The 72,089-nt window shown below is 40.5% G+C and overlaps 3 protein-coding genes across 3 annotated transcripts in view; 1 reads left to right on the forward strand and 2 right to left on the reverse strand.

Annotated features, from left to right (window-relative positions):
* The first annotated feature begins 2,155 nt into the window (after positions 1-2,155).
* CLEC12B (C-type lectin domain family 12 member B) lies at positions 2,156-18,267 on the forward strand. Its single transcript, XM_081082323.1, has 6 exons — positions 2,156-2,367; positions 4,194-4,283; positions 12,816-13,034; positions 13,762-13,916; positions 14,116-14,231; positions 17,964-18,267. Exons 1-6 carry the CDS (start codon positions 2,277-2,279, stop codon positions 18,112-18,114), a joined length of 822 nt encoding a protein of 273 aa, XP_080938449.1. The 5' UTR covers positions 2,156-2,276; the 3' UTR covers positions 18,115-18,267.
* Positions 18,268-49,021: 30,754 nt separating this feature from the next.
* Positions 49,022-62,799, reverse strand: LOC308514416 (uncharacterized protein). The gene is made up of 5 exons (XM_081084581.1): positions 62,704-62,799; positions 60,412-60,522; positions 59,526-59,738; positions 54,406-54,512; positions 49,022-49,224 (listed from the first exon to the last, which is right to left on the reverse strand). Exons 1-5 carry the CDS (start codon positions 62,792-62,794, stop codon positions 49,108-49,110), a joined length of 639 nt encoding a protein of 212 aa, XP_080940707.1. The 5' UTR covers positions 62,795-62,799; the 3' UTR covers positions 49,022-49,107.
* A 6,731-nt stretch (positions 62,800-69,530) lies between these two features.
* LOC308514274 (C-type lectin domain family 12 member A-like) overlaps positions 69,531-72,089 on the reverse strand; it is a 6,326-nt gene continuing 3,767 nt past the window's right edge. The window contains exon 6 of the mRNA XM_081084362.1: positions 69,531-69,787. Coding sequence (XP_080940488.1) covers positions 69,613-69,787 — 175 coding nt within the window. The 3' untranslated portion in view covers positions 69,531-69,612. The remainder of the gene's footprint in view (positions 69,788-72,089) is intronic.

The following is a 72,089-nucleotide window of genomic DNA, read 5'->3' on the forward strand; positions in this document are numbered from 1 at the left end:
CCCCTCAAGAGTGTATTCCCTGACTCTAAAATAGTGACTGACATACAGCAATCATCCAATAGATATGGTGAAAGAAAGAATACATACATACATATACAATGGGAATTTTCATTCTACATGTAAAAAGAGAAGTTTAAGGAATCTTGGGACTTTTCTATTTTCACACTTCTTATAAAAAGTAGTACCACCTGCCTCCACATTCTTTTCACTACAGTGTGATGGATTTTAAATTTAGTCCAGACTCCATTATCTATGCTGATAGCTGAAGAATGAGTACAACACACTAGGATCCCAATGACAAGTTGTAGATGCAACAAGAAAGGAAATTAGTGGAATGCATAGCATCATGGATAAAACTGATCAATGTATAATGGTGGTTATTAGATGTGTAAAAGAAAAAGACATAAAGAATATAATGTTGACTACTATGAATGCTATAACAGTGTCTCTAAACTGAAAAATATAAAGAAACTGAGCATTTTAAAGTTGGTGATATCTTTTTATGGACTTTTAAATGTTTACAACCTTTAAGCTAATCCTTCAGTTCCTTTATTGGTGATATCCTATTCCCTCTCAGTCTTCTGCCTTAAAATTGTTGGTTCAACTTTTACTTACTAATCTTTTACACAAATTAAATGCTGTTTACTTTTTTCATTTTGAAAAAGCTAAGATTTCCTGTTATGAAATCCTGTTGATCTAGGATTTGAATCCATCAGTCTGTCTTCATCGTCCTTTATTTTAATCAGGATATTGTATTATGCTTATTGGATGAATATACATGTCAAAATAAATTCCATCCTATACTCATCCTCTGGCTCCTCCTTGTGGCCATTTCTTCTCTTTGCTTTTATCTTGACTTTCTTTATGCCTTTGATGCCTCCAAATTTCATTTTTACTTTTCTTCATCCCTTCTTGTAAATATTTTTTGAAGATGAATTTTCAGGATCAGTTATGTTGAATGTTGCTTGTAGGCTAAGATGAATCCTCAGAAATAGCCTGTGGATGTGTTACTGTGGAGGTTAATGGTGACTTGGAAAAAAGCATTTTTATAGAAAGTGAGGGGAAAAGACTGATTAGTGTGGGTTCAGGAAAAGTAGGAAGAAACAGCAGGAATAGGCAGCCTTTGAACACTTTTATTGTTAAGAGGATTAGAGAAATGAGGTGATAGTGGTAGTGTGTGTGAAGGGGATGAAGACGATATTTTTTGCTTATTTTTAAAATAGAAGATATCACATATTTATAAGTTAAGATGAGTCAACCAGCTGAAAAAATAATGATCCCAGAAACAGAAAATTATAAGTTAAAAATTTTTGAGTAGGTAGATGGAATGGATTTCAATGTACAGATGGGAATGAACATAGATAAGAGTTTGTACAATTTAACCATGGAAAATGGTTGAAAATGTTATTATCATGCATACAGATGTAAATGTTTTTTTGTATATTTGGTCAGTGAAACAGAGAAAATGCTCTTATGATTGTTTTTATTTTTTCAAGATAATCTTCTGAATATTAGTTGCTTTTTGCAGGAAGATTTTCCATAGGAAGTTAGCCATGCCAGAAGGGAACTCCATTCACACATAGTTTTAATAGCTATCCATTTCTTCTCAATGCCCCATTGCCAACTCTCTCTCTCTCTCTCTCTCTCTCTCTCTCTCTCTCTCTCTCTCTCCCTTCCTTTCCTACACACACACACACACACACACACACACACACACACATACACACATACACACACACACTTGAATTTCTTAAAGCATCAGCCAGATATGGGTGGTATTTAACTATACAGCTCTCAGTACATGTGACTACACACTCCATCCTGTTTTAGTATGTGTATCTTCTTGATATCTAACATAGGTGAGTATAAACCACATCCTATGTGTCATGCAGAATTAGCTTACCTTACCTTTAACACATGTAAAGAGGACACCTGACCCTTTATTGAAACCTTGAGAATCATAGGATTTCCTGCATAAAACCACCACTCCTCCACTGATTCCAAACACCACTTCTTTGCTTCATAGTATGAAACAATAATGAAAGAGCCATTTGGAATCTACAATATACTGATTTCTAAGGAGAATATTGGACTTCACTCACATTCTCTGCAGAAAAACAGATTATCATTCTGTCCTTACATAGATTGCAGTGGGATGTGTCTTGGGCCAGTTGAGTGTCTGTATAAAAGCTCCAAGCCTTGGAAAGAACATCTTGTTCAGGCCTGAAGACATTGAAACATTAATTACACAGTTTACAGGAGCGCTTTCTTCTGCAATGTCCGAAGAAGTGACCTACGCGACACTTTCATTTCAGGATTCCGTTGGAGCAGGAAATAACCAGAATAGAAATAACCTAAGGAAAAAAGGTAAGGATTCAGGAAAAGTGCAACTTGACCTTGGGGGATGGACAGGTGTTCAAGGCTTTGAGGTACTGGCTTTGATACCCTCACTAAAGAGAAGAAAGCTTCGAAATAGAGACAAAGTGGTGGAATATATTAGTTGAATAAGTGTTCCCAATATTGAGGAAAAAAATGGTGTGTTATCACTATGTTTCATGAAGCCGTGTGTTATAGTAAAAATGTTGATTAGACATGCCAGAGAATGGGGACTAAAAGGTTACTTTTTATAAATGCAGTCCTTTTATAAATGTAGTCCTTGCGAGAGATGCCAGAGGGACCTTTTAGAAGGCAGATCCGAAGCTTCTAAAACATAGAAGATAGAGGAAATTTTTCTTTTCAAAGGTATAAAAAACTGAACAGGAAAATTGGAGAATGGGTGAGTCAGAAATAGATGATAGTTTCAGTTTTATAGTAATTTAAGAAATTAAGAAATTGGAATTCCCAGAATAATTAGTAGTGTTGAATATATAATAACAGTATTTTAAAAAGTATATTGCTTTCTGTGTATCACATCTTTATTGAAATATAGTTGTGAAGTAAATAAAGTAATATTAGTGCTTTTTCCAATATGTTGAGAAAGCTGAGGCTGAAAAAAATTAAATGATTTAACCAAATTCATGCAACTGTTATGTGGTGGCGGCCAGACCCAGTTCTCACCTTTCACTCATTCCCTTATATCCAATTGAAAGAAAGAGTGGTCTTTGTGGTCAATAATCCAATTTAATATGTCAGGCTACATCCCTCACTTTCAAAAATCCATTGACAGTTGAGGCTGTTGTCCTGAATCATCATCTAAAATATATAAACTATGTTCTTTTCTTTAGATTTATTATTTTTTTTCAATTTAAGTGTGTGTGTGTGTGTGTGTGTGTGTGTGTGTGTGTGTGTGTGTGTGGTTTGAGAGGGGGTTGATATAAAAAGGAAGATGGGAATAGGCTTTGCATTTTCTAAGAAAGATGGCAACACATTATTTTTTAGAAAAGTTTAACTCTAATCCTTGAGAACGAAGGAGTAGTGGATATGTTATATGTAATAGTGCACGTGGAGATTACATTAATCAAATATTGGGCTAGATGCCATTAGATCCTGAATTGAGGAATAGGAAAGTGAGGTAAGTAAGAGAACCATTTGTGATATATACAGGGTGGGGCAAAAGCAGGTTTACAGTTGTGAGTACATGAAACACAAAGTTTATTCCTGTGTTACTATTTACTATTGTATTATTTTCCATACAAACACTTTTAAACCTATTTTTGCCCCACCTTGTATATAGAATGTCAAATTTTGAAGAATTATTTGCTAGCTTTCTCGTGTTTTCTGTGGTTTGTAAGTTAGAGTGTACATTCATTCCTTCTTTCATTCAATATCCATTTATTATCTAATAGGTGATAAATAAAATGGGTAATAGATAAAAATAAAACCCATAGGAACACTTGTTCTGTGGAGGTTTGTAATTTTAAAAACTTGGGATCTCTTCTATTGTTAGGGTCATCCAGAAAACCACTTTCTACAACATCGTATTCATGAATTCAATAAACTTGAAGAAGAAAGGTGTGTGATGATTAAGACAAAAACTTAATGCTTAGAAGACAGGCGTAAAGGAAAGGAGAAGGGAAAAGAGAGAAAGGAAGAAATAAGGGAGGAAGGTGGGGTGGGGCCCTTACAGCACATCGTTTTAGGTGTTTTTTAGATGGGTGCTTAGGAAGCGTCCTCGGTGGGAAAAATAACCACATGTAACTCCCACAAGGGAGTTGTTTGTTCACCCCTCTGTTGGCTTCCTTCGTTGTTTCCAGGTCTGTCCCACACATGGCGCTGGGCAGCCCTGAGTCTGCTAACCCTTTGCCTGTTGCTGCTGATCGGGCTTGTGACCTTGGGGATTATGTGTAAGTATACTTGCATCCAACCCAAGAAAGATGATTAGGAAACACTATTGTGAATTCAGGTTTGATATGATAAGAGCTACATCCTAAATACTCTAAAACTTTCTGCTACTTTCTATCTCTCCTTCTCCCTGTCTCCAAGGTAAACCAACAAGGAAAATATTATTATGAGGATTTTCCCCTAAGTCCATTGCTCTCTCTTAATAAGCTAGACTGGACTAGGAAGCCAGCTTTTATTTCCCAGTTATTGGTTGCAATAAGGAGTCTCTTTTCTGCATAGACACACACATCCACTTATTATTCCAGTGGTGAGAAACAGAAAGCCAAGGACAGTGGGTTCAAGGAAAAGCATACCATTTTATTTACCTCTAAGACTGTACAAGTCTGGCTTAATCTGCTCATGTAAGACCTTTCTAGAGTAGACAAACTGCTAAGCAGCAGCAACAGCCTGACTGCTATAAATGACAAAGAGATACAAACAAGGAGGAAGAGTTGCCTGATATTCCTTAGGCAGTAGAGAGTTGAACCAGCTAGGTAGGCATAGCTCAGTGATTGAGCATTGACCTATGAACCAGGAAGTCACGGTTAGATTCTGGGTCAAGGCACATACCCAGGTTGATCCCCAGTGTGGGGTGTGCAGGAGCCTGTTGATCAATGATTCTCGCTCATTATTGATGTTTCTATCTCTCCCTCCCACTTCTTTCCTCTCTGAAATCAATACAAATATTTTTAAAAATATAAAGAAAAAAGAAAGTTGAACCACCTCCAATAATGGAAGCTCCACTTCCAAGTACATTAGTGAAAAAAAAGAGTATTCTTTTTAGTCTGACCCATCATTTGGGCAGTCGGGGCTATTCCGGGTAGGGAATCCTGAACTAACAAGCTCAAAAACATCCTGAGAATACACACTTTGTAGGAAGTTAAGTATGTGATATACAGAGTAGAGTAGTGAGTGAGCACAGTATTCAATTTCAGGGGACTTGCAGTCAAGAAAGTTTATTTGCTAAATGATACCAACATTTCCTCTGATACTTTCATTTCTTTTTATATATGTAAAATCTCATGGATAATTAGGATTTAGAATTACTTATTTGGACATACAAATAGAAGCTAATGATGTAACTTGCTCTTTTGAAAAGAAATATTATGTTCTAGCAGTAGTGACAACTATTCAGCAGCCAATCATTATGAAGCTTAGTAGTTAATCTTCTACAATGATGTATGTTTTATTTTTATTTTTATTTTTTTTTCCTTTTAACAATGTTTTTTTTTTATTTTTTTTATTGCTTAAAGTATTACAAAGGGTATTACATATGTGTCCATTTTATCACCCCGCCCTAGACAGTCCCCTAGCCTCCCCTATCCCCCAGTGTCTTATGTCCATTGGTTATGCTTATATGCATGCATACAAGTCCTTTAGTTGATCTCTTACCCCCCTACTTCCTGCCCCCCAACCCTCCCCGGCCTTCCTGCTGCAGTTTGACAATCTGTTTGAGGCAGCTCTGCCTCTGTATCTATTATTGTTCAAGTTTATAATGGTCTCTATTATCCATGAATGAGTGAGATCATGTGGTATTTTTCCTTCATTGACTGGCTTATTTCACTTAGCATAATGCTCTCCAGTTCCATCCATGACGTTGCAAATGGTAAGAGTTCCTTCCTTTTTACAGCAGCATAGTATTCCATCGTGTAGATGTACCACAGTTTTCTAATCCATTCATCTACTGATGGGCACTTAGGCTGTTTCCAGATCTTAGCTATGGTGAATTGTGCTGCTATGAACATAGGGGTGCATATATCCTTTCTGATTGGTGTTTCTGGTTTCTTGGGATATATTCCTAGAAGTGGGATCACAGGGTCAAATGGGAGTTCCATTTTCAGTTTTTTAAGGAAAATCCATACTGTCTTCCATAGTGGCTGCACCAGTCTGCATTCCCACCAGCAGTGCACAAGTGATCCTTTTTCTCCACATCCTCTCCAGCACTTGTCGTTTGTTGATTTGTTGATGATAGCCAGTCTGACAGGTGTGAGATGATACCTCATTGTTGTTTTGATTTGCATCTCTCGGATGATTAGTGACTTTGAGCATGTTTTCATATGTCTCTTGGCTTTCTGAATGTCCTCTTTTGAAAGGTGTCTATTTAGGTCCTTTGCCCACTTTTTGATTGGATTGTTTATCTTCCTTTTGTTGAGTTGTATGAGTTCCCTATAAATTTTGGAGATTAGGCCCTTATCAGATATGACATTGGCAAATATGTTTTCCCACACAGTGGGTTTTCTTGTTGTTTTGTTGATGGTTTCTTTTGCTGTGCAGAAGCTTTTTATTTTGATGAAGTCCCATTTGTTTATTTTCTCTTTAGTTTCAAGTGCCCTAGGAGCTGTGTCAGTGAAGAAATTGCTTCGGCATATGTCTGAGATTTTGTTGCCTTTGGATTCTTCTAGAATTTTTATGGTTTCCTGTTGTACATTTAAGTCCTTTATCCATTTTGAGTTTATTTTTGTGTATGGTGTAAGTTGGTGGTCTAGTTTCATTTTCTTGCATATATCTGTCCAATTTTCCCAACACCATTTATTGAAGAGACTATCTTGGCTCCATTGTATGTTCTTGCCTCCTTTGTCAAATATTAATTGAGCATATTGGTTCGGGCCGATTTCTGGGCTCTCTATTCTATTCCATTGATCTATATGCCTATTCTTGTGCCAGTACCAGGCAGTTTTGAGAACAGTGGCTTTGTAATACAACTTGATATCTGGTATTGAGATCCCACCTACTTTGTTCTTTTTCAGGATTGCTGCAGCTATTCGGGGTCTTTTTTTATTCCAGATGAATTTTTGGAGAGTTCGTTCTAGATCTCTGAAGTATGCCGTTGGTATTTTAATGGGAAGTGCGTTGAATTTATAGATTGCTTTGGGTAGTATGGACATTTTAATGATGTTGATTCTACCAATCCACGAACACGGTATGTTCTTCCATCTGTTTATGTCTTCCTCTATATCTTTTTTCAACGTCCTGTAGTTTTCTGAGTAGAGGTCTTTTACCTCTTTAGTTAAGTTTATTCCTAGGTAGCTTAATTTTTTTGGTGCAATGGTAAACGGGATTGCTTTTATAATCTCTCTTTCTGAAAGTTCACTACTGGTGTATAGAAATGCCTCAGATTTCTTGGGGTTAATTTTGTATCCTGCTACATTGCCAAATTCATGTATTAAGTCTAGTAGCTTTTGGATGGAGTCTCTGGGGTTTTGTATGTATAATATCATGTCGTCTGCAAATAAGGACAGTTTTACTTCCTCTTTTCCAATTTGGATGCCTTTTATTTCTTCTTCTTGCCGAATTGCAATGGCTAACACTTCCAGTACTATGTTGAACAGGAGTGGTGAGAGGGGGCATCCCTGTCTTGTTCCTGTTCTTAGGGGAAATGGTGTTAGTTTTTGTCCATTGAGTATGATGTTGGCTGTGGGCCTGTCATATATGGCTTTTATTATGTTGAGGTATGATCCTTCTACTCCCACCTTGCTGAGAGTTTTTATCAAAAATGGGTGTTGAATTTTGTCAAATGCTTTTTCTGCATCAATTGATATGACCATGTGGTTTTTTTCTTTCAGTTTGTTTATGTGATGTATCACGTTTATTGATTTGCGGATATTGTACCATCCTTGCATCCCTGGGATAAATCCTACTTGGTCATGGTGTATGATCTTTCTGATGTACTGCTGGATCCGATTTGCTAAGATTTTGTTGAGGATTTTGGCATCTATGTTCATGAGGGATATTGGCCTGTAGTTCTCTTTCATTGTGTTGTCTTTACCTGGTTTTGGTATTAGGGTGATGCTGGCTTCATAGAATGAGCTTGGAAGTGTTCCTTCCTCTTGAATTTTTTGTAGTAGTCTGAGGAGGATAGGTTTTAGTTCTTCCTTGAATGTTTGGTAAAACTCCCCTGTGAAGCCGTCTGGTCCTGGGCTTTTGTTTGATGGAAGCTTTTTGATGACTGCTTCAATTTCTCCCATAGTTATTGGCCTGTTGAGATTTTTAGATTCTTCCTGATTGAGTTTTGGAATGTTGTATTTTTCTAGGAATTTGTCCATTTCCTCCAGGTTGTCTAGTTTGTTGGAGTAGAGCTGTCCATAATATTTGTATTTCTGTGGGGTCTGTTGTTATTTCGCCTCTATCGTTTCTGATTTTGTTTATTTGGGGCCTCTCTCTTTGCTTCTTGGTGAGTCTGGCTAGAGGTTTGTCAATCTTGTTTATCCTTTCAAAGAACCAGCTCTTGGTTTCATTGATTTTCTGTATTGTTTTTTTGGTCTCTATGTCATTTATTTCTGCTCTAATCTTTATTATTTCCTTCCTTCTGCTCACTCTGGGGTTTTCTTGTTGCTCTCTTTCTAATTCTTTGAGTTGTAGAGTTAGATGATTTACTACCATGTTTTCTTGTTTTTTGAGATAGGCCTGTAGAGCTATAAACTTCCCTCTCAAGACTGCTTTCATTGTGTCCCATAGGTTTTGGATTGTTGTGTTTTCATTGTCATTAGTTTCCAGGATGTTTTTAATTTCTTCTTTGATCTCATTGGTAACCCAATCAATATTTAATAGCATGCTATTCAGCTTCCAGGTGTTTGAGTATTTTTGGTTGTTTTTATTGTAGTTTATTTCTAATATTATGCCATCGTGGTCTGTGAAGATGCTTTTTATGATTTCAATCTTCTTGAATTTGGGGATACTTTGCTTGTGACCCAATATATGGTCTATTTTTGAATATGTCTTATGAGCATTTGAGTAGAATGTATATTCCCTGGCTTTGGGGTGGAGTGTTCTGAAGATGTCTATTAAGTCCATCTGATCTAGTGAGTCATTTAGGATTGCTGTATCTTTGCTGATTGTTTGTCTAGAGGGCTTATCCAGTGCTGTCAGTGGTGTATTAAAGTCCCCTACTATGATTGTATTGTTGTCGATCTCTCCTTTGATATCTTCCAGGAGTTTTTTTATGAATTTGGGTGCTCCTGCATTGGGTGCATATATGTTTACCAGAGTTATATCTTCTTGTTGTATTGATCCCTTTAGTATTATGAAGTGGCCTTCCTTATCTCTTGTTATGGCCTTCACTTTGAGGTCTATTTTGTCCGATATAAGTATTGCTACCCCAGCTTTCTTTTCCTTTCCATTTGCCTGAAAGATATTTTTCCATCCTTTCACTTTCAGTCTGTGTGAGTCCCTTCTAATGAGGTGGGTTTCTTGTAGACAGCAGATGTATGGGTCATGTTTTTTTATCCATTCAGCCACTCGATGTCTTTTGTTTGGAGCATTTAGTCCGTTTACGTTTAAAGTTATTATTGAAAGGTACTTGTTTGTAGCCATTTCTGTTTTTGTGTGGCTGTTTTCTTTCTGAGCTTTTTATTTCTTATTTTTATACCAGTCCCTTTAGCATTCCTTGCATTGCTGGCTTGGTGGTGATAAACTCCCTTAGCCTTTTTTTGTCTGTGAAGCTTCTTATTTCCCCTTCAAGTTTGAATGATAGCCTTGCTGGATAGAGTATTCTTGGATTCAGTCCTTTGCTTTGCATCACTTTGTAAATTTCAGTCCATTCTTTTCTGGCCTGATGTGTTTCTGTTGAGAAATCATTTGACAATCTAATGGGAGAGCCCTTGTATGTAACTTTCCGTCTCTCTCTTGCAGCCTGTAAGATTCTCTCTTTGTCCTGAACATTTGCCATGGTAATTATGATGTGTCTTGGTGTGGGTCTTTTCGGGTTCACCTTGTTTGGGACTCTCTGGGCATGTGTGACTTTTTTCTTCCCCACCTCAGGGAAGTTTTCTGATATTATTTCTTCTAATAGGTTTTCTAATCCTTGTTCATCCTTTTGTTGTTCTGGTACTCCTATTATTCGTATGTTGTTTCGTTTCATGTTGTACCAAAGCTCCCTTAGGCTCTCCTCCTGTCTTTTAATTTTTTTCTCCAATTGCAGTACATTTTGGGTGTGTTTTGCTTCCTTGTCTTCTAATTCACTAATTCGGTCCTCCGCTTCTCCTAGTCTACTGTTGATACTTTCAATGGAGTTTTTCATTGCAGCTATATCACTCTTCATTTCTTCTTGGGTCTTACTTAAGTTGTTGATTTTTTCATCTGTTTCTTCTAGCTTCTTCCATATGTTATCGATTTTTTCATCTGTTTCGTCTTGCTTCTTGCAGAGGTTGTCGATTTTTTCCTCCATCCGGTTTATGCACTCTAGGACCCTTATTCTGAATTCTTTTTCTGTCATGTTGCATGCCTCTGTATTACTTAGCTGCTTTTCTGGAGAGTCCTCCTTCTCTTTCCTTTGGGGGTTTCTTTGTCTACCCATGTTTGATCTCACTGACATATCTAGACGTTGAGTCGTTCAGTGGTTGCTCCCTTGGTGGCAGTGACTCCTTGATCTGTGGTTGCTCTTCGGGCGGTTGCGGTAGCAGCTGCTCTTCAGTTGGCAGCAGCTCCTCTGGTGGGTTCTGTTCACAGCTGTGGTGGCTCTTCTGGCTGGTGGGGCGAGGTTTCACGTACAGCTGCTGTTCCTCGGCAGAGGGTGTGTTGCTCAGGAGGTTGCTGTTGCTTGGACCTGCTGCGTTGATTTAAAGGCACAAAATACAACACAACAAGGCACCACGTACCAGGCACTATACACAAATATATTCACGATATTAATAACCCCAAATAAAGGTGATCACCCGAATTAAGAGAATTAGGGAACAAGGAAGAAGAAAGAGAAAAAGATAAAAGAGAAAAAGAAAAGAAAAGTAGGGACCAAAAAAAAAAGGAGTGCAAAAATGAAATTTGGAAAAAGAAGGGGGGAAAATAAAAGCGAGAAAAGAAAAGAAAAAAAAAAGAGCGAAAAGAGAGAATGAAGTGGAAGAGGGGAAGAGACTTTTTATATGAGGAGAATACTCCTATAGAACAGCCATTAATCCCAACAAATTCCAGCAACAGCTCCCTGGAGATGAATGCAAACTAGAAACAACCAATAATATAACGATGAAAATAGAATGGAGAACACTAATCCCAAAATAAAATAAAGAGAAAATAAAATGGCACTTTAAAAAATGGTAAAATGGTAGCAGTAGTAATACTGGTTAAAAATAAGAAGGTGGTAATTAAAAGGGTAAAATCAGGTGATGGAAAACGAAGAAAAAAAAAAGAAAAGAAAAAAAAAGAAGAAAAAAAAATAAGGAAAAAAATTGGTTTCTTAGTTAAAAGGTGGAAAAAAAAAAATTGCAGTAGTGAAGGTCCCTTGGTTCTTCTATTCTTCAGTGTGGCTCGCCTTAGACCTGCCAGGTATTCAGGAGAGTGTTGAGTTTCCCTGCGATACACTGTTCCTCTGTGTTGTAAACCACAGTCCTTATTTTAAAGCAGACCGCTTTTGTTTCCCAGACTGCCTTATTTTGTGTTTAGCAAAGAGTCAGTTTGTGGGTCAGCCTCTGGGTGGCAGTGTTTTGGGGTTGGCCTCTGAGGCTATAGGGCCTTTCTGTCCAGTGGAAGTTCACTGCCCAGAGCTGGCTGCGTAATAGTTAGTTACCAGTGCTGTGTTGTTGCTGGGATTCTTTATTTTTAAATTATTGACATCATTGCAGATGTTCCCCATAACCCCACCTAACGATCATGTATGTTTTAAAAAAATTAAGATGCACCCTATCTGGTTTGGTTTAGGGGATAGAGCATCGGCCTGCAGACTGAAGGGTCCTGGTTTTGATCCTGTCAAGGGCACATGCCTGGGTTGGGGTTGCAGGCTCAATCCCCAGTAGGGGGCATACAGGAAGCAGCCAGTCAATGATTGTCTTTCATTATTGATGTTTCTATCTCTCTCTCCCTCTCCCTTCCTTTCTGAAGTCAATAAAAATATATTAAAAAATAAAATAAAAAAGAAGATGTAATATGTAATCATTGGTTCTCCATAGAAGGAAGAGTTTTTCTCAATTAAAGTGCAATGCTTTGAATGCAATGCCTCTTAAATTTATTCTGCTGGTGAGTCATCTAAAGTGCTTATTAAAAATGAATATTTTTATGGATCTAGGATCAGAAATGGTCAAGCATGGCATTAATATCTGCCTCTAAACACACACACACACACACACACACACACACACACACACACACACCAAGTGATTCTGACACAAGCTGTCTGCAGACTATACTTTGAGAGAGCCATTGCCCCAAAGGACTCTGTTCCTATTAAAACAATTATGTGAACCAACTCCAAAAAGAAAACGACAAAATTTCCAACAGTGTATGGCAAAATGATTGGCACTGCTTTAGTTGAAATGTCAGAGTTATATAATCACTAATTTGTTATTTTAATATAAGCACAAAATAAGTAAATATAAATAAAGTTATAAGAATGAGCTCTAAACAATTTTAAATAGAAAGGCATCTGGTGTGCTTCTTCCATATTCCTCCATTATGAGGAGTTATTAATAAATTTTAAGCAATGTAAGAAACATTTCTGTGTTAAGAGAATTATCCATGGCTAATGTGAGAATGGGAGGCTGCCTGAACTTATTTACTATTATGCCTTGGAGTTTTGCAGACGTCTAAGGAAATTAACTCAGACTCAGAGAATTTGAGTCAACTTCAAAAAACCATCCACCACCAGCAAGATAACTTATCCCAGCAGCTGAGCAACTACAGGAACCTTCCCACGGAGGAGGAACTGCTCAAATCACAGATCTCCAGTCTATTGAAGAAGCAGGGACAAATGGCCATCAAACTCTGTCAAGAGCTAGTCATTCACACTTCAGGTAATCAGGATCTGGTGACCTGTCAGATCAAATCTGTTGTCTCAGTTTAGGTTAATTATGTGCATCACCTCTGGGAGTATGAGAGAATCATGCTGTCCAAAGACCACTAATGAAATCACACTGATTTTATAGAAGACAAAGGAAGATATAAAAGTATTTAATATTTTTGAAACAGAGGCAAATTTGGGGAAGCATCATGAACTTACATCAATTTGGATCAGGGCTCCTCAAACTACGGCCCGCGGGCCACATGCAAATGCAAATATTGTATTTGTTCCCGTTTTGTTTTTTTACTTCAAAATAAGATATGTGCAGCGTGCATAGGAATTTTTTCATAGTTTTTTTTAAACTATAGTCCGGCCCTCCAATGGTCTAAGGGACAGTGAACTGGCCCCCTATTTAAAAAGTTTGAGGACCCCTGATTTGGATACTTCAGTCCCTCATTTTATGAACTATTTTTAGGGGATCCTGGTGTTATAAGAAGTTAAAAGTAGAACAGATCATTCATTCTAAGGCCAGAAGACTGAGCCCTGAAAAGATCATTTTAATCACCATTGCCCCAAACCATAATTGGGGTGATCTCATTTTCAAAGGCTCCTACAACAGTATGTTTTCAGGGTGCTGGGTCTCAAGCCCTATTATCAAGTTAAGTAGCTTAGTTTCCAAAACCTTCCCCAATCACTCCAAAGTTGTTTAGTTTGTACTTTTAGGTATATTTCTTTTTCAGATCATAAATGCAATCCTTGTCCTAAGATGTGGCACTGGCACCAAAACAGCTGCTATTATTTTGCAACGAATGAAGAGAAAACTTGGAGTAACAGTAGAAAAAACTGCGTGGACAAGAACTCCACCTTGGTGAAGATAGACAGCTTGGAGGAAAAGGTCAGAATCGCCTTTCCTGGTTACAGAAATTGCCCATGTAATGTAAAGCAAATAAATAGCATTTCTGATCTACACAGTAGGAATTCAGTACATTTTGAAGGAGAATTAATAAATGGCTTTAACGTATGTTCCCATCTATCTTACTTCTGCAACCGGAAATGCGGTTCTCACATAAGATTTTTCCTTTTCTCTTTCTCAGCGTTTTCTGAAGTCCCAACCATTACCCAAGCTTTCTTTCTTCTGGTTGGGATTATCATGGGATCCATCTGGCAGAAGTTGGCTGTGGGAAGATGGTTCTAGCCCCTCTCCAGCCTTGTAAGTCTCTATGTGGAAAAAATCCAAGCTAATAACACTAAGAAATGGGATATTGACAAAATGATCTGATTTTCATTTCCATAGTAATTAGTGATGTTGAACATCTTCTTATTTGCCTATTGGGCCTCTGTAGGCCTTCCTTGGAGAGATGGCTAATCAGATTCTCTGCTTATTTTTTAATTTTGGTGGTGAGCATGCTATAGTATATATAGATATCAAATTACAATAGTGTACATCTGAAACATGTTATTAATTAATCTACCTCAATAAAAAGTTAATTTTAAGAATTAGAAATCTAGATACAAAAAAAGAGTACAACCTACAAAGAAAATAGAGTTTGAGTAACAAATACTGATGCCCTGGCCAGTTTTGCTCAGTGGTTAGAGTATCAGCCCACAAACCAAAAGGTCTTGGGTTCAATTCCTGATCAAAGGCACCTTCCTCAGTTTCAGGCTTGATCCTAGGCCTCCAGGTTGGGGTGCATGCGAGAGGCAACCAATCAATGTGTCTCTCACATAGATGTTTCTCTCTCTCTCATTCCTCCTCTACCCTCTCTAAAAATCAATGGCAGGGGAGCAAGCAGTTAGGGACAAGATAAGGCCAGCATGGGGGAGCAAGCAGTTAGGGGTGCAATCAGGTCAGCGTGGGGGAGCAAGTAGTTAGGGGGCAATCAGGCTGTCAGGGGAGGGCAGTTGAGGCGATCGGGCTGGCAGAGGCAGTTAGGGGTGATCAGGCAGGCAGGCAAGTGGTTAGGAGCTATTGGTCACAAATTGTGAGAGGGATGCCCAACTGCTGGTTTAGGTCCAATCCCTGGGATCAGCCTAAACCAGCAGTTGGACATCCCCCAAGGGGTCCCATATTGGAGAGGGTGCAGGCCAGACTGAGGGACACCCTCCCCCATCCCATGTATGAATTTCGTGTAGTGTGCCTCTAGTATTTTCTATAATAATATACATTAACACACATTTAAATTTAACAATTATTAGCTATTTTCTAACAAAAAGTAAGTCTACATTGGTTAAATAGTTTAACAATTAATTTTATGATCGGGACTTGCAATTAAATTATATATAAAATGTTTTTCATGAATTAACATGAGCCACTTTATGGTTTTAATAAAAATATTTAAAGTATTTATAGAATATATAGTATTTTGAAAAAATGATTTTTGGCAACTATTAAAAGATATGAAAAAAAGGTCAACCAAAAAAATATGTCAAGGGGCACATCGTTTTGCAAAATTCTTTTAGCAAACTGACTACAAAACCAAATATTTTGAGGAACACCTCTCATCACAACTATATTCAAATGGTACAATCACACTTGTATTTTAATATAACATATGGCATTTGTATATTAGCTGAAACTTACAAGCAGTGGCATCTTTCTGGGCATAGCAGGTTTTTTCACCTCCCTATCCTTATCAAATTATTAATCTACTCAACTCCTATTTCACTCCTTAATAATGCATGTTGTCAAAGTTTCCTTACATTGAATTATAAGTGCCCATTTTCTTTCAAAGATACTGTGCTTCAGTTGTGACTCACGGACTTCTTTTAATAACAAACAATATGTTTATACTTTTCTCCCCGGTTACACTTTATCTTCATTCGTTTCCCCAAGTTTCGTCCTGGACTTTTCTACCCAACACCATCTTCCCACCCTCTAGTCACCACTACTTACATTAAATTAACTAATCTGGCTTCACACAGATAAGAATGGGAAAAAACGCATGCAAAGTAACAAACACACAAAAAATGACAGTTGCTCTGCAAAAGGAGCAATATCGGGCATGAAAGGAATACACATTAGTCTGAGACACTGACGCTAGACTGAGGGTTCACAGGCGTACCATGACACCAGGCAAGTTCAGTTGTTTCCATTTCGGAATTTAAGAAGATCTGTTCCTCTTTTCAAAAGAGTTTTAATCTTTCCTGCCCCCTCCCCCTCATTTACACCTAATTGAAGTATGGAGGAGGGGGCCCCACAGCATGTTTCAGAGCCTGGGAACACTGGTTCCCTGAGATTGAGCTGTCTGATAAACTAGTGCGGCACACTCCGCATAGCAAGATTGAACTTCAGGATCACATGGCCATTTCCTACTGAGGAAAGGCCAGTCTGAGCAATCACACTTACGAGGAATAAAATTTAGTAAGTTCAGCTCTGAAGCAAGAAAAGAACATTTCAGTGTAAGGCAGACCATTTGGGGGAGGGGGAGAATTGGAGCACACAGAAAATTTAAATCTGATGAGCATAATTTTCTAATGACATTATTTATCACCAATTCCTTAACAGAGGAACTGGGGACTGATACTAGGGCCACATTCATTTCTCTCTTAACTTTGTCTTGTTCTCTTTTCTCTCTCTCTCTCTCTCTCTCTCTCTCTCTCTCTCTATATATATATATATATATATATATATATATATATATATATATATATATAAATATATATAAATTATACTTGTGCATAGTAAAATGTAACAACTTTATACACAGAAAGTGATTTCATTTGTTTGTTTGTTTTGCTTCATAAAGTTCCAAACTAAAGAAAATCTAGTACTTCTAATAGAATCTGCACTAGAGGCCTGGTGCACAGATTTGTGCACATTGAAAGGAAATTAATTAGAAGGTGGCCGGTGGGGCAGAACTGGGCGAGAGGGGCTGGACACACCCTGGAGCCAACCTCCCATGGTCCCTCCCCAGCTGGCTGCACCTGGGGTAGCCTTGGGGCTTGAAGGCCATCTTCAGAGTGAGCAGGGTCCCTCCAGCAGGTGGGGTTCCTCATCCTGGCCTGCAGGGATCGGGCTGAAACCCACAGTCCAACTTCCCCCGAGGGATCCCGGAGTGCAAGAGGGCACTCTGCAAAGTTGCTGTTGCTAAGCAGCTCCTGCATTGAGCATCTGCTCCCTGGTGGTCAGGGCACATCATATCTATGGGCTGATCAGCCAGTCAGCTGGTCGCTTAGCCTTTTATATATATAGACTAGAGGCCCAGTGCATGAAATGCATGCATAGGTGTGTGTGTGTGTGTGTCCCTCAGCCTGACCTGCACCCTCTCCAATCTGGGATCCCTCAGGGGATGTCCTACTGATGGCTTAGGCCTGCTCCCCACGGTTCTCTGCTCTCTGCGGGGCCTGCCTGCTCCACACCATAGTGATTGCCAAGCAGGCCATGCTGGATGCTGCCTACGGGCCGGGCTTGCCTGTTCCCGGGTCCCTGTGGTGATAGCCAAGCCAGCTGTGCTGGGAGCTGCCTGCGGGCTGTGCTTGCCTGCTCCCAGGTTGCCACGGCAACAGCCAAGCAGACTGCGCCATGCTAGGAGCTGCCTCCTCCTTGCTGTCAGTCTCCAAGGAGGTGATGAGATTAGTTTGCATACTCCCTCCTGATTGGCTGGTGGGCATCGTGAAGGTATGGTCAATTTGCATATTTCTCTTTTATTAGTGTAGATTGGGTAGTTTCTACCATGTTAATGGAGGGAAAAAAATTCTCAACACAGAATTTAAGCATCCATCTTAAACAATTCTACATGGAATTATAATTAACTTGAAATAAAGAACTCATGCCTGCCAGCTTCAGGGATCTTGTGTTGTGGAAGCATAAGTCTCTCAATATTCAGATATATGATATTTATTTAATAATGGAAAACATTGAATTGTGGTCAAATTTAAGATATTTGATGTATAACTTAATTTTCAAAAATATATAATTAATTTTGAATGGATTAATTTTCAGATTTAATACTAAAGAATATGCCCAGATCAATGGATCCCAAGGATGTGCCTATTTTCAAGAAGGAAATATTTATACTTCCCGCTGCAGTGCTGAAATTTCTTGGATTTGTGAGAAGACAGCTGCGTTAGTGAAGATTGAAGACTTGGATTAATAGGCTTCTTTCAAATTCACCAAAACGTAAGGAATTTGTGGTTAAGCTCATGAGAGGAAGGAGACAGCTACCCTACCAGAACCAAAAACATATTAAAAGCAACTGTGTATTGAATCTATCAGGCAAATAAACTTGCTCTACAGAACATTCTCCACCTCATTGTCTGATGCCTTCTGATCTGATGTTCTGGTTATTGCTGGAGTCATAGGGGATTAACTGTTCTAGGGCCCTCTTGTTCTGTTGCAAAATCATTTTACTGACTTTCCTTTCTCAAATAAAGGACTTTTTTCCAGCTTGGTTGTTACATACCCACAAGCAGAACTGACACAGGCCATCGCCCTAGACCAAGGTCCAGGAGATCTTGCTGTGAGAGTTGCTGGATCATGTAGAAGGTGAGGGATCCCCAAGTAGGGATTCTAGTTTTTGGGCGGCAGCATTATACCAAATGATTTGGAAATATCTTAGCAAATTGAGTGCCTGCACCATTGTGTACCAGGTACACATCAGCCTGCAAGTACAAAATAACTCGTCCTCCTCCATTTCCCTGTGAAAATACACTTTTAATAATCTTTAAAATTTAGATCATTTGTAATTTAGGTGAAGTAGCACATCATTTAGCATTTATATCCTCATTTATTTAAATTAGTAATGTTGAGGTTACTCATGTGGTAATCTGGGAATTATTTTTCAACGTTTATTCTCTTACAGTTGAGATTTTATTTCATTGAGAAAAGTTCTAAGAAATTGAAGAGATGAAGATATTAGAACTATTAATTTTTATTTTTCAGAATTTTCCTCTGACATAGTTCGCCAATATCCTTGCACGTTACAGGATAAACATTATAAATTTAGAGGTCAAGTGTTTTTCTGGGACAAAATTGCTGGTTTGAGGATATTGATGAAAAATATGGTTCTTATGTTCTCATATAATTGCACAGCTATGTATACTCTAAAGAGAATGGTAAACTAATCTGTGAAACTGATTTTGCTAGAACAAAAATGTAGAATTTACTGGAAAAACTTATATGATCCAAGTTCAAAGCTAGTTGCATTTCAGAATACTTTGATCATCTTTTGAAAGACTATCTTCATACATACCATCTAGTAACCTGTTATTCTCTAAAGATTTAGAATTGTGAGCTAATCAACATTTTATGTCTGTACCAACAGATAGTCTAGAATAAAGGAATTAAATTCTACTGTGAAGATTTAGCAAGAATTTCAAATAAAACATACTTAAGCACAACTTATTATAGATAATTATTTAGTCATTGCTCAAGTGGACAAGGCTTTACCAATTTTCACAGAGGGCTGCAATACAAGTTACATATACATGGATTGAAAAACTACTTTGTTTCATTACTCTTTAGTAGCTTACTGCCATTGTCATTCTTACAAAGATCATTTTATTTTCTAAAGCTCAAGAACTGTGCCTTTGACTCCCACACTTTTGGGTTTTTCTTGCTTCCCACAGTGAACATAGTTTCTTCCTCTATCTCTAACCATTGAAATATCTGCTGTTAATAATTAAAATATCCGTGTTGGTTATTTCTTATTCCTATAAAGAAGTTACAGGTCCCCACCCCCCGGGGTATCTTGTATCTTTTAATTCTGATCTCACGTACACTCTGACTTTCACATTCAATAGAAAAGAAAAGAACATTTATGTTTCTGACCTTGTAGTGGCTCTGGAATTTGATCAGACATTATTGCTCATAGACCTCTTCTGCTGCCCTGCCATTGTCATGCTATCCTTGACAGCCCCTTTACAGGGAACCTCTTATGTCACAATAATTTATCCCTTATTGCTTACTGATAACTGGCTTATGAAACATGATATACCCCAGGAATTTCTTTTCTTTTTTTCTTTCTTTCTTTCTTTCTTTCTTTCTTTCTTTCTTTCTTTCTTTCTTTCTTTCTTTCTTTCTTCTTCTTCTTCTTCTTCTTCTTCTTCTTCTTCTTCTTCTTCTTCTTCTTCTTCTTCTTCTTCTTCTTCTTCTTCTTCTTCTTCTTCTTCTTCTTCTTCTTCTCTCTCTCTCTCTCTCTCTCTCTCTCTCTCTCTCTCTCTCTCTCTCTCTCTCTCTCTCATTTCCTGGTTCCCTTGGTTGTGTTTTGTATTTATTTGGGATAACTTTTCTTCCCTCATTGAGTAGTTTCCAAACCAGCATTCACATCTTATTTATACAAATAGTCTCTTAAAAGTTAATGCCTAAGATCTACAGATTCAGAATGACTTAGGGGAGGAGGGGAGCAGGACTAAAAATCCTGTGAATTTCACAAACTCCACAGGTGACTCTTATTAAATTAGCCTGTGCAACGTTTGGATAAATGACCTGAACTTCCTGAGCAAATATACAGAGGCAAAGGTGCTGGAACCATCCTTAAGTTGGATGGCTCTTTCTTTCCTCTCTCTTTTATTTTTTATTTTATTTTATGTATTTTACTCCCCCCTAGGTTTATTGAGATAATTGACATACAATGCTGTATAAGTTTGAGATGTATAGCATCATAAATATCCACTCCATGTATCATAAATTGATACATGCATGTATTGTGAGATGATTTCCACAATAAATTTAGTTGCTGCATCCATCACCTCACAGGAATGGCTCTTTTTGCAACGTTAGCAAAATTAGTTTGGTTTGTGAAAGTCAGGGCAGGTCAAAATTGGGACAGAAGTAACTACCAATTGCAGCTATTTCATTGTTGTAACTTTGATCAACAACTTCTTAAATAGGGGAAGGAATTGGATGGTCAGAACAGACTGGCCATATGCAATTTGATCTGTCTGGTTTTGTAGTAGTTCTCGTGTATCTGCACACTGATTATACTGAGGAGCTTTGAAGAAGTACTCATGCCTGAGATTATCCCACCTCTTATGATTCTGATTTGATTGATCAGGGGTATCACAAGGTATTGAAAAAATTTAAAGCTTCCTATGTGAATCTGATGTGTTGCTAAGGTTGAAAACCACTTCATGAGGTCATTCCACTGACCCTTCTGTTGGGTCAGTGCAGGGGTAACATGTTGGCAAAAGAGCCAACCCTCCATTATATGTAAAAAAGCAGGTGGTCTAGTTCCATTGGTGAGGATTCTATGGGGTTGGAGCAGTGAACATAGTGACTATTATTTGAAACTAAGGTTGATTATATAGTCAAGGCTATATACTGACTGATTTATGTGTAATTACTCTTGTATATGTTTGACTATGTATGTAGAAAAAATGTAATGAACATATGATTAACATTGTTTTCCTCAGGGTAAGTATGATGGTAGCAAAGCAAGACAGGAAGAGGAAATTATTAACTTAGTAAATTGAGAATTCATTTGGAAGCTGAGGCCTGAAAGTGAGAGTCAGATTCGGAACAGATGGCCAAAGTTAACTAGGTGGTCCTGAAGCAAATGTAACTCTTCATTTCTCAGCTATGTTAGTCTTGCTAAATAAGCCTACCTTCAGGTAATAGCACGGGTGTTTCACTCTCCTTCAAGATATATAATAATATAAATACGATAAAGTGCACCTCCCCTGATTTTTCTCAAACTGTGCCTTAGCTTCCAAGATACAGATGTGTCCTAGTCTTTACTGGGGAGTTGTACCACTTGGTGCTTAAGACAATGTACTTTTGAAGTCAGGCAGATGTAGGTCTCTCTCTTCTCTCTCTCTCTCTCTCTCTCTCTCTCTCTCTCTCTCTCTCACACACACACACACACACATGAGGCCCAGTGCACGGATTCTTGCATGGGTAGGGTCCCTCAGCATGGCCTGTGGAGATCAGGCCCAAACCGGCAGTCCAATGACGTCCACTGCTCCTGCCTTCCACTCCCGCTCATCCTACCCCTCTGCACCTGCTGCGGCTTGCACCCAGTCAGTCCTGATAGGGAGAAGCTCATGCAGCCACAGTGGTGCTTGCCAGCTACGAGCCGTGCATCTGGCGCCTGTCTCAAGGGAGGTGGGGGAGGGGGGGCGGGACGTAATTGGCCATCCTGGCTGGCGGTAGGATGCCCTTGCCTGAAATTTCGAACTGGTTGTCAGGAGCCACCTGGCAGCCACTTTTATATTGTTTCTTCCTTGCGGAGCATCTAGGGAGGGAAAGTGGCTGTGGTGCCCAAGGCCAACTTCCAGGAGGCCTGTGGTGCTGTCAAGATCGTGCTGGCGGCACCAGTCCATCAGTGCCTGGCCCATTCTCAGGAGATTGGACCTGCAGGACTACTGAGGGAGGGAGTGGCTGCTGCCAGGCTGGTGGGCCACCAGGACAGGTCAGTCAGCTGAGCGGCACTTCTGCTGTAGGATCTCACTGACCACCAGGGGGCAGCTCCTGAGTTGAGTGTCTTCTCCTTGGTGGTCAGTGAGCGTCATAGAAACCAGTCGTTCTGGTGGTTTGGTTGCTTAAGCTTTTATATACATAGATTTTTTTTTATTGTTTTCAGAGAGGAAGGAAGATGGAGAGAGAGGAATATTGACGATGAGAGAGAATCATTGATCAGCTGCCTCCTGCATGCCCCCCACTGGGGATTAAGCCCACAACCCGGGCATATTCACTGACCAGAAATGGAACCATGACCTCCTGGTTCCTAGGTCGATGCTATTCCCTGTAAGTTTTATGAAGGAAAAAATATGTGATAAAAAGCATATGGTATACTGAGTAGACATTTAACTGTTATTACTGTTACTCTCCTACCTCCCACTTGAAGAGCGAATTCTTGTGACTCTTTCAGCCCTGGCCACACTGGTGCAGGGAGTTCTCTGATTCTCCCCACTAGAGCCCATTTTTGCATGCAGGTGCTGAATCTCTATTTCTGTACCTGTAGGGTTTTTTGTTTTGTTTTGTTTCCTTTTTCTTTTATATAATATAATTTTATTGATTTCAGAGAGGAAAGGAGAAGGAGAGAGAGATAGAAGAATCAATGATGAGAGAATTATGGATAGGCTGCTTCCTGGGATTGATCCTGCAACCTAGGCATGTGCCTTGACTGGAATCAAACCTGGGACCCTTCAGTTCATAGGCTGATGCTTTATCCACTGAGCCAAACTGGCTAGGGCTACCTTCAGGGTTTTTAAGAAATCGATCTTGGTGTAGACAGAAAGACCACCTTTGTTTCTTACATATATGAAGTAAGCTAGTGCATACAACCAGACATCAGTCCATTGGAGTAAAAAAATCAAGAAGCAACAGGGCAAACCATAAGGACTATTTTTGTGCTTTCTGTGTCCTCTGTGATGTTGGGGTCAGAAGTGAGGTAGGCAAGGGGAGGGTCCAGGCCCTTTCATTTTTTAGATTCATTAACACGGAAATTGTAGAAAACATTATTTTTATTGTAATAGTTACCAAATGAAAAGACCATCATTTTCAGTTCTCCAACTTTCTTTGACTCTAGACAGAATTTGTTTCTGAGAAAGGTTACTGTCTGTGGGTGCTCTTGATGTTGGAAATTCCTTCCAACTCAGGTTTTGTTTTACAAATTTCCTTAGCGAGGGTGGTTACATGACCTGGAGCAGGCCAATCAACATAGCCCATCTCCCTGACCACAGTGATTGGCTCAGGGCTGAGCATGTGACCAATCAGCTCCCACGGGGCAGCAGTTAGTGTTGGAATCCTGGGGGAAGAGAAGCTCTATTTCCGTTGGAGTGCTGAGGGGATAGGAGATCGTATCCTGTTGGCTGTTGGTGGCCATCTTGCTTTCATAAAGGGAAGGCCCCAATGAGAATGACACCAGCAGAGAAGGGAGTAGGCAAAGCCAAGAGGTGGAGAGAGATGATTCCTGCTGAGGTTCTCAAGCATCCAGGTACAGCTCTGCCTAAAGCTATCTGCCTTTAAATTTCTTAGTTACATAAACTGTTTCCTCCTGCTTTGATGGTTTGTTTAAGCCACTGTAGGATTTCTGTCACTGGCTATCAAAACAATTCTAACTGTTCCTTCTAGCTTGCTAAATAGAATACCTTGGAACTGCAACACTGTGGATTTAGGCTATCTTCAAGGAAGAATTTCCAGATTATATTGCAAGGCTCTAGTCCATTCTAGAGATCCAAATGAATTCAAACAATATATGTTGAGGACCAGCGATAGGCCAGGCCACTCATCTTACCTAAATCAATCCTCATGGGATTAACCCTGATAAGGTAGCAACTGATGTCTTCATTTTAGAGGGCAAAATGGAGGCTCAGAAAAGGGAAGTGACTGGATCATAGTGAGGAAGTGTGGAGCCTGACTGCAAACCCAGAGTCTGCTGCTTGCATTCTTGCCGGGGTCCAACCCCAGCAGGTCCAGGGGTTCCCAAAGGCGTAGACGGAGTCGGCGAAGAAGGAATGACACGGAGACAGCGTTCAGTTGATCAGCAGCCTAGCCAGGATCTCCAGCCAAGTTCTGGTCTCGATCTCCAGAGAGGTTCTGCTGTTTATTGTTTTGTTACATCCGTATTTATACCAGTTGATTTTAATCCTGTCAATTTCTATTACAAAGGTTAGGGCGTTTCTTATCTCCATTCCAGGGAGTAAAGATTATGTAGCTTAAGCATGATTGTTTGTAGTTAAAGTGATTAACTACCCGCCTGGCACTTAGTTAAGGAGTTTCATCCCCTCCCTGACTTCAGGGAAAAATTCCTACCTGGGGAAACAACCTTTCTAGGAGAGGCATCCCCTCTCTGACTTCAGGGAAAAATTCCTACCTGGGGAAACAACCTTTCTCGGAGAGGTGACCTTGGTTAAAACACACAGCGCTAAGGGGAGCAAACATATTAAGAACAGTATGCTATATACGCCAGGTCCCTTGAAACATATGCTGTGCAGATGTTTCTATCCTGCAGCGACTGTGTCAAGCAGCAAGAATGGACCGGCTTCCGGCACATTCTGGGAAGCCACATGGTGTGGCTGTCCTTGTGATAAAAACTAAGCCACCCAGCCCCACTCCCAGGGTACTGTGGGCCCCTGAGACTTGGCAAATGCCATTTGGCCATTAGGAGACTCACAGAAGCAATGTGTACCCTCCTAGCTCCCCAACACTCAGCATCCCGTTCTCATGCTTTGCTTGGCAGTTACAGAATCATGCTCATGTGACCACCTGGGCAATTCCCCACTCACAGGCTGGAATCTGGAGCTGCTACAGGGTAGGCCAGTAACCTTCACCCCACACACCACCCCACTATGCCTGGGGACATCGCCTTCATTTGGACCTTGGGAGACCCTACTTCCCACTTGCACACCCGAGGTCTGTTCCAGAATATGCAGAAGACCCCACTCAGTTTGAAATGGGATGTATTCATCACTGGCCTTTCCATGTCTCCCTTAAAACTCAGCTGATACACTCTTTTCCCTGTGCTGTGGCCTCGCATGGCTGCTGCAAGAGAGTGACCTGACAAAAAATCAACAGCTCAGCACCTGATGGCGTGTTTGAGGTGAGATCTGGCAGCCAGGACCTCACACTTCAGAGGAAGAGGCAGTAGAAATCCCAGGGTTCCAGAAGCAGTGCTTGGGCCAACGTGAATCTGCAGGGCTTTTCATGGATAGAGGCTTCTGGCCTTGGGAGGGCGTCCACGGGTGGTGAGGTTTCTGAGGGCCTAAAAGCCCACTGGGTGCAGGCTCACAGTGCACAGAGGACAAAAGGCAGAGGCCTTCCTAGGGGTGTCCACAGGCCAAATATGGACATAGCAGCTAGCCAGCCAGCCAGCCAGAGCACCATAGCTCATGAACTGCTTTCAAGGGTGGAGGGTGGTGTGTGTCAGAGACCCAGCTCTGCTGGGGAACCAGCCTTCAGCAGCCCACATCCCCAGGAGATTACAATCAGGTGAGATAGTAACAGAGAGGGTTGAATGTGCCATGGCAGGGGAAGGAGCACTGGACAGGAGGGTCAGGAACAAATCCCCCAGGATGAGGAGTTAGACACGAGGGACAAAAATGTCTGACAAAAGATCAGGTTCTGAGCTAGAAGCTAGACCAGATGGGGAAGGGATACAATGGAAAAGGCTTGAGGACATCTAGACATTCACTAGGGTTGTCAGGGTGGATGGACTGTGATGTTCATTTCACAGCCTGCAGTGCCCAACACTCAATAAACATGTGCTGACTTGACCCACATTCACCCCTTCTCATGTTAAATTACTGGGATAGAATTTGCTGAATTAATAGATTGAAGACCCAGGCTCAGGTAGATTAGCTAGAAAAAAAAAACACGAAGGATTACAAATGAGAGCAAAATATAGACTTGAGACAAAACTAAGAGTTCACACTAATATCAAAGACTCCACGACCTGAGGGCCTTTGCTCTTGTTATTCTCAGACCAGAACACTTGTCCCTCTACATTGCTTGTTCCCTAAATACCTTCAGGAATTTCCTCAGATGTTCTTCCTCACTTTATTTTTCTTCATTCCTGCCCAAGTTTGCGTGTGTTTTACTTATTTTTTTCTCTGTCTCCTCCACTAGGCAGTCTGCTGCATGAGAATAGAGACCTCCGCCTTCTTCATCCACTGCTGTGTCCCCGTGTCAGGAACGGTGCTGAGTAAATGCTGCAGACCACAGATAAGACTGTTTCAGGTAGTGAGAAGTTGTCCGCTCACTATTTACCCGGTTAAATGCTAGGCACTCACTGAGGTTGTAGGCACAGAAGAGAATGAGAAAAACAAATCTTGCCGCTTCTGTGGAGCTGCCATTGTGAAGGGGAGACTGAGCACAGCCTGTTCGCAGGGGTAAGTGCTGGGAGGGAATCTGGCAGGCAGGGGTGGGTGCTGGGGTGGGCCAAGAGGGGATAGAGGGGAAGGAGGAGAGAGAGGTTGGGGGCTCAGATCATGCAGGGCCTGCTGGCCCCTGGGAGGACTGTTACTCTGGCTGAGGAAGCTGCAGCTGGGTGCCGAGCAGGGGGCAGGTCCCTGAACGCCATGAAGGGGAAGGAAGTGGGTACCAGCTGGGGAGACTGCCACAGCACATTGCGTAGGCAGGGAAGGCTCCTCTAAGGGGGTGAGGTTTGAGCTGAGCCCTTGTATGAACCATGTTTCTAGCTTCTGCAGGGTAGATGACTTGACCTTGCACCTATATGTTGGACATACCTTATTCTAAGGCACCTCCACTTGGCTTCCTTGCTCTCTTGTTGTCTACCTCCTTCCTTCCCCCAGTGAGTCCTCCTTCTAGGGGCCTACTTTTCAAATACAAACAACCAATGTGGTATCCATACCCCAACCACCTCCTCTTTGGACTGTCATACTCCTGACACTATCTCTGTGCCCTAACCACCCAAGGACAAGTACCAGACAACTTGGGGACAGCACCCATGCTATAGACCCCATGACATTAATTCAAACCAGCCAATCCTGAGCCTGTTTACCCTACCTCATCTGCTCCTTCCTGAAGAAACAACAGTAAAGGCTCCTTCCCACAGTTCCTTCGGCTCCCTCTGCCTCCTGACCTACCCTGGTGCTTCCCTGTGTAGCCAGTGTGGCATGGCTTGCTTTCACTCCTAGAACTGTGGGTAATAAGCTATCTTTTCATTGGCAGTTACCTCCTGATCTGTTGACCTCAATTAACCTCACATATTCTATTAATGCATTCTATTTTTTAAATATATTTTTATTGATTTCAGAGAGGAAGGAAGAGGGACAGAGAGATAGAAACATCAATGATGAGGGAGAATAATTGATCAGCTGCCTCCTGCACACCCTAAACTTACTGGGGCTCAAGCCTGCAACCTGAGCATGTGCTCTGACCAGGAATTGAACTGTGACCTCCTGATTCACAGGTGGACGCTCAACCCTTAGCCGCGCCAGTCAGTCAATGCATTAAACCAGCCATGCAAGACATTTTGTAGACACTTAGAGTGAACAAATTAAGAACAAATGTACTCTAGACCTTTTGACAATATCCTAATTTAATATATATTAGGATTCATTTTCTCCATAAAATCTCAGATACCAAAGGGTGGAGAGGATATAGGGAATTCCATGGACAAGACCAGACACCAGACAATTCCAAAATATCTATCTCTCTAAACAGAGAGCTCAGGCCAAGGCTTAAGCAAGTACCAGGCTCTGCCTTCATAGTGCAAGTAGGATTTGGTTGGTTTTTTGAAATTAAGCTTTTAAACTTGTCAGTTTAGCAGGGAATTTGTAGCAATAATTAAGTTACACCACCTGTGAGATAGCCTGTTCCCTGAGTTACTGCATTGGAATCTGCAGATATTGGCAGGAAAAGAGTCAGCATAGCACATTTCACAACAAGCTGCCTCTTTGGAAGAAAGTGTGGGAGGAATGAGCAAGGCGATGCCTCTGGAAGAGACTCTCTCCGGATTGGTTTAGTTGGGAGCATTGACCTTCACAGGTTAGAATTCCAGAGAAGAGCCAGGAGAGAAGAGAGGAGACTGAGCTGCGCTTAGCTGTTCCCTTTGGCTCTTTGCGTAGCCTGGCCCCCCACAACTGCTGTCCTGGTTAGGATAAGGTTCATCTACACGAGAGTGGAAAATAGAAGGTTGTAACTCTTCTGCTCAGTCTGCCCCAGGAAGCTCTCTCTCTGAAGTCTTATCATCCTAGAGGACTTTCCCTCATCCACAAATGCCAGGACAAAGCTTCAGCCTCAGAGCTCGCCTTTCCAGCTTCAGGACAAAAGAAGAAGCAGCGAGAAGGGCCCACTTCTCTCTTCTAGGAAATATTCTAGAAGTTGCACAAATTGCTTCCTTTCCCACTCTGCAGGGAGAGCCTAGCTGCAGAGGAGGCTGGGAACTCTGTAGTCTTTTTGTTGTTGTTAATCCTCACCCACGGATATTTTTTCCATTGATTTTTTTTTTTCATTTTTAAAGAGAGGGGAAGGAAGGGAGGAAAGGAGAGAGAGAGAGAGAGAGAGAGAGAGAGAGAGAGAGAGAGAGAGACATGTGGTTGCCTCCCGCATGCACCCTGACCAGGACTGGGGATCAAACCTGCACCCAGGTACATGCCTTTGACCAGGAATCAAACCCACAACCCTTTGGTTCATGGGCCTACCCTCTAAACACTTAGCAACTTAGCAACACTGGTCAGGGAAGAACTTTGTAGTCTTAAGCAACCATGTAACCCACTGCATAAGTCAGGTGTTTGGTTGCTCAGAGAAAGAAGTGGACAAGGCTATTGGGCGCCACCTGGACATATCTGCCATAGCTCTGTTAATGTTTCCTTCCTCCAACTGACCATTCCCTACCTTGGGTTCATGTTTTGTGAAAGATTGTGCATCAGACAAATTGCATTAAGAAGTTCATATTTCAGGAACTAGCTGAAAATCATGGGCTGGTAGGTACCTTTTATTAGATTTTTCTGTCAAATCGTGGTGGGATTCCATATTCCTGATTTTGAGGCTCCCTCTCACCCCAGCCCATTGTGCACATGCAGCCAGAGGTGTCTTGTCCAGTGGAAGTTGATCATGTCACTCCCTGCTCATGGATCCCCTGCTCTTTAGAACACAACTCCAAGCCCCTCTTATGGAACTGAGCTGGGACTAATGAAGGAGATGAGGGGCAGCCACGAGCCCAGTTGGTCAAGGTCGGAGCTCACAGAAGGAGAACGTCTCTTTAACAGAGCATTCAGTCATCGGAGCTGACTGCTTTCCAGGCTCTGAGCTGGAGGGTGTTCAACTATGGAGACACAGAGCAGAATGCACTAGTGGGGCTGGCCCTGGAAGCAAGGGGTGCTGGTCCAACCCCCCTACTCCCCAGACGTACTTCCCACCTCTGTCCTGTATGCGACTACCTCTCCAGCTTCCTCCTGACCCCGTCTCCTTTCTATTTCCTGTGGTCAAACCCAAGCTTCAGGGCTTCGTCCTGAAGAGGAAAGGGAAAGGCCGGCTCCTGTGTTACCGTGGGAAACAGCTGCACAGGTAGGTGACTGCTCAGCCGCTTGGGGACCCACACCCCGCCACTTCTCTGACTCCCCCAATAGGCTGGATCATAGGATTGTGTTATCTTATTTGGACCTTTTGGTCATAATTAACACAGGACAGAGGACCAAAATTTCTCCACCGTCCTTCTGCAAATATAAGGTAATGTGAGTGTAGGAAGGGAGCAATTTTGCATTTCCGCCCTGCAGTGTGGCTCACAGCCTTTTCCCATATTTATTGCTGTTAGTAATTACCATGATAATTCTCTTTTTTTTCCCTCCCATTCAGTTGTTGTGATTAAGTCCAAGTACTACATCACTATGTGCTTCTCAAACTGGAGGCTGCACAGGCCCAATTCCGTGCCAGAAGGTTGCAAAACAGAGCATCCAATACAACTTCCTGTAGCATCTAGATTATTGCAAGATTTGGAAAAGCCAAGTACTTTAGTAAGAACTATCCCCCCTCCCACAAACATGGAAGAATAAAAGAGCAAGGGAGGTAAGAAGGACCCCAGGAAAAGTGATCCAGTCTCCGAAGTTTCACCCAGGTTGGGGCCGAGTGACAGACTTGCCGTGAAAGTGGCCTCTCCCCTTATTGTCCATAGGTTCACTATCAATTTTCTAAACTCACCAGGTGTTTGGATATAATGCTTCTGAAGGCCATGAAGATTCCAGATACCCTCTTAATTTTAATCCCATTCAGAGAAAAGTGTGGCAGTTTGCAGACCTCCGTCATCCCCTGGATCAAGTCCTCTCACCTGGGGTCTGTGCACACACAGTGTGCACTCCCTGTATCTCTCCAACCCTGATTGGGCCCAGGCTCTGGCCAATCTCTCGCACCTCATGGCTGGGGCCAGCATCCCCAGAGCTCAGCATCTTGAAGTTCGGCATTTAAAACAAAGGGAGGCCAACTTGACCTCCCAAAGTCTTTGTGGTCCTGCCTTGACAGTCCACAGTTTACATGGGTTCTACACTGTTTTTTTTTTTTTTTCCATGCTGCTTCTTGTTGGATGGCCTAAAGCAGAACTTTTTAAACATAAAGTTTAAGAACCTCCCAGTAACACCCCTTCCCTGCTCCCTGTCTGCCTAAACCTGGCTGTGACCAGGGTGAAAAGCTGAAGTCACACCAATAGGCTACCCAGTGTAGAAGGAGATTTTCTTGTAGGAAATAATCTGGGAGCACTTGGTTCCCTCTGGGGAACCCTAGATCCATGCAGGGAAGCTGGCCTAAGGGTGACTGTCCTAAACTCTGCACTGGTTGGAGGAGTGGCAGCCTTCTGCCCTGACTCCTGGTGCTCAGGTTGATAATCTGCCGTGCAGATTCAAGTGTGACTAGCTGACTTACTACAGCTTCTTTTTATTGAGGGGGAAAGGTGGCAGAGAACTCCCGCTGAACCGCCATGGTTGGATAAAAAGTATGAATGCTGAGGTGAGGAAAAAGGAAGGGGCTTGCCATGATGGTACAGAGCTTCATTTTGGGTTTCTTGGTACTTAGGACTAGGTACGTGGCCACCATGCTGTCATAATTCTTGCTTCTTAATTGTGCATCTGGTTCCATTCAAATCCCATGTTCATCATGACTTCTGTTACATGGGGGTTCATGTTGTCACAGAGCTGCTCACTGTATGGCTTGAGTTCTTCCTCTCAGCCCATGTTTAGCCATGGGTCCCTTAATGTTTTTCTGCTGTTGGATGTCCTCCCCCAAAAGACAAATTCCCAGTGAACGTCTTCTCTAGAACCCCGTCCAAGCACCACACATCTACTCCTGGGCGGTCATAGCTTTGGACCCGGGAAGAGTGAGGGGGTGCAATCAGAGGGGCTGCCACAGCACTCGCTCAGCTTTTATCTGATAAACTCATTGCTGAGGCCAAAGTCTGTCATGTGTACATCCACTGCCTCGTGACAGAACACATTTGCTGGCCCAGGTCCCTGTGGACAGAGCCCTTCTGCTGGCAGTCCAGCACAGTGAATACCAGCTGCTGGAATTCGCCTCAGGCCTCACTCCAGGTAATGCAGCAGTGGTCCTGTCAATTATAAGTCTCCTCCATTCGCATGCTCCATAATGAGGAACACTGTTTTTTTGGTGGCAAATCGCCTTGAATAATTTTATAATATCAGGGTGAGTCATAGGTAGGCATATATATTTTCTATGCATCTTATGTGTATCGGCCACAATTTTAAAATGGAAAGGATGCACATATGTTCAACAAAGTAATTCTTTTTAGAGGGAGACAGAGCCCTCACTTTGTTCCTACAATCTCCAGCCTTGTTGCAGGCAGATGAACCAGGACTTCCCCTGGCAGTGCCCAACATCCCTCAGGCTATGGGCAGTAGCAAATGAGACAAGAGTCAAGTAAGTGCCCAACAACCTATGCCCCATTTTTATGTCTGGATGGGAGTGATAATTTCCAAGGTCCTTATTGGATGGTGAGGAAAGAGCCATTGGGTAAAGTTGGAACAGAGACCTCAGCTGACTCTTTGGGGTCTACTGGCTCTGAACTGACACGAATTCCAGGAGATCTAAAAGATCACTGTGGCCAGCCAGTAAGAGTAGGGGCTTATGGAGATTAGATGACCAATAGAATTTTAGCTCAGATCCTTCTCACAGTGGGTCCAGTGGATCTCCAAAGCCATCCTGTTATTATTCTTTTCTGGAACTCACATAGGTCCTCTGATATGCGCAATGAGTACTTTTATGGTGGGAGCGTCCAAGTGGAAGCTATTTTGTTGATCTGTATTACAGATCCAGGTGGGAATAGCAGGCCCACTACAGCTTCCTTCTATTGAGGGTCAGAGACTTTCAGCTGACCCTCCCTGGTTGGGGAAGGACTATAGCTATTGGGTTGAGGTGGGGAAGGGCATTACCGTGATGGTACAGACCTCCACCTTGGGTTTCTTGGTACTTAGGATAAAGTACATGGCCATTCATGCTGTCAATACTCTTGCCTCTTCATGAGTTGTGGATCTGGTTCCACTTAAATCCCAGGTTCATCATGACCTCTGTCCAACACACGGGTCCATGTTGTCACAGCCAGTCACCATACGGTCTCACTTTCTCTTCTTGACCCATGTTTATCCATGGGTCCCTCATGATTTCTTCAAAGTTTCCCTGCTATTGGATGTTCCCAATGAATGTCTTCTCTAGAACCCCTTCCAAGCACCACACATCTACTCCTGGGCGGTCATAGTTTTGGACCCAGGAAGAGTGAGGGGGTTCAATCAGAAAGGCTGCCACAGCACTCGCTCAGCTTTTATCTGATAAACTCATTGCTGAGGCCAAAGTCTGTCATGTGTACATCCACTGCCTCATGACAGAGCACATTTGCTGGCCCCAGGTCCCTGTGGACAGAGCCCTTCTGCTGGCAGTCCAGCACAGTGAATACCAGCTGCTGGAATTCGCCTCAGGCCTCACTCCAGGTAATGCAGCAGTGGTCCTGTCAATTATAAGTTTCCTCCATTCGCATGCTCCATAATGAGGAACACTATTTTTTTGGTGGCAATCACTTTGAATAACTTTATAATATCAGGGTGAGTCATAGGTAGGCATATATATTTTCTATGCATTTTATATGTATCGGCCACAATTTTAAAATGGAAAGAATAGACCTTTGTTCAACAAAGTAATGTTTACTATTTTAAATAGGGAGACAGACCCCTCATTTTTTCCCCTCCAACCTCTAGCCTTGTTATTACAGGCAGATGAACCAGAGTCTCCCCTGGTAGTGCCCAACAGCCCCCATGCTATGGAGAATAGCAAATGAGAAAAGAGGCAGGTTACTGCTCAACAACCTGTGACCCATTTTTGTTTATGTCTGGATGGGATTGATAATTTCCAAGGTCCTTATTTAAGAGTAAGGGGAGAACCATTGGGTAAAATGAGAAGTTATCCATTCATAAGGGAATCTCAGGTAACTGCTGGCTCTGAACTGACACTAATTCCAGGAAACCCAATAGGTCACTATGGCCAGCCAGTAAGAGCAGGGCCTTATGGAGGTCAGATGACCAATAGAGTTTTAGCTCAGATCCCTCTCACAGTGGGTCCAGTGGGTCTCCAAACCCATCCTGTTATTGTTCTTTTCTGGGAGGCACAATCCCCACGTAGGGTCTGTTATAGTGGGAAAGTTCAGGTGGAAGCTACTTTGCTGATCTGTCTTGCAGATCTAGGTGGTAATAGCAGGCCCACCACAGTTTTCTTTTATTAAAGGGTGGAGACCTCTAGCCCAACCACACTAACTGCAGAAGGACTATAGCTGTTGGGTTGAGGGGAAGGGAGGGGCATTACCATGATGGCACAAACCTCTACCTTGGGTTTCTTGGTACTTAGGATCATGTACATGACCATAATGTTGTTATAACTTTTGCCTTTTAGTAACTCTGATTTTATGCGCACCCCATGTTCATCTTGACCTCTGCCTTGTGGGGATCCGTGTTGTCACAAAGCCGCTCACTATAGGTCTTCAGTTCTTCCTCTTGCCCAATGTATAGCCATATGTCCCTCATAATTTCTTAAAGTTTCTCTGCTGTTGGGAGTCAATGGTCATCAATATTTTTAACAGCTACTCTCATTGGAAAGGTATAAAAATTGGATATCATATTGTTAGCACAGTGTTCACTGCAGAAGCTCCTAAAGGTCCTCTCCCATAAAAGACAGGTCTCCAGTGGACAGCGTACATAGAACCACTTCCAAGCTCCACACATCTACTTCAGGGCATTGCAGAAGGACTATAGCTGTTGGATTGAGGGGAAGGGAGGGGCGTTACCATGGGCCCCTCCCTTCAGGGCATTGTTGTGACCCAAGGAAGAATTCTGGAACAAAATAAGAGGGGCTGTCACAGAAAGTGCTCAGCATATAGCTGGTAAACTCATTGCTGAGGCCAAAGTCTGTCATGTTTAATTCACTGCCTCATGTCAGGGCACATTCGCTGGCTTCAGGTCCCTGTGGACAGAGCCCTCCTGCTGGCAGTCCAGCACAGTGAATACCAGCTGCTGGAATTTGCCTCAAGCCTCACTGCAGGCAGTGCAGTGGTCCTATAAATTATCTGCATGCCCTCTCCATTCACATGCTCCATAATGAGGAACAATGTGCTTTCAGTGGCAATACCTTGAATAATTTTATAATATAAGGGTGATTCTTAGGCATATGAATTTTATATGCATCTTTTATGTGTATCAGCCACAATTTTAAAATGGAAAGGATGCACATTTTTTTCAACAAAGTAATGAATTATTATTTTAAACTGGGAGACAGAGTCTCCCCTTGCTCCTCCAACCTCTAGTACAGTTATTGTAGGCAGATAAACCTGGGCCACCCTGGCCACCCTGGCAGGGCTGAACCTCCCGCATGCTATCGAAAGTAGCAAATAAAACAAGAGGCAAGTAACTGCCCAACAACGTATTTTTTGGTTTTGTGTTGATAGGAGTGATCGTTTCCAAGGTCCTTATATTAATAGGTGGTGAGAGGTACTAGTCCCCACCTGCTGCCTATTGGAATTCTTGTGATATTTCAAGAAAAAAATTTTCCTAAGACTTGCACCAGAGAATGAGTGATTTTTTTTTAAATTTCTATAGAATTACATTCCTGAGTTTCCAATGTCCCAGTTCCTTTAGTCCTGTCATAGAAGAAGAGTGTCTGGGGCTTCAGCAGAGCTAAAATCAGAGCCAGAGTCCATTCCACGTCTGCACCCTCCAGCCCAGCATCAGAGTAGCTCAGTTTGTGTTGCCTACTGCAGGTCATCAGTCCATTGGGAGTGAGGTCTGTGTGGTCATGGACCATATGGGCAAATGCAAAATAGCCAAGAGCCAATCACAACAAGAGAGTCAAGAGAGAGAACTTTGTTTAGGGGATTATGAATTCCCAAATTTTCACAGAACTGTAATGGCTCAGCCTATCCTAGCCAATCCATGGTTCCCCAGGTTTGATTGACCGGCACCTTCCCTCATCACCACAACTCACTGTATGTGCATCTATCTCGCCTTTGTTGGACCCCTTCTACGGATGTTTTGCTGAGAATGAGCCAGTAGTTCCCCATAGGATGTAATATTGTAGCTTCTTGGTTAAGCAATGAAATGACCATGCTGACAATGTCTGGCCTTCTCTTTGCTCTTTTCCTTTTATTAATAAATAGCTAATTACAATGGCATCACTTATTGAGGATGAGGGAAAAAAACATTGGGTAAAGTGAGAGGTTACCCATTCATATGAGGCAGATGCAAGAAAGGTCTTAGCTGATTTTATTGAGACTACTGTCTTTAAACTGACACTAATTCCAGGACACCAAAAATATCACTGTGGCTGACCAGTCAGAGTAAGTGCTTGTGGAGGCCAGATGATCACTAGAGTTTTAGCTCTGATTACTCTCACAGTGGGTCCAGTTGATCTCCAAACCAATCTTGCTATTTTCCTTATTTGAAATGCACAATTGGAAAATATATACTCAACCCACATAGGTTCCTTAATCTGTGCAGTGAGTGTTATTATGTGGGAAAGTCCAAGTAGGAGTTATTTCTCTGATTTGTCATCCAGTTGGGAATAACAGATCCACTAGAGCTTCTTTTTATTGAGGGACAGAGATTTCTGGCTGAACCTGCTGGGTTGAGGGGAAGGAAAGTGTCTACCATGATGGTACAGATCTCCACCTTGCATTTTTTGGTTCTCAGGATGAGGTATACTGTCATCACAATATCATACTTTTTGCTTTTTAATGAGTCATGGATTTGGTCCCACTCAAACCCTATGAACTGCCAAAGAATAGAGGGAATTTAGAGTTCAGTGCTATCTGCCATCAATTGGGAAATGCAGGGGTGGTGATTCCCATCCAATTTTCATTTATCTTGCTTATTTGGTTTGTGAAGAAGACAAGATGTTTGTTTCTTGGAGAATGAAAATATCTTATTGTAAGTTAACTGGAGGGTTATTCCAAGTGCAGTTGCTCTAACAGCTTAGTTGCATTGTTGAGCAAATTAATATCTTTCCTGATACCTGGTATTAAGCTATCAATCTGGCAAATGCGTTTTTCTGCATTTCTGTCAATAAAACCAATCAGAGGCAGTTACTTTCAGTTGTCAAGGCCAATAATAGACCTTCTCTGTTTTACTTCAGGGGTATCACAGCCTATGTCATTATTTAGTTCACAGGAATTGTGGTCACCTTTTCCTTCCACAGATATCACACTGGTGCATTACACTGATGACTTTATGCAGATTGGGCCTAATGAGTAAGAAGTAGCAACCTCTCTCAATTTATTGGTAACACATTTGTGTGCCGTGGGGGGGGAATAAATTTTACAATTAAGGACATTCTTTCTCAGTGAAATTTCTAGGGGTGCATTGCTGTAGGGCATATCAAGAAATTAAAGATAAGATTATTTATTGTATATGGGCTCTCCTACAACAAAAACGAGGCACAATGACTAGTGGGACTCTTTGGATTTTGGAGACAACATATTTCTTATTTGTGTATGACTCAGGTCCATTTATTCTTAGCTAGAAATAAAAAAAATTTGAGTATTGTATATATTTCTTATTTAAAGCCATGCTCAAAAATAAGGCCTCCAAGAGTAAATATGTAACAAAAAGAGAAAATACAGGGTGAGGCAAAAGTAGGTTTACAGTTGTGAGTACCTGAAACACTGTTTATTCTTGTATTATTATTATTTGTTAATTATTGTATTATTTTCCATACAAACAATATGGGTTTGCCAACCTGGAAACTATTGAAGCTCTTTATCTTATGTTAACCACTATTGTCATAATTCTCATCTTTCCACTGAATAAAGACAATTGTAACCAATTAATAAAAAGCCAGGGGATAAGTTAATTTACTGACTAGGGACCTCAACTGAGTGAGTCCTAGAACTTTCTAATCAAATATTTTCTTACCACTTTTCAAAATTTTATAACTATATCTACTTCTATTAAATAAATGGAATTATGGAATGATGTATAGTCATGGTCCTCCATTTATTCCCATTACATAAGTCCCATAGTAATGTACTAAAGTGGAAAAAAGACAGAGCTTTGAGTGCAAGAATAATTGAATTATGATAATGTCTTGGCTTCATGATGTGTTAAATACAACCTTAGACATCAAACCTAAATTGTAAAGTTCAATTTTTTTTAATTGTGACATTTAGAATGATAATCTATGCAAATCACAAGGTAAATGTGAGACAAAAAGAAAATATCTGATAATTTGTTTTTAATGTCAAGTGCTATACAAATGTAATTTTTTCATTAGCATCATTTTCTTCTCCATCCTTTGGTGTATTGTTTCAAAGTACAACATGGTAGACCTCCAGTTATAAAGGTGTAAAATTAGAGGTAGATCCTGGTTTCACATTATACATGAAGCTAAACTTCAGATTCAAATCTAAATGTAAAAATAAAAGTAGCAATACTTTGAGAAAAGTTGCAACATTAAGCATTTTATTTCAAAGGACACTATAGAACATAATACATGATAAACAAACTGGGAAAACATATGGTCAACACAGAGAATGAAAACTCTTGTATTGAATTCACTATTGTACTACAGAAGTTTTTCAGGTATTATTTCTTATCTTGGCAGGTTCTTAGCAAAGTTTAAAAACATGATTTAAGGACAAAAGACAAGGCTTTAAAATCAAAGTTAACAATGTAAAAAAATATATATATATACTTTTTACGTTCTCTCAGATCATTTTTGTTCTGTTACTTCATTAAAACTTGGCATCATTTAAAAAATCTGTTATCACTCAATTCCTTAGAAAAAGACTTGTGCTGAGCAATTCTTCCAAGCTTCAGTTGAGCAGTCATGAATGTAATAGAATCTTTAGATTTATATCCATGTGGAGCCCCAAAACCCCAACATATAACTAAAAAGGATAGAGCAGAGAATGCAACCTAAGAACTTTAAAGTTGTGAATTGCAATACTCATAAAGGAAGAAATGAAGATGATAGATATAATTTTCAGGAAAAAACTGCTTTTTTTTTTTCTGTAAAGCATATCCATGGTAAAATATTTGACAGTAAGATGCTCAATAGAAGACTTAAGTGCACACTTTTCTAAGCCATAAAAAAAAAAGAAAGAAAGGGGAACTAACTTTTGGCAATCTCCTACATGAAAATTTTGTATTTTTAATGCCCAAAAGAAAATTAATTTTTCCACTTATTATATTTGAAAGCAATGCACATTTTTTTTGAAAAATTTTGTGTGCATGTTCCCCTTCAATTTAATCTTAAGTATTCTCTCTCTCTTTTTTCCCCTCTCCAGTTATTCTAAATTGCATGCATAGTGGGAATTTCCTTGGAAGATATTTGGTGTCAAAAAAAGATTGAGTCATCAAAGACACCCTCTGTGCTAATCTCACAAAATATTACAACACTTGAGCAAGTGTGTTTCCTCAATCTTCAAAATATCACTTCTTGAGAAACCAGAAGTAGTTCCAAAGGACTCTACTAGGTCTGAGTGAGGCAAGCTTATAGCAGACATATTTCTGGGCTGAGCTGAAACCCATGCTCTACATTTCCCATTCCTAAGAATTTAATAGTAGCATTCAAAGTTATGTTTAGGTGCTTGTTCATAATAAACAGCTTGCCTGAAATGGTTCGATGATAGGTAAAATTAAAATATAAAAAAGCTTGTTTATTTAGAAATTAAGAATGAAGTATAGTAAAGTCGTATGGTTCTTTTTTTTTTTTCTGCTGCTACTACTTCAAGAGATCACTATCTTCTCTCAAATATTGATCAATTATTAATTTGACTGAAGTTGATTTTAATTTGTTATATGATTTTGATATGTTCTACTAACATTAAATCACCTGCACTAGGTGTGGAATAATGATTAAGAATTAATCTGGCAAATGTAAAATGTAATATTAAAGTTGCAAGGAGAAGCAGAAGCAAAGGCTTTGATTCAAGATATATCTATATATATAAAAGCCCAGCAACCAGAATGGTGGAATAACCAGAACAGTGGAACTACCAGAATGACCTAGAACAACTGGGGGCTAAAATGTGCACTGCGGCAGACAACCAGCCTGATCTGGGCCCTGATTGGCCTGGCCCCCAATCTCCCACATCACCCCGATTGGGGGCGGGGCCTGCCGGCCAACTGCCCACGGTCCCTTTCCCCCACCAGCCCGGTCCGATGGGCCCCCATTGGGGCTGGTCATCTGGACCCCATCTATGCACAAATTCATGCACTGGGCCTCTAGTGTGTGTGTGTGTGTATATAATAGTGGGTTTTGGGAAAGTAAGCATTATAGATAGTTATTTTCTGAAACAATGTGGTACACAATAAATAACATTGGAGATATTTTTCCCCATATAATTGAGAGCTTTATATAGCAAATAGACACACAGTATTCTGGGAGAAGAGAAAAAGGAACAGAAGATATCAAAATTATTTTACACTAATGTAAATGGAATGGAAAGTAGGGAATAACTGAAAAAAGTTATAGAGGCATGGGTTATCTTAAACTGGTTTACTAAGTAAATAGCATAAATAGATTAAGAGTAAAAGGATCATGTGTTTAGATCATGTACATTTGCATAATGTACATTTGCATAATGCCCATATAATTGGGCATAACTTCTATGTATTAATGTCATGGTGCATAATTAAAGACCTTATGAAAATGTGCTGAGAATCTGGCTATATCAATGAAATAGTGGACATTAAGATGGAAGAGACAGCCTGGTGATGCGGTTCGGTGGTTGAGCATCAACCTATGAACCAGGAGATCATGGTTTGACCCCCAGTCAGGGCACATACCCAGGTTTTGGGCTCGGTCCCAGGTTGGGGTCATGCAGGAGGCAACTGATCAATGAATCTCTCTCTCTCTTCCTTCTTCTCTGAAATCAATAAAAATATTTTTTTAAAGAAAGATGGAGGAGACATTGGAAAACTGCATCATCAGTGGTGAGAGATGATTAGAACATAGAGTGAGCTAAAGTGGAGAATGTGACATATAGAAGAATAAAGTTTCTATATTGGAAATTATTTGGCTTTGTTATGAGAGGGGCTAAAATTGTAATAGGAAATGTTTCCCGTATTTCTTCACTGAAAAAGTAGAAGTTTTAATTGAGTTTGATGTTGTTTATTGTTTTGGATTAATCAGAAAAAATACTGCCCAATTGGGAAGATAAAAAGTTTGCTCTGGAGATTAAGAGAGAGGATTACTTGAAATAATAATGTGAGCTTTATCTACATTTGGGTAAGTGTTAATATTTATGCATTGGAAGAAAACAGCATGTGTAAAGAGAAGAAGGTCTAAAATAGAACTTTAAGAAAAGACAGTGGAGCGAGAGAAAGAATTTACAGAGGTAAAAAAGTAGTCAAAGAAGCAATAGGACCACCATGAGTGAGGTTAAGAATGAAAGAATTTCAAAGGCATTAGTTATCTACAGTATGAAATGTTCTAGAACTGAAAACTGCCTATATAACTGGCAATTTTATGATCAACAGTGATTTTAACTGACCAAAGTTCTCTAGAGTGTATTGAGAAGTAATTTAAAGGTGAGAAAGTGCAAATAATAAATAAAATTACCCACTAAGAAGCTTCTCTTATAATGAAAAGTTTTCATATTGTGATAAGAAATAGGTAATTTCTTATGTACTTCACATTATAACTCCCAGAATATGTTATTGTCATTTTATCCACAACTATGATAAAAAAGAATTAACTTATTATCATCTAAGTTTTTTTTCTTCTTCTACTTTCACTTATATTATTCCTTTCGACAATGCAGCTTTCTAAACCTAACACTTATTCTGTACTAGATTGATTATGATTGTTAATCTTATGTGTCAACTTGTCTGGGCTTAGGAATGACCAGATAGCTAGTGAAAAACTATTTCTGGCCCTGGCCAGTGTGGACTAGTTGATTGGAGACATATCCCATACACCAAAAAGTTGTGGGCTCGATTTCCGGTCAAGGCACATACCTAGGTCCCATCCCTGGTCAGGGTGCGTACAGAAGGCAACTGATCAATGTTCCTCTTTCTCTCTTTCCTTCTCCCTTTCTCTCTTTAAAATTAATAAAATGTATTCTCAGTTGAGGATTTAAAAACATTATTTCTGGATATATCTATGAGAGTATTTCCAGAAGAAAAGAAAATTAGCACTTGAATCAGTAGACTGAGGAAAAAAATTCCACCTTCAACAATGGTGCAGGCATCATCCAATCTGTTGAGGCCCCAAATAGACCAAAGACAGAGAGGAATGATACATTTTCTCTCTTCTTGAGCTTGGAAATCCATCTTCTGCCCTTGTACATCAGAGCTACTGATTCTCGGGCCTTCAGAATCTGTGATGGACAACCAGTGGCCTGTACCCCTGTTCTCAGGCCTTTGTCCTCTGACTGGGACTTTTACTGTTGATTTCTCTGGATTTCAGATTTGGACTGTATTACGCCACTGGCTTCCTAGGTCTCCAATTTGCACATGGCAGATTGCGGCAAATCTCAGACAATTCCCATAGTCAATCTCTTATCTAAATATATCCTATTGTTTCTGTTTCTTTGCAGAATCCTGACTAATATATAGATCTTATCTACTCCCCTTTCATAACTTGTATGTTCCTATGTTCTTGGCCATTTCTTTCCTAATTCTTCACTCTAATTATAACAGCATCTATTATTCCATAATAATTCTAACATATTTTAAAGGGAGGCTATAACTTATTTAACTTTGTATTCAAAGTGGCTTCCATAAAATTGGTGCTTTACACATTTTATTAAATATTTAATAAACATACACATTGGTGGCTCAAAATGTATATCTCCAGATTTTTCTCCTCTCTCTCCCTCTCTCTCTCTCTCTCTCTCTCTCTCTCTCTCTCCCTCTCTCTCTCTCTCCTGTCATTCTCTCTTTTTTAGCTTTTATCTTAAATGTTTACATTCATGTGGTAAAAATTGAACTCAATAGAGTTTCTAACACAAATTCATTTCTCATATATTTCTTGTCTTTTATGTTACATTTTTATGAAATATATTACCATCCACTCATTTAAACATAAAGTTGACTCTAATTTGGATTTCTTCTCCTACCAACTCTAATAAAATAGAAGTATATCAGATTTAGAAGAGAGGGATGCACATTGTACAATGGTGGGCCAGTTTGCAAAGAAAAACAACAAAAATGACAGGAATGGTGAAACGATTATTTCCAGAGCATGATGTGCATAATACAAAAAAGGAATTAGATGTGATGAAAAGAATAGAGTAGAACAGGATAGGATAGGATAGAATAGAATAGAATAGAATAGAATAGAATAGAATACAATACAATACAATACAATACAGTACAGTACAATACAATACAATACAATACAATACAATACAATACAATACAATACAATAGTTGAAACAGATAGTGAAGGCACTTTTTTGCTATGGCAAACAGACTGGGCTAAATTCTTTAAGTAATTGAGAGACAAAAGAGATTTCTAAGCAAGAAGTTTACTAGGTCATATTTGTCTTTCCTAATAGTAACTTTAGAAGTTCTGTATCATTCACTCATAGGCACCATAAATTAGAGTTGTATTTGAGTCACTGTATTTACTCCATATTTTTTGACACAGCCCAAAAGCCTTTTAATAGATCTCCTTGGTGCCAGTGTTAGCCTCATTTATGTTGTTTTTGCCAGAGATGTTGAAAAAAAATCTTGGTGTTGCTTGGTTAATGTAAGCTCAGGAGAGGACAGGGAGAGAATTAAAGGCAACATGTATTTCCAACTCTAGAATTTTCCTATAAAGAGCAGAAAAGAAATTATGTAATAGCTACAGAAGTACTAACACATGTTTTATGTATGGGGGAATGATTTAGTAGAGAGGAAAATCTGATGATATAGGAGAGAGAAAAGAAAACTGCTATAATGATGCCTTGAGTAGGTAAAGCAGGGTGGGGATGGAATATAGTGAAAAAGTGGAAATGTCTGTTAGGATCATGGATAGCTTATCCATAGTAACATAAATGGGGGCAGAATATATGGACAATGATGCATATACTTTCATAGCTATAGTAGTTATGGAATTAGTGATGTTATTTTTTTTTCCTACTTTTTCTAGTGATATAAGAAGTAAGGTTATTAGTGCAAGTGAGAATAAGGAATAAGTAAATTTTGAAGGGAAAATATATGAAATAATTAGATAGGCAAGCTGATGAGTAAATAAACTATGATTAGCAGTGTTAAGACCTACTTGAGGTTAGAAGATATGGATTTGTCTAGTCACTATCAACTAAATAGGTGTAAGTGTGAACTAATCTAAGACTCAGCATATCTCTTGTTGGTGTTTTTCCAGTATAAGGAAGTAAAAAAATAGAAGCAAGAGAGTTGAGAGTATATTTAAGGGGGTGATTATAAACTTTTTACTAATTTAAGTGAGTAATAAAGTGAGTAAGAATACGAGGGAACAACCAAGATGTCGGCATAGGTAAACACCTGTACTTGTCGCCTCTCACAACCACATCAAAACTACAACTAAAAGACAAAACAATTATCATCCAGAACTGCAGGAAAGCTGGCTGAGTGAAAGTTCTACAACTAGAAGGAAAGAAAAAAGCGCATTGAGACTGGTAGGAGGTACAGGAGTGCAGAGGCGCGCACAGAATGGGCTGGCAACCAAGTGTGCTGCTGTTGTTGTTTTTTTCAATCTTGAGGGAGATAGAAGCTCCCGATTGCTCTGAACTCCAGTTCCAGGTGAGATTCTGGTGACCCAGACCAATACGGGGAGAAACTGGACTGTCTGGCATCGGGCCAGAACGCGAGGGCAGCTTTCTCTCAGAAATGCTCGCAGCGATCATTGTTCCTGCACAGGGGGATCCAGATGTGAAGATGCAGGGACCTCTCCAGTGCAGGGCTGACTGGAAACCATTGCTGTTTGCTCTGCCCTGGTGATTTCATGAGACTCTGCCCCCCCCCCCCCCAATTTACAACCCCACCCAAGCTGTGCACAGCAGCTTTTGCATATGAATGTCCTGTCCTTTCTCAGCTTAAAACCTGTCAAATTGCAGCTGGTTCAGAGAGCCCCAGAGCTTCCAAAAGAAGGCCCAAGGCCCAACAGCAGCAGCCTGCCTTGCTTCACAGCTGGGTCTCATTTTGGCACTTCCAAACCCCATACAAAGAGGAGGAATCTGCAGATCTTTCTGTAGTTCCTGATGGGTGGCCTCAGGCAGTGGCTGACTTTATATCTCCTTGGAGATCCAAGAGCCAGTGTACCCAGTGGTCAGTGTGAGATCATACCGGCTTACAACTCTTCATAAGCAATACACTCAAGGGGCAGACTCATTGAGCACCAAAGCACCACTGAAGCAAGCTCTGCCCCATAAGGGCATGTCCTGCACAGCAGTCCTTCCAGTAAACACAGCTGGTCCTCACAGCCAATTGGCCTGGAGGTCAATTCCAATGATACCAACAGCAATCAAGACTTAACTACAATAAGACTGTGCACACAGCCCACAAAGGAGTGCACCCAGAGTGTCTACCTCAGGTGATTGGGGAGGCTGAGCCACTGGGGCCCTATAGGACACCTACCACACAAGGCCACTCTTATCGATAAACACAGGGAAACAGCCAAAATGCGGAGACAAAGAAACATGTCATGAATGAAAGAAATGGAGGAAAAGAAACTACTGGATATAGAGTTCAAAACCACAATTATAAGGTTACTCAAGAATCTTCTAAAAACCTCCGAGGAACTTAGTGAGACCTTCAAGGATCTTAGTGAGATTGCCGAAAAAAAAAGGAAAAGGACCACTTGGAAATTAAGCATACAATGACTGAAATAAAGAATAATATACAGAGATTCAACAGTAGACTAGAGGATCCCAAGAATCAAATCAAATATTTGAAATATGAGGAGGCAAAAAACACCTAACTGGAAGAACAAAAAGAAAAAAGAATCCAAAAATATGAAGATAGTGTAACAAGCAACTGGGACAACTTCAAGCATACCAACATCCAAATTATGGGAGGGCCAGAAGATAGAGCACAAGATATTGAAAACCTATTTGAAGAAATAATGACAGAAAACTTCCCTTATGTGGTGAAAGAAATAGACTTACAAGTCCAGGAAGTGCAGAGAACCCTAAACAAGAGGAATTCAAAGAGGACCACACCAAGACACATCATAATTAAAATGCCAAGGGCAAAAGACAGAGAGAGAATCTTAAAAGCAGCAAGAGAACAACACTTAGTTACCTACAAGGGAGTACCCATATGACTGTCAGCTGATTTCTCAACAGAAACTTTGCAGGCCAAAAGGGAGTGGCAAGAAATATTCAAAGTGATGAATAGCAAGAATCTACAACCAAGATTACTCTACCCAGCAAAGCTATCATTTAGAATTGAAGGTCAGATAAAGAGCTTCACAGACAAGAAAAAGCTAAAGGAATACATCACCACCGAACCAGTATTATATGAAATGCTGAAGGGTATTCTTTAAGAAGAGGAAGAAGAAAAAGGTAAAGATAAAAAATTATGAACAACAAAGTGACAACTAATACATATCAACAAGTGAATCTAAAAATCAAATGAATAAAATATTTGATAAACAGAATAAACTGGTGAATGTAATAGAATCAGGGGCATGGAAAGGGAGCAGACTGACAATTCTCAGGGGGAAGAGGGTGTGGGGGATGCAGGAAGAGATTGGACAAAAATCTTACATCTATGGATGAGGACAGTGGCAAGGGAGGGTGGTGAGGGCATGGGGTGGGGTGGGAACCGGGTGAAGGGGAGCTATGGGGGGAAAAAAGAGGGACATCTGCAATAATATGAACAATAAAGATTTGAAAACAAAAGCATATGAGGGAGGCAAGTGACAAAAGGATAAAGGGCCATTAGATAATACGATCTGGGGAAGCAAACATATTGTGGAGTCAGAATAATGGAGGAAATGATTTGGAAATGTAGGAGGCTGAATTTAGAGCCTGGGTCACTTCAAATTAAGATTATGGAGGGGTTCCAGATATTGGCAATAATAAATTTTAGATTATGACCAAAGGGGTTATTAGAATAAGTGAGAAAAAAATACAAGATTTCTGGATGTCAAGTAATTAAGTGTCTAGAATGTTGGAAGGATGGTCTATGACATAGACTCTATGTAGACAAAGCACTAAATATTAGGAGAGTATTAGTGCTAGAGAGATTAACAGTGAGCTGAAATTTTTAAGGAATCAGGGAAGTGATCACGAGTTGGAAGATGACTGAAACAGTCAGTGTTGTGTAATGGTTGTAGTAGTCTGATGCCAAGAGTCAGCATTAGAAATTTTTAGAGTTGCGGGGAGGAAAGATGATCTGGAAATTGAAAACAGAAAAAAGAGAACCTTCGGGTTCACTAGTACATGGAATGTGGTAAACAAAGCCACCATCAACACTTGGGATATCTGCGGAGAACCTAAAAAGAGAAGTGGATTTCAATTAAAGCAAGAAGATAAAGGAAATGTTTACTGAGTATTTAGTTTCTAAAGATTTTGGTGGTGAATAACAACGGTTTTCAGAAGGCAGAAAAGCTAGCTTTTTTGGAGTCAGAATAGATGCTCAGAGCCTTATATATACACATTGCAAACTCCAGAGCAAGCACTATAAAATTTTACCACACTGTACAAATGCTGACCATAGAAATGTTGACACCGCTATTATTTCAGAGAAACTTAACAAAGAAATTTATTAGCATAAATAAGAAAAGTAGTTGTGATAAAGAAGTGATACCAGCCAAAAACGTCACGTGAAAGGAACTGTAGAAAATATTTCATATCTGTGAGAGCACAAAGAATAAAATGTTAAAAGCTGGTCCCAACTTAGAAAGGAGTATGACAATTTGCTAAGGCATGGGAAAGATGTTCAAGCTGTTCAGTCAGAAGAAGTTGTACCACTATTCATGCAATTCTTAAAAAATGAAATAAACCACTTTAATTCTCAATGTTTCTAATATTTTAAATGATAATGTACTAAGTAATATTAATTTCACTATTTTTTATTCCCATACACATGTATATATATGTATATACATATATACACATATATATATCATCAACAGAAATATAAATTTTAATGTTTTGAGACAAAAAAATCAAAATTTTCCCTTTGATTCTGAGATTGTGCATGGCTTCAACTGACAGAATGCTTTTTATATCCTGTGGTGTTATAATAAGCTATAAGTTTGCATTTACCTAGGATAAAAAATGTGGCATATCTACTTTGTTTCCACAAATATTAACTACTGGAGTCACCAGATTTTCCAATTATTTCATTTCCATTGAATATTGCCTACTTCACTGTTTCAGCACTTGAAACATTTATAAGGCTGCCAAACCTGTAACAAAATAAATAAATGAATAAAAATGAATTGTATGCTTCCTTTATCTTAAAAAAGGGACAATTACTTCATGAAGCAAATCTGTTATATCCAAAACTTATTTTTTTTTATTTTCTTATTAGATGACTGTATTTAATTTAAAAGAGAAAAAGTGACAATAGCTAGGGTGATTCTTTACCGCTGTGAGAATTCACAAGAGCCATCAACTGTCTAAAACCCTCAAGTTACCACTCGGCCTTCTGTTCCCAATGTCACCCAAGAGGTCATGAGTAATCTTGGCTTGTTCAGGACACCTCTGATTTTATGCCCAATGTCTTGATGTAACTATCTACAGTGCCTCCTTTCACACTCAAAAGTGTTCTGGTTTGGGCAATAAATCATAAGGTTACCTTCACTGTAAGTTTCTTAAAAATAGTTGCATAATCTTCCTTTAATAAAGCATGTAAGCTTATATTATTTACTTAAACAATATGCAAAGTAGAAACACAGCAGAATTTTCTTTGCTACAAAGGGACACAATATTGTGTATCACACAGGGTAATACCCTTGACTATAATTTGATTTTGCATTTATACTTTCCATTTCTTAGTGCCCTCTGAAAGCAAGGGACAGTACTATGAAAGAAAGGGTTAGGAAATGGAGCAGAACTTCTGAATTTCTAACCTCTGTGCTCTTAATTCCAAGGGTCTCCTTTTATTTAGAATATTTAGGTATTTTGCTAAAAAAAATGATTGCTTGGGGTACAGACACATGCTCTCATAATTTCTTGCCTTTTCTTTTTCATCTTTGATCATATATGGAGGATAACTGTCAGATAAATATATCCAAAATTAGCATACCAGACATTCCTTTATTATTGACAAAATAGAAGAGACTAACTCACAGGTAAAATGCAAAATTTTGAAACATTTTCTGTCGTCTTATTTTTCTTGGGTAATGTACAATTCAGTTGCATCCAGGAGACAGGTGATGGAAGACAGCTAATGAACAGCTATATACAAAAGAAACATCAGTTACTATTCCTTTGTCTCTCTGGGAGCTAATTCAAGTACAACAGAACCAAACTCATGTCATCAAAATTCCACTCAACAATCATTTAACTTCTTCTCGGTTCCTTGTCCCCTTTCCCTCAGTGAAACGTTAAAACCGTCTTTATTCTCAGGTTTCCTACTTAACACCATCACTCTTAACATTCAGCAAACAATAAGCAAAAACAGAGGTATCAGGTGAGCTATGGCCTAGTCCTCCAAATACCACCATCTCTACATCTGTAGAGATTCTAATTTTATTTTCGGCATCCACTGTGGAATGGGTTCCCATTCATTCAAGACTAACCTTTCCACTCTTTTCCAACTTACTACCTCCCTCTCTCCTACTCTTTTAATCTTTCCCTCTTCATTGGGCCCTATCCTGAAGTAAGTAAGTAATATCTTTAAAACTCTCCTGATGTCATGAATTTTCTTTTAGAGATATAAAAGGTAACATCTTCCATTACCCTCAAAGATTCTAAAGAGAAAACCTGGAGCTTAAGCTTTATTTTATTTCTTCTTCCTCATTTAGATTTTAAGCAATCTCTAACATTCTCCTTGAGCACTGTACTTCTCATTTTTTGTATATGAAATATCATAATTACAGTAAAATAACCATTTGCATTATTCTCGATTTGTTTTTATTCACCTTAGATCAAAGCTTCTGTAAGATGTATGAAGGAAGGGCTTATTATTATTACATCCCCAGAATTTAGTATATGTTGCCGACCTTAGTAGGCACAAGAAATATTTGAAAAATAATTAAATGTTACCCATAATTAACCCGCATGACTTCATTTATATTACTCTTGCCAGAGACATCTATTAATTGTTAACTAAGACTTTATTTTTTAGCTATACCTTAGGCTTTGAAAATAGGCAGACTAGAAGCTCGTGTTGCTCAGTGGCTAAGAGTTGACCTATAAACCAAGAGGTCAAGGTTTGATTCCCAGTCAGGGCACATGCTGAGTTTGCAGGTTTGATCCCCAGTAGGGGGCATCTAGGAGATAGCAGATAAATGATTTTCTCTCATCATTAATGTTTCAATCCCTCTCTCCCTCTCCCTTCTTCTCTGGAATGAATATATGTAAAAGAAAATAGGTAGACTAGGATTTGAGCCTGCATTCTGGTGCTTATTACTCATGTGACCTTAAGAAATTTACTTATTCTCTATGAACTTTAGTTTCCTGATCTGAAATTTAGGGATAAGGATACTTACATCTTAGACTGTCTTAAGGTCAAATAAAACATTACCTAGAAAGGTCTTTTTTAGTTTTAGTGGCTCATTATAGGCATGTAATATATAGTATTTGCCATCATTTGTGTATTATTTAACTTTTTTTGAAGTATTTCCACCGTTGATTAAATTGTTCTTTAAACTGTCCCCCATTTTTTTAATCATCAGCTCCCATTGGATCATGCCTTCTTTTTTCTCCCTATTTTTTTAATCGTTTATTCTTAAATGCTTGTACTGGTTTTCCTATTTTCCTGCCCCACATGTGGTATGGATATGTAGGATTCTATCCTGTGTGGCTTCTCCTTTTCTCAGTTCATTTTGGATGTTGTCACCCAGTCTATCGATTTTTTTATTAAACAAAATGTTCCTTACGAGGTTCAAATAACCCTTGATAATGGGGATCAGTACTTTATTCCTCTGGCATTCCCAATGAAAAGAACATGTTAATCGTTGGTAAATGTTTGGTAAGTAATTAATGTTTAGTAAAATTATGAGTAGATAATTTTTAAAAAATTCTCCATTACAGTCACCCTCCATTCACTTCCAAGCAAAATTACATTATATTCATGTGATTCTCACATAAATCTGACATATTAAAGTTTACACTCGATATCAGTTCCAAACATGAAAATACCACACATATACCAGATCATTGTTTTCTTATGTAAAAATTTGAGATTAAAAAAAACTTAAGACCTGGCCAGTACTGTTTAGTGGTTAGAGTGCCAGCCTATGCTCTGAAGGGTCATGGGTTTGATTCCCAGTCAAGGGCAGGTATCTGGGTTGCAGGTTGATCCCCACCCCGGTGTGGGCACGTGCAGGAGGCAACCAATTAATGCATTTCTCTCACATGGATGTTTCTCTCTCTCTCTCCCTCCTTTTCTCCTCTTTATTCCTTTCACCCTTTCTAAAAAATCAATGAAAAAATGTCCTCAGGTAAAGATTAACAAAACAAACAAACAAAAAAGAAGATAGAAAATTTAATATTATCATAGTCTGCTCCCTTTCCTTCATACCTCATATCTAATTAATTTTAGTCTAAAAACAATTTTATCTCTTAATTTTTCTTAATTTCTTAACAATTTATTAATTTTTCTCTGATTGAGGTGTTTCTCTTATTAATAAATTAAATTATTAAAAATAATATGTTAAAACAATGAAATGTCTCCCCTTTGATATTCTAAGGACAATCTTATAGAAAAAACAGCACAGTTTTTTAAAATCAAGCTATTGAAGAAACCTTGTACTTCAGCCAGGCTTAAAGTGTTCTCAAATGGATATACAAAATGGATAAGACATTTTTTATCTTTATGGAGCTGAAAGTCTAACAAAACAGACACATTTATGGCTAGTGACTAAAAAATAGTGATGTGGGAATATGAAAGAGAAGGCCACTAATTGAGCCTGCTGTGATGGAAGTAAATTTCCAAGGAAGCAACAAAGTTAAAATTTGAAAATAGAGTTGGGTTAATCAAATTCAAAAGGGACAAAATAAAGATTCAGTCAATGCCCTGGCCAATGTCGCTAAGTGGTTAGTGTGTCAGCCATGCACCAAAGGGTCTCTGGTTTGATTGCTGGTCAAGAGCATGTAACTGGGTTGCAAGTTAGAGCCCCATCCCTGGTCAGGGCATGTGCAGGAGGTAACCAACTAATGTTTCTCTCTCACATCAACATTTCTCTTCCTCTCTCTTTCATTCTCCCTCTCTCCCTTCCTCTCTGTTCCTTCCATTCTCTTTTAAAAGATATCAATGGAAAATATATCCTTGGGTAAGGATTAACAACAACAACAAAAATAATTATCTATCTATCTATATACAAAAGCCTAAGCAACCGGAACGACCGGAACGACCAGTCGCTATGACATTCACTGACCACGCTCAATGCAGGAGCTGCCCCCTGGTGGTCAGTGCTCTCCCACAGCCAACCTCCCTTGGCTGGCCAACCTCCCATGGTCCCTCCCCCTGGCCGGCCAACCTCTTTTGGTCTCTCCCCCAGGCCAGCAGACCCCAGGCTGGGACAAGGAACTAAGGGTGGGTGGCAGCTGATGCAGCCCCTTTCCCAGAGGGTCCAAGGGCTGGCTCCCTCCTTGGGGCCAGTGGCCAACCTCCTGTGCCCTGTCCCTCCCCCAAGCTGGCAGGCTCTAATCAGCCCGCCTCCTGCTCACTGCGGTGGTGGCGTGGCGGTGAGGGAAGGAGGAGAGGGGGAGGGGGGGAACCATGTGATGGCAAGGTGCCAACAATGGTGGTGGCAATGGCTGATGTCCATTCCTTCCATGCCTGGCCCCGCAACCATCGCCTCCTCTCCAGCCCTTCCCTGATTGGCCTGGCTAAGATCGGCCCTGATTGCCGGCCAGGCCTCGAGACCTCACCTGTGCACCAATTTCGTGCACCGGGCCTCTGGTTCAGGTAAGCCTATCCTATATAATAAAAGCCCAGCAACCAAAACAGCAGAATGAGCAGAATGACCAGAGACCAGAAGCACTGCGGCCCCTCACCTCGCCCTCCAGCGGAGACCCTCCACCCTGATTGGGGGCAGGACCAGCTGGCAAACCACCCATGGCCTTTCGCCCCAGCTGGCCCCAGGGGGGACCCTCACCTTGATTGGGGGTGTGGCCAGCCTGCAAACCCATCGTAGCCCCTTGCCCCAGCCATCCCTGCCCCCGAGTGGGGACCCCCACTCTGATCTAGGGCCCCCATCAGGGCAGGCTGGCAGCCCGCACCCAGATTGAACTGAGCTTCTATCCTATATAATAAAAGAGTTATATGAAAATTGACCCTAACGGTGGAACAACCAGATGACTGCTCGACCAGTCACTATGAGGTGCACTGACCACCTCTCGGTCCCTTTCACCAGCCAACAGACTTCAATCACCCAATGGCAAATGGCGAACCAGGAGTGGGTGGCAGAGGATGGGTTTGGCACCATTCCAAGGTTCCCACCCCACTAGTTGCCCCACACACAGAGGGCAACCCACGGTGGGGACAGGGCCAGCAAGCTGGCAGGAACGGCTGACCTCTCGGGCCCATCCCCCAGCCATCAGGCTCCGATTGCCCAATTGCAAACAGGGAACTGGGGGTGGGTGGCTGCTGGGGAAGATGGCGCTGATCACAGGTCAGGCCTAGGGACCATATCCATGCATACATTTTGCGTGTCGAGCCTCTAGTAAAATCATAAAGGGCAAAAATCACAGAGACATGAACTAAATTCAAGTTCATGCTGATAACAAGATCTGTTGGGCTGGAGCATGCTATATATTACAGCAAATTAAACGAGTGAGTGTGCTGGGATAGTAAGGGTTCTAGCATTCCATAGTTAGGAATTTGGTATTTTTTTGACACTCAAATATTAATAAAATAACAGCAAAGTAATGAGTATTGCAGTAACTTTATTGATTTATCAGTATTTTAACTGTAATAACACTAAGGGCTATAACATGTGAAAATAAGATAAATGATTTATGTGATTATACCAAATGGGTTAGTCAAGACTATAAATTTTCATCAGTTTACAATAGCACGAAGGAGGAAAGAGAATCCCATGATTTAAGTTGTATCAATAGTCCATTAACATATGCCTCACAACTGAAACTAAGTCCGTACACTCTGGTTCTATTAGAACCAATAATCACAGGGAATAAGAAATACCAAAGAAATACATATCCATAACTTACCTGCTATGATGTGTTTCATGGACTGGTAAGTCTAATAATTATATGTCCTTGCTATTTGAACCTGTGGTATAGGAATTCTCCAATGACTCCACTCAGAGGGAAGGGGCACACAGAAAGGGCATAAAAGCCATTCATTAGGAATAGCCAAGGATTAATATTGCCACTCAAATTCTTCTTACCTGTACCTTAACAATACCAGGAAATGTATACAGACATACCATAAATCATAACACAGACCTGAGTTCTATTGCCATTTTTCTCATTGTCACATATCAGGGAGGAGAAATTCTTCCCACTATCTCCGTACCATATGCGTGACTCTGAACATGAGCAAGATCTGAGGTCTGAAAATCAAATGAGAAAGTCTTTGAGGCCGGCACACACATATGCATAATATGTATTCACAGATATACAATCAATAAGCATACATATTGGAATTCCAACATCTTCACTATATATTGAAAGGTTAAAAGGTTACATATTGAATGAGGTGACTGCTTAAAATATGAAAGAAGAGAATGTGTCTGAAATGAGGTGGGATTTGAATCTGAAACAATCTGAGACAGAAAAAGAATCATAGATACATAGGAAGAAAAATGAAGAAGCACTCAGAGAAAACTTCAGTATGTTTGAATTGCTTCAACAGGACCTAGTCCATCTCTATTCTGTTAAATTTTCTACAGAAGCCTCATCACCTCACTGTTTTTAGTGATTTACCTGATCTACACTAATAAAAGAGAAACATGCAAATTGGTGTCACTCCACTAACCTTCCCATTGGCTAATCAGGGCAATATGCAAATTAACTACCAGCCAAGATGGCAGCCGGCAGCCAGGCAGCTTGAAGCGTACATGAGGCTTGCTTGCTTCAGTGACAGAGGACTCCAACATTCCCCGCCTGCCACTGCCGGCCTCTGAACTTGCAGTTTAAAACATTGTTACAAATATAGAAGCTAAACAAAACTCCAGAAACCTGCTTTCAGCCAGCTGGGATCTCAGAGCTGGAGTTGAAACAGTGTTTCAATTGTAGAACCCAAACAAACCAGATACCTGCTTTCAGCAGCCGAGGCCTAAGAGCTGTATCCAAGCCTCAGAGCTAAAGCTGGCCCAGAATAAAAAAGAAAAAAAGGAGTGGTTGGGAGCTTCAGTCACCCGTCAGCCTGAAAACAGCCCTCAGCCCCTCACCCAGACTGGCCAGGCACCCCAGTGGGGACCCCCACCCTGAAGGGTGTGTGACCATCTGTAAACAGCCATCATCCCCTCATCCAGGCTGGCCAGGCACCCCAGTGGGGACCCCCACCCTGATCCAGGTCACCCTTCAGGGCAAACCAGCCTGCCCCCACCCGTGCACCAGGCCTCTATCCTATATAGTAAAAGGGTAATATGCCTCCCAGCAATGGGATCAGCGGAGCTGCGAGGCCTCCTGGCACCGGGATCAGCGTGACAGGGGGCAGGGCCACAACCTCCCCATCTGCCCTGCTCTGTTTGTGACAGGGGAAGGCACCCTAACCCCCTGATCAGCCCTGTTCTGTGCCTGATAGGGGGGAGCTCCCCAACCCCCTGATCATCCTGCGACTCTGTGTGTGACAGGGTGCGGCACCCCAACCCCCTGCCCCATGGGCCCTGCTCTGTGTGTTACAGGGTAGAGCCATAACCTCCCCATCGGCCCTGCCCTGAGTGTGACAGTGGTGGCTCCCCAACCCCCTGATCCACCCTGCTCTGTGGGTGATAGAGAGCAGTGCCCCAACCGCGCCCCCCATGGGCCTTGTTCTGTGTGTGAAATGGGGTAGAGCCATAACCTACCCATCAGCCCTGCCCTGAGTGTGACAGGGTGCGGAGCCCCAACACCCTGCTCCGCCCTGCTCTGTGTGTGACAGGGGGTGGTGCCCCAACTCCCCTATCAGCCCTACTCTGTGAGTGACAGAGGGGAGCTCCTCAACCCCCTGATCGGTCCTGCTCTATGCGTGACAGGGGGGAGCTCCCCAACCCCCTGATGGACCCTGCTCTGTGAATGACAGGATACGGAGCCCCATCCCCTGATTGGCCCTGCTCTGTGCGTGAAAGGGGGTGACGCCGCAACCTCCCCATTGACCCTGCCTTGAGTGTGACTGGGGGCGACACCCCAACCCCCCAATCGGCCCTACCCTGAGAGTAACTGAGGGTGGCATTGCAACCTCCTGATCTGCCCTGCTCTGTGCATGACAGGGGGTGGCGCCCCAACTCCCCAATCAGCCCTGCTCTGAGCCCGACCAGGGCCTGCACCTAGGGACAGGGCCTGCCCTCTGCCACCCGGGAGCTGGCCTAAGCCAGCAGGTCGTTATCTCCCGAGGGGTCCCAGACTGCGAGAGGGCACAGGCCAGGCTGAGGGACCCCCCTGCCCCCCGAGTGCACAGATTTTTGTGCACCGGGCCTCTAGTATATATATAAAAAGCCAGTGACTGGAACATTGTAATGAACTGAACAACCAGTCGCTATGGCGCCCACTGCGGCTAGCAAACCAGCCCGATCAGGGGATGGAGCCAGCTGGCCAACCTCCCGTGGTCCTGTCCCCCAGCTGGCCCCACCTCTGATCAGCCTGCCCCACCCCAAGCGGCCTGCAGCCCCTCCTCATCCAGCCCCGCCCCTGACCACCCCCTCCCCCTACTCCAATAGGTGACAGGGCCGGCCAACCAACCTCCTGCAGCCCCTCCGCCCTGGCTGGCTGCATAACCTGGTGCACCCCCCCACCTCGATTGGCCCGCAGCCCCACCCCTCAGCTGCCCCCACCCTGATTGCCCCCCACTACCCCAACAGGGGGTGGGGCCAGCCAGCAAACCTCCTTTAGCCCCTCCCCTCACCTGGCCCCACCCTTGATTGGCCCTCCTATCCCAACAGACCCACAGCCTCTTCCCCAAGCCAGCTCTGCCTCCTAATGCCCCCTCCATCAGAGGCAGGGTTGGCCAGCCAACCACCCATAGTCCCTCCCCCAGGCTGCTGGCCCCCTATTAGCCTCCCCCAACACATTCTGGGGCAGGGCTGCCTGGCCCACTGTCCACAGCCACTCCCCAAAACTGGCCCATCCATGATCAGCCCCCACCACCCCAATCGACCTGTGGCACCTCCGCCCAACCAGCTCTTCCCCTGATCAGCCCCCCCACACACCAATCAGGGGTGGGGCAGGCCGACCAACCACCCACAGCCTCTCCCCATGGCTGGCCCCGCCCCCATTCGCCCCTCCACCCCAATAGGGGGAGGGGCCTTCTGGCCAATCTCCCAAGGCCCAGTCCCTCAGCCGGCCAGGCCCTAATCGCACCCCAAACGGGGTGGGCCGGCCAACCTCCCACTGTCTTCTCGCCCCGACAGGCCCCGCCCCAATCAGCCCTGATTGGTGCTGGGCCAGCCGGACCCACCTGTGCACAAATTCGTGTATTGGGCCTCTAGTGTTTCTATAAGAGCATGCTTTAAATTATACAATGTTTTTCTATTGTTTCCAGGTTAAAATCCAAACCCTCTCCATTATCTACAGGAACTCTAATGACAGTCCAGTTTTATTTCTTATTAATCTTAGTTTGAATACCTTGAACTTCTCCTGAGACTGTCATGCTATATTGCTCATCATTTTTATTTCAATATGCCTTCCCTTCCAGCACTGAATATTGTACCCTAACCCAGTCTGGACTCTTCCCTCCAACTATATTATTTCTTGCATTATATATTTATGTTTACATGCACTTATTACACTGGATTGTAATTATCTCTTTACTCATCTGTTTTTTCTATTATATCATTAGTTACTCAAGGCAAAGAATTACTAAACTGTTATACAGAAAACTTTATATTCTTAGAGTCTTCACCTAAGTGGTAGGCAATTTTTTTAAATAAAAGAAGGTAAGAAAGGAAGGACTGAAGAATGAAAAGGAGATAAATCAGTGAGAAGGCAAAGGGCTTTTAGCAGAGGAAAGTGCATGGTTCCTCTATGAAGAAATTGGATACTCTATCTAGCAAAGCCTAGGTTTCTGCTATGACTGTTAGTGCCACAGTTTATATCCAGCTTCATTTGAAAAAAAAGAAAAGTTGTCTGTTCATACATTCCAGTCCAGTCTTCCACCCTTAAAATATCCAGGTAGATTTTCCATCGCCAGAGAGATCTAACAGAAACCTACCTTCTTTTAACAGCGGTATAGTCAACACAAACCAGGATCCCTTTCTTTCTTACGTATGAAGAGAGAAGCAAGAATTATAAGGTATATTACAGCACCAGAACATGAGAGAGAATTACCATGATAAAAAAAAAAAAAGGAAAAGACAAAAGCAAATAACCCGTCTACCACCCAAAAAAAATTTTTTAGGAAAGACAAGAGTCATATTTTAAAATACTCCTCTGAGTAATATACTGAGATGACTTTAAAGGTAAGAACAGACTGCTAAAAAAAACAATTACAAATTCTCAAGAATCACGCAAGGTTTTATCAGGTTAAAAATATGATTGTGAAAATAATAATCAATATAAAGATTGAAAAAAAAGTTTAGACAATCTCCCATAGTAAAAAAAATAATACAGAAAAAGAAAGAGAAGACAATCTGCAAATCTTTAACATTTGAAGCAAAGAAGTCATGAAAAGAACCGAGGAAATGGGGTAGAAAGTATGAACTTACTAGTAATAGCACATATTTTCCCTAAATTTGAAAGCCATAAACTTTCATATTGAGAAGACCCACAGAGTACACACCAATAAATGATCAGAAAACACTCATCCCCAGAATATCTTAAAACTTCAGCTCCCCAAAACGAAGAAAACATTTTAAAAGCTAAAATCAGGTCATTTTTATAGAATGAAAATCACACTGGGAACAGACTTCGTATTAACAACATTGCTTGCTAGAGACAATGAAGCAACATTTTCAATATTCTTGAAGAAACTCCTTTTAACCTTTAAATTTATATGAAGCCATATGAGGACCTTCTCAGACATGCAAATATGCAGAAGATTTATTTCCTATATATCCAGGTAAAGTCCATTAAAATGGGAGCATAAATAAATCTGAGTGTAAAAAAAGGAAAAAGAAGAAAGAAGGGATTCAAGAAAACTAAACCTAACCCAAGAGAGATAGATGATTGATAGATGATGATAGGTAGATAGATAGATAGATAGAAATTAGCTTGATAAAAAATAATAGTTAAACAGCATATAAAGAAACTAAATGAAGAAAGAAAGAAAGTGTTTTTTTTTATAGAAGAATTTATAAATGGTTATTAGATTTCCATGATTTTTTAATTTCAAAAATATTTAAAGATTTTGAACACAGTGAAAAGGCTGGGGAAAATTAGACAACTCTGTTATTGATGAGACTATGAAACAGATAAATGATTTTACTCACCATTTTCCTTCTTCTTTACACCTTCATCATATTTTGAGGTAAATTTTTTCCATGATTTTAACGTATTTTCAAACATATTTTTGAAAGCAAAGTGCTCATTTGAGATATTTTTATACATATCCCTGTATAATATTATATTTCTCTCCAGCTGTTCTATTATGTTTTGTTGCCTGTCATAAGCTGTTCTGTTGCTGGAGAAGAGTTCATGGTAATCTATAATTCACAGCAAGAGGTTAATTAGATTTTCACACAAAGCCTTCCAATAAATTATATTAATATCATAATAGTTATTTAACAATTTAATGGAAAAATAGAATAATAGCTACATACATGTAGAACATCAACCTTTCATACTTTTAATATTAAAATTAATTGAGATAAAAATGACTTGTTACTCAATGCAGAACTAGTTCCTTATTAAAGGAAATGCCCAAATAAATTTAAATGCAAAACAAAAAGATCCATTTGAAGCAGAGATTTCAAAATAAAAGAGTGTAATTCAGTATTTAGTTTATAAAAATGCAAACCACACTTTTTAGATTAGGAGATATTATAATATATTGCCAAACCTATGTATTATGTATTTCAGGTTCTTGAATAGATATAACCATAATTTAAACCCCAGTCTCTGAATTGAAGAAAAAAATTAGAAAGACAGGGGTCATGCCTCTAAGATCTTCCAGAAGATTCAGAAAGCTTGGTAATTTATCTATTTTGTGTATCATTACAACATAATCCGGCTTTTCTTGATAGACTGATATTAGTTTACCTGGCAGTCTTTCAAATTATTAAAATCTTTCATTTTTCAAGTTTATATAACGTATCAGAGTAATGTAATGTTCCTGATAAAACCAAGGGACAGCCTCCGAGAAAAGTGGAAACTTACTCATTATGATCAGGGCTCCCAGTCCAGCCAGCACTACCAGGTTCAGCATTAGCAAAATGAAAGCAACAAGGCCCCACACTTTCAATGGAGCAGAATGTCCTCCGGGGAGGCCTGGATTCAGGAAAACGACATGGATTTTAGAAAGCAGACACAAAAGCTGCTAGTAACTTTGTGGGCCCTTAGAAACTGTTCATCACATTCAGCACTGAGGAAACAAAAGAAGCAACCTGATTCTCACTTAAGAACCCCCCAAAGCTTCATGAACTGGTGTGACCTGCTACTTTCCATGTAGAAATATGAGTGACCTGAAAACTGAAAATGTACCTAAAAGTCTATGTAAGATACAAGTAGACTCCCCTCACCCTGTATTTTCTCCCCCATTTCATAGAACTGCGTCACCTTCTCTCTTTTTTCTTTATTGTTTAAAGAATTACACATAGTATTGCATATGTCTCCCTTTTCCCCCACTGACCCCTCTCAGGCTACTCCCATCCCCTAGCACATGCCCTCACCCCGCTAGGGTCTGTGTCCATTGGCCATGCCCAGATGCATGCATACAAGTCCTTTTGAGTTACCTTCTCTCATTCATGCTCATAAAACACTGTCTGTAGCAGTGAATTGGAGGATTCATCTCCAGAGCCATTAACTGGCCAAGAGGGGAGGAGGGGTGGTAAACTACAAACACTGACAACGAGTTCTTCAGTGAAGGCTACAATTTAGCAAACCCATCTCATATACACTGGGGTCCCACAAATTTGATTTGGTATCACACTCTTAAATGTTTCTTATAAAGTTAAACATACCCCCAACCCAATCTAGAATTCTCCTGGGTTGGTATTTACCTAATGGAATTTCTTTAAAATGTCTACACAAAGACTTGCACATCAAAGAAGCTTTAGTCATACTAGACCCAAATTGGAAGCAACTAATAGATAAATATTGCGGTATATCTATGAGATGGACTACTACTCGGCAATGAAAAGAAATTTACTACTGATTTACACAACAAGGATGAATCTCAAAAGCATTATGCTTATGAAAGAAGACAATACTGAAGAGTATATGTTATTTGAAACCATTTATATAAAATTCTAGACCAGGCATGATAGTTCAGGATGATAGAAAGTAGGTCAGTGATTAGGATAACTTGGAAGGTACACAAGGTGTCTTTTTAAAAAATGTATTTTTTATTGATTTCAGAGAAGAAGAGAGAAGGACAGAGGGATAGAAACATTGATGAGAGAGAGACATCCATCAGCTGCTCCTGGATACCTCCTACTAGATAGAGATAGAGCCCACAACCCAGGAATGTTCCCTGACTGGGAATCAAACCATAACCTCCTGGTACATAGGTGGACACTCAACCACTAAGCCACACCAGCCTGGTACACAAGGAGTCTTTTGGGTGGTGGTATATAGGTATATGCTTGTTAAGTACAATGCATTTAAAGTGAGAATATTACTTTGTATTTAAATTACACTTCAATAAGGTTGACTTGAAAATAAAATTTTTAAAAATAATCAGAAAAGTAAGATTTTTCATTTATACACAAAATAGAGTGTTATAAAAAGAAGCCTGTGGAAAATAAGAATTTGTTTAAATAAAATGATACCAAAAACATTTTATTGATAGAAAAATTATAAGAGAGTTTAAGAAAATCACCCATGAATTGTAACAAAAGGATAAAATGATTTAAAAAGGGGAGGGAGGGAATAAGAAAATGAGATTTAATAATATGAAAATAAGAAAAATCCAGAAAAGGCTATGAAAACTCTGGGGTAGATGCAAAAATCATAAAAAAGAGATCGTTTCCCATAACTAAAGAACATTAGTTTATCCTCCTTACTTCGTTTCTTGACATTTTTTTATCTTTTATTTTTAAAAGTCATCTCTAGCAGGGCTGGGGTGGCTCAGCTGTTGAGCGTCGACCCAGAAACCAAAAGGTTGTTGGTTTGGTTCCCAGTCAGGGCATATGCTGGGGTTGCGAGCTCGAGCCCCAGTAGGGGGCGTGCAGGAAGCAGCTGATCAATGATGTTCCCCTCTCATCGATGTTTCTATCTATCTATCCCTCTTCCTTCCTCTCGCTCTAAAAATTAATAAAAACATATTTAAAAACAATAAAATAATCTCTAATTTTTATGCTCCAACATCTCCTCCTCCTCCCATCTACCCCTCCCCCCCACTTCAACGCCCCCAACACACACACACAGACACACACACACACACACACACACATATTCTTATTAATTATTTCTGGAGCCAGTGGGTCTATTTACTCAAATAGGTCTTACCTCTCACAGCTATGCTTTCTGGCAACTCAGCTGTGCTCTCAATGCTTGTTGGTCCATTTTCAGCTGCATTATTCAGCTCCAATTCTGGCATTTCATGGTTATCTTTTCAGGGGGAAAAGTTAAAGTGTTTTTAAAAAAACACTCCTGGCTCTGATCTCGTTTTCTCTTTCTAACTATTCAGATATTCCCAGTGTTTCTGCTTGATTCTGATGATAGATATTTTTAAATAGACAAACTTTTTGTGAAACTTTACAAAAATGAAATTCAAACAACCTACCCCGATGTATGTAAAGAATAAAATTCTCATAAACATTTTTAATAACGATTGTTAATTATTGGGAAATATGTGACTGAACATGAATTGCTTCTTGAAGTCAGTTGCCTATGATATTAATTGGATGCTGATGATATAACACCTCTCCCTACATACATACAGTACCTTCATCAAACACCATGGAGAAGATGACTCTGTTTGGACATTTGTTTCTAACACATTATCTACCAACCTGATACTTAAAATTCTATAATCAGATTTGTTTATATGGAGAGCTTTTTCTTCATCATTTGAACATAAAATACTTTGGGGTAAATTAGTAAATTAAAAATTCCACATATTTATAGAAGATATAATTTCCTATTAAGAGCAAACGGAATTAAAAATATACAGAAGTATTGAAATATGTAAATAATTTATAAATAACAAAAGTGGTCTCAGGAATGTATAAGAAACCATGTGTCCCATTAAAGACATTTCAGTAAATATGATTCTGATGTTTTCCAAAATTATCTTCCTACTGCTTCACTGTTATCTCTAACTTTCTAGGGATTGAATTGCTGAATAAAACAGACTGCAATTATGTGGACTGGAATTATACAATGTTGAGATAAGGAACTTTCAGTCTTATTCCTTCTCAGAAAGAAAAAAACACGTTTACAACATCACAGTGTAGAGTGAGATGGTCCTATGAACCTCATAGCATATGTCTACTTTATATCTTTTAGCAGTTAAATAAAAATCCTGGAGAGTTATCCTCATGCTATTACTTTTTTCCCTTCCCCTAATAGCTGATAATCTCTAAAAAAAAAATATAAGATATGCTATTGTGGTGACACCAGACATCTGGATTCCCAGAGGTTTAGACCAGAGTCTTTTTACACACTCTCATGACCTCGCAAACTAGATACACTCAGTAAAACTAGGCTCTGGCATAGCGACTTCACTATGAACTAGCACTCCATAATGGAACCTTGGAGTTGAAGACAGGAGAACCCACCAGTATAGGCAAATGATCTCTTCTCTCATCTGTCGGATCCTGCTTAGAGGATCTTACCTGTTCTCTTGAGACTGCAGCTCTCCTGAAGTTTCGTTGACTGAGAAGGATTTGGAAATTTGAGGGTAGCATAAGTCACTTCCTCAGACATTACTGAACAAATAAAGCACAATTCAGTCACTCTGTGTGCTGTCCTGTCCCACTGACGCTCGCAGGAGCTGCTGTTGTTGGGTGATCTGGGCACGCAGGGACTTAGTGAGTGAACTACCTTTGTAAAAACCAAGCAAAAAAAATAGTGTCAAAAACAGAACTGTTACTTCTGCATGCATCATATCTCCCTTTTTCTAACTTCCTCCAGTAAAACACCAAGTTGAAGAAATGGTCTTAAGAGAAAAGTATAGGTTTTAAACATAAGCTAGTTGTTGTTTTTAATTTGTGGAAAAACCATAGGGATCTCCAGACTTAAGAGTACCCTGTGAAAATACAAATACAGGTATATTTTCTTCTGCATATATAAAGTTGTTAATCACATTGTGCCCATGAGAACAGCGTTATAATTGTGTGTAACCCACTACGAATTTCCAGAAAACCACAGGTGAGTTAATGCTCAGTGTGCTAGGGTGAGGGACTGCAGCATGGAAGGGTTACAGAATGTTACAGAATGTGCTAAGGGGTGGAAACGGGACATAAGAAATTGAATGTGCTGGGAGGGGGGACTGACGTATAGAGGATTGTGTCAGGGTTAGGAACCATGGAAGAAAAATTGCTAGATTGTCTTAGAAAAACAATGTGTTATGATACGCTCCAGCCAGGTGTGACTCTGTTTACCCCCCCCTTTGTGCTTATGAACTTTCTGTGAACTTCTAAGGTAACACTGTTTTGCTATAAAGGATCATACTGCACCCTTGATCTCTGCCACATGCTCTGAAGCTCCCAGAGGGGGAGATAGGTGCTGTGGTCAGCTGGCCAGCTTAATAAAGGCTCTTAAATTTAAATTCTGAGTCGGTGGTCTATCTCGCTGAGCCAACCCATAACACTCACCAAAATGTTTTTCTTTCCTTTTTACTTCCTATTTTTCTGGGTTGAAAAGAGTCCTGAGAAGTTAAAAGCAGGATATTAATGAACAATAGAAAATCAAGAAAAAGTAGTACTAAGAGAAAGAGAAGAAAACCTGGGAGGCTACTAAGAATTAAGGTAATTAGATATTCACCCTCCTCACCCCAACACACACACACACACAAAGCAGCCACCCAAACAAAGGGAGATATATTTGAAAGTGGCAGTTCTTTCTTTAGAGTGTACCCATTAAGATAGGATCTGAATTCTAATTACTTGAATTCTGGCAGGAAGGTAGGGCAAGTATTTTTATGAAGCTATTTTAAATAGTGCAGAGCTGAAACAGGAGACCAAGTGCTTTGCTTGAGGTCCAGCACCAGATTAGTCAGTGAAGAGCATGTTCACTGTGACCTGAGTATCTAGCGTAGTGACGACCATACGATGCATTGGTTCAACCAGTATCTGTCAATAAATAAATTTTTAACCCATTCATAAATAATCACGGTACTGCTCAGTGAAAAGCAACAGTTAAATATTCTTATTAATAAAAACACCTGCGTTGACTTTCAAGAAAGCTTGGGCACTGTGCAATAGGTTGACAGAACCATCTCCCACAGAATTAAAAACAAAAGGAACTATAAGAAATGAATTTAGGAAAGTTTGTGCCATGATAATTGACACAAGGAAAAAGACATTACCTTTTACTACAAAGCTTGAAACAAATTTTTTTTTTCTTGAAATGTTGTAACGTACCCCGCGAATCACAGAAGGACGCCTCAAGAAGTCGAATTAAAGAGTCACATTTATTGTAATCCGGGACTATGAGGGGCCATTCCCAAATCTCATAGTGATAAAATGGTGGCAAAGCCAGACTTATATAGGCAAAGATCACAAAGGTATTTATTACATCTCAAGGTTTGGAATGGGGAACCTGGTTTGCAAAAAAGCAGTTTACAGAAGCAGAAGTAAGCATGTTAATTACAGTTTTGGGTCTTGGGGGTCACTGAATTGACAGAAACACCTTATCTAGAGCCCTCAGGTCTTGAGACCACTGGGTTGCCAGGAACTCATTATCTAGAGCCATCGAGGTAATTTAGAGTAATTGTGCTGTCCTGGTCTTGGGACCACTGAGTCAGCTGGGATGCATTATCTGTGGTCACTAAAACAATTTAGGATAATTGTGCAGTCCTGTTTCTCAGGTACAAAAGAATGTGCTTCGATAACCAGTAAGATCACAATCAATGGGATAGTCACGTTACAATCAATAAGGCATTCAATTGAATGGGATGACTTATACAATTTAGAAAATCAAAGTAACCTGTCCATTGTTAAACAAAGCAAATAGGTACCATACTTCAGAAACATGTTTTAAAAACAGAACAGGTAAGACGCACTTAAGGAATATTCATAATTCATTGTGATTAATTACAAATGCAGTGAGGCTTTCCTTTTGACCTAGGAAGAAACTGTATTCTGATTGGGGATTGGGGGTGGAGGCAGAGATAGGGGCAGGAAATATGTGGGTAACATGGGATTTAGTGCTTTCTTTAATATTAAGGAAAGTAGAGAAGTCTCTAGGCCTTACTTTACTTATTTCTTAAAAATGAAATGGACTGATCTAAAGCTTTTAACCTATTTTTCTAAAGTTATATGATACTCAACTTCTTCTTCCAAGGATAAATCTATTCAATGCTTCTTTGAGGTCTTAAAGCGTACATTTGCTTTGAGCCAGTAGTTTGACTGTTTGAACTTGACACAGAGATAGACAAAGGTCTATGCACTGCATAGTCATTTCATCGCTATTTATAAAAGTGAGAAATGGACAAAAGAGATAAATATTAAACAAAAGGAAAAATTGAAATTCTAGACTATTCAGATAATGAAATCAGAAGCGAAGTTGATGTTTTGTTCCTCTCTTCTTAACAGAAATTATTATATTAATGATGGATAATGTCTGGATAAAAATGGGGAAAAATAAAAGCCCTACAAAGATAGAAACTTTGGAGAAATATTTCACTGTTGTATGTTTGTTTCCCCCACGTCCTGCGTGGTTCAGGGCTCAGGATCTGGAAGAGGAGCCACACACAAATGAAAGAGAAGAGACAAGAGATAATTTGGAAATATTGGGGGGACAGGCGGGCAAGTCCAACTCAAGGGGAAGGACCTCCATTGGTGCCTAGGCCTCGCCAGCCTTTTACTCAGCTTTGGTTAAACATAAAGCCCTTAGTCAGGCAGGTAATAGCAGTAGCAGACAGGCCATCATAAAGGTCAGTAAATACTAGAAGGATTTACTCTGAGACTATTTGACCAGGAAATAGCTTGAGCTCCCATTGTCAGGACTAGACAATCGGCGCATAACTCAGGCCCTGCCGTGGTACAAGGGTCACCAGCCTTCTGGGATCCTTGTTTGCACTTCTCTGCTAGTGAAGACAGTGGGTGGCGTCCTGCATCTCCCGCACTTGCATGCATGCTTATAAGCATGACCAATGGACATAAGCCACTGGGGGTAGGGGAGGCCGGGGGAATGTCAAGGAGGGGAAAAAGAAGGAGACATATGTAATACTCTTTGTAATACTTTAAGCAATAAAACAAAATTTTAAAAAAAGAAGATAAATAAATCCCAGATACCTGCTTCCAGCCACTGTGGCCTCCGCTCAAGGAGCGTCTGGGAGCCTGGGTTTCCAGGGGCTGTGGCCAACCGACAAATAGCCATCAGCCCTTCACTCAGGTTGGCCAGGCACCCCAGTGGGACCCCCCCATCCTGAAGGTGGTGTAGCCTGCCTGCAGACAGCCCTCAGCCCAACACCAAGGCTGGCCACACCCTCATGGGGTGAGGGTCCCCACTGTGGGGTTTGGCCAGCCTGAAAACAGCCATCAGCCCCTCACCCAGGCTGGCCAGTCACCCCAGCAGGGACTCCCACCCTGAAGGGGGTGTGGCCAGCTTGAAAACAGCCCTCAGCCCCTCACCCAGGCTGGCCATGCCCTCTCAGCGGGGACTCTCACCCCATGGGGGTGTGGCTGGCCTGCAAACCACCACAGGAACCCCCAACCTGATCTGGGACACCCTTCAGGGCAAACCAGCCAGCCCCCACCCGTGCACCAGGCCTCTATCTAAAGTAAGGAAAGGGTAATATGCTAATTAGACTGGGAGACCTTCTTGGAGACCTTCCAGAAGTTCTTCTGGACAAAGCCATGGTGGCAGGGCTGGGGTAGAGATGGTTAGAGGCCAAGAGGGGAGGGAAGTTGTGGGTGATCAGGCTGGTGGAGGGCGGGCCCATTGAAGGTAAGCAGACCAGCAGGTGGGCCAGTTGGGGGCAAGCAGGATCAGTGGGGGTCAGTTAGAGGTGATCAGGACAGCAGGGGGGGAAGTTTGGAGTGAGTAGGCCAGCAGAGGGCAGTTGCAGGCAAACAGGCCAGTGAGGAGGGAAGGTAGGGGTGAGCAGGCCAGCAGGGGGGGCAGTTGGGGTGATTAGGCTGGAGGGGGAGGCATTTGGGGGCAAGCAGGCTGGCGGCAGGGGGCAGTTGGAGGTGAGCAGGCTGGCAGGCAGAGTGGTTAGGGGCAATCAGGCAGGCAAGCAGGCAGGTGAGCGGTTAGGAGCCAGCAGTCCCGGATTGCAAGAGGGATATCCGATTGCTAGTTTAGGCCGATCCCTGTAAACCGGCAGTAGGAGATCCTTCGAGGGGTCTCAGATTGGAGAGGGTGCAGGCCAGGATGAGAAACACCCCCTCCCCCGTGCACGAATTTCGTGGACTGGGCCACTAGTTTATAAAAATAAAAGCATAATATGCTAATTAGACCAGACAGACAAACGAACTTCCTGATGAAGCAGGGCTGCGAGGGCTGAGCCTCATGCATGAATTTTATGCATCGGGCCTCTAGTGTTGTCATAGTTCTAACTCTGAGCTGGCTCTTCATCTGTGCTTTTAAACAGCCCTTAGTCCTTTCCATTGCTTGATCTACATGCAGCTTTATGTTGCTTTAGTTTGTGATATGACAAGAGGATTCCATGGTCAATTGTCCACTCCTACCTCAATATTAGAATGTGTGTCCCCTGGTCAGGCATGAGGTTTTGTAAGGTTTCATAGTTGATCAAATAATTCTCTAAGTTCATGGATATCAGTCCTGGCTGACGCTCACTGGGCAAGACAAGCAATTCCATTTTCTCTCTCTCTCTCTCTTTTTTTTCCCCCCAAAATGGAAATCAATCTGTATTACTAGAATAAACCTCAATTGGGCATGACTTATTATCCTCATATATATTCTTAGATTCAATTTTCTCTGATTCTCCATGAGGTTAGTATTTATCTTGTTTGTTTCTGGAAAAACAAGAAAAAGATTACTTTCATTTTAGACACTATATTGATGCTTAATATTATCCTTTAGTATCTAAATGATATGGTTTGATAGGCATAGGCATAACTTAAGGTTTCTTTCACTTAGAAAATGAAGAGAAAGAGGACATTTGAAAATGAAAATTGTTAGGATAGAGGCAGACATTTAGTTTCACAACATCTTTATTCCATTTATGTGGTCCACAAGATACATGTACCTTAAAGTTGTTAGTGTAGTTAATTACACTAACTACATTCTTTCACCTGGTTCTTCATTCATTAGTATGCTCTCAATCTTCACTGGATTAGCTAACTTCTCACATATAGCATATTTTTTCCTACTGCAGAAATCATAGTAAACATATGGATTATCTATATATCCACAATACATTACACCATTTAAGTCACTTGTGTTTCTTGTAAACCTGAAAAAGAAAATAATGAGTTACACTAGGCTACTCAAACATTTGAAACATATTCATACACACAAAAATTGCTTTTCCAGTATACCATTGCTTCTAGGCTCTGCATTGTCTAAAATAAGTTTTAATTATTATTTAGAATATCAGGAGTGTTCAGGTTACTCATTTTTATTGACATATATACAATGTCAAACACTGCCTCATTTTTCTCTGCCTTGATCCCTTTCTCACATCTGGAATATTTGCTGTTCTTTCAGACTTAATCTCCCTTCCCTAATACCTAACATGGTTTAGAATAATGCAATTCCATTAGATTTTCTAGTCTAACTGGCTCAGTAGTAAATCTTTGACACTGTCTTTCTCCAATGTTTTTCATAATCACCAAAACCAATAATAAATCTAATATGAACATTATCTCCAAGTGACATATCCCTCTAGCTTTTTAAAATTTATTTTAATGGTAAAGACAATATAACGCATTTTATTAAGTTTTTCCCCATTTTTGAAAAGTGTTCTTTTTTAAAAAAATTAAACTTATTGGTGTTACATTTGTCATATTAACATAGATTTCAGGTGTGGGTTTCTATGTTATAAGACGTGTATATTGTACCATGTGCCCACCACCCAAAGTCAAAATTTCTCCTGTCACCATATATTAGGTTCACCTTCTCTCCTTCTAGTTGTTTTTTAGAGATTTTTACTCTGAAGTTCTGAATTATTACCAGCCACTAATACAAGATTATTGGTCAGGGATTCTGCATTAAGACAAACTTGTAAATTGAAAATATTATCTTTTGAAAAAACTTTAGTATTAATACTTGAGCTGATAAATAATGATCATTTATCAATAAACAAATTCCTCAATTAAATATTCAAAAGTAAAAATTCCTATCTGAGGTAAAATAATACAGATGTCATTGATCACACCCCTTTCCAGAAACAAACTCCAAAATAACATCAAGAATAAAAACCAAAAGGGAATCATATATACATACATATTTAATTATATATTATATACAAACATAATGTGTTTTATATACATATAGTATTATATAATTTTTATTTCAGTATCATTTCTTTATAATTATAAATAATCTATTATGTTTCCAGCCCATTATAGATTATCCTCCCATTAGCAAAAATTGCAAATAAACACGTGGAAATTCTACTTTTCCAAAACAAGATCCCATTTACACTCTCCCCTGAGACATACACTGCCTTTACCCCTAGTCCTTCACTCCCAATGAGATCTTTAAACTATGTATCCTTTTCTCCTCTGTTTGTGCTTATCTTATCCCCTATTCCGTCCTGCCGTTGCAAACTGCCAAAGCTAGGGCTGCCCTGTCTTTTTCACTTATATTCCTACACCTGCTATTTTTTTTTTTTCTGAAGGGAAAAACAACCCAAACAAAAAGCAGTCAAAGCTTCTATTTACTGTCTCGCCCAAAGTAGTGAGTATGCAGGGATCTCAGAGTTTAGATTCAGTGTGGAAACACCTCAACATGGTCACCCTGAGTTTGCTTGATGTGTCCTCAAACAACAGGTATGTATAAATTCACAGGCTTGCAACAGTATACAACAGGTTAAGACTCAATTTCGTTCTTTAGTCTAATTTTGTCTACTTCTGAAATTGAAAGGATTATAAATTACCCATAAAATTTTGACATTACTTTTATGTAAGTCTTACTTTTATCCTCATTATAAGCAGAACAAGACAACATATGAATCCATTTATAATTACATTTTAAATATATTACAAGATGAAATATTTTAGATATAGCATATGTGCAATATTCCAGGCTCAAATTCATTTTATTTTCTTTACCAGAAATTCTCTTCTAGTCTATCTCTAGAATTTCCATTCAAAATGGTCATTTCAAAAGTCAGTGGATAACACAAATTTCAAAGCTAAAATTTATTTTTTGTTACTCTGTCTGAAGGATTTTCACCTTCTATTCTTTTTATCTGTAAAGCTAGTCTAATCATACAATTAATGGTTAAGTAATTAAGGGCAGAATCCATCTTTCACTCATCTGTGAATCACAGCACTTAGCATCATTTTAAGTACATGTTAGAGCCCGTTGAATTTTGTTGGCTTCTATAGTTCTCTTAGATAAAAGCACAATCCATAGAAATTCTCCCTTATTTGGCTACTATACGTTTGTTAGTAACTTGTCAAGATAATGGAAAAACATTTGTGGCAACTTCTTGCATTATTAGATGCATGAGGGAAGCCTTATGGAAAATAATTCTTAATGGATACTATTTCAATTGAAGCCAGTTTTAATTGTAACCTACAATGCTC

The sequence above is a fragment of the Myotis nattereri genome (genome assembly GCF_964212035.1).
Source record: "Myotis nattereri genome assembly, chromosome: 2".
In the NCBI taxonomy this organism is placed as follows: domain Eukaryota; kingdom Metazoa; phylum Chordata; class Mammalia; order Chiroptera; family Vespertilionidae; genus Myotis; species Myotis nattereri.

What these genes read in the sequence shown, in the direction of transcription:
- CLEC12B (XM_081082323.1), top strand. Translation starts at nt 2,277, where the DNA reads ATGTCCGAAGAAGTGACCTACGCGACACTTTCATTTCAGGATTCCGTT. An exon ending in AAATAACCTAAGGAAAAAAG is followed by an intron (nt 2,368 to 4,193) that starts GTAAGGATTCAG and finishes CGTTGTTTCCAG; the next exon opens with GTCTGTCCCACACATGGCGC. An exon ending in TAGACAGCTTGGAGGAAAAG is followed by an intron (nt 13,917 to 14,115) that starts GTCAGAATCGCC and finishes TCTCTTTCTCAG; the next exon opens with CGTTTTCTGAAGTCCCAACC.
- LOC308514416 (XM_081084581.1), bottom strand. Translation starts at nt 62,794, where the DNA reads ATGCCAGAATTGGAGCTGAATAATGCAGCTGAAAATGGACCAACAAGC. An exon ending in AGAAAGCATAGCTGTGAGAG is followed by an intron (nt 60,523 to 62,703) that starts GTAAGACCTATT and finishes TCCTGAATCCAG; the next exon opens with GCCTCCCCGGAGGACATTCT. An exon ending in GGGAGCCCTGATCATAATGA is followed by an intron (nt 59,739 to 60,411) that starts GTAAGTTTCCAC and finishes TGTGAATTATAG; the next exon opens with ATTACCATGAACTCTTCTCC.